This window comes from Chenopodium album, chromosome 3, assembly GCF_948465745.1.
Source record: "Chenopodium album chromosome 3, dcCheAlbu1.1, whole genome shotgun sequence".
Taxonomy (NCBI): domain Eukaryota; kingdom Viridiplantae; phylum Streptophyta; class Magnoliopsida; order Caryophyllales; family Amaranthaceae; genus Chenopodium; species Chenopodium album.
In genome coordinates this window covers 50,197,614-50,269,702 of record NC_137836.1, presented here as the reverse complement: position 1 = coordinate 50,269,702, position 72,089 = coordinate 50,197,614, and the positions used below count along the sequence as shown (strand labels likewise).

The following is a 72,089-nucleotide window of genomic DNA, read 5'->3' as shown; positions in this document are numbered from 1 at the left end:
GATGTGGTCAAACAGCTGCAAAAGACCAAGGTGGAGATGAATGTATGGAAGCTTTTGGCCACTTCCCACGAGCATCGAAATGCTGTAATGAATGCTCTGGTGAAGATAGGAGTTGATGACGACATGACTCCTCAAGGATTGGTCAACTTTCTCACTACTGAGCTACCGAGTACCAACAATCTGATCTCCTTTTCTGATAAGGATCTACCCCCGGAAGAGGACCAACATAATAAGGCCTTACACCTCACTATAGTGTGTAGGCAGATGAATGTTCCTATGAGCCTGGTTGATAATGGCTCTGCAATCAATGTGTGCCCACTCCGTACTGCAAGGAAGTTGGGTATAAAGAACGAAGAATTGACTCCCTCCACTCAAGGGATTCGAGCTTACGATAATACTCGTCGTCAAGCCGTGGGTACTATCGTACTGAATATAACTACTGGGGCTATTGAACGTCGCACCAAGTTTCAGGTGGTGGACATTAAAGCCTCTTTCAATCTGTTATTAGGACGCCCTTGGCTTCATGAGCTAAAGGCGATTCCGTCGTCGCTTCACCAGAAAGTGAAAGCCATAGTGGGAGGGATTCCGATTACTATCGATGCTTCTCCTATGCGCATTCAAGTTATTGATACCCCTATCGTCCATGTTGAACACGATGAGGAAGATGAAGATCTGTGGGGGTTTTCTTTAGATGATGTTCTTGCGATTGAAGAAGAGGAAAAGTGTCATCTCGACTTCGATCCTTATTCAAACACTAGTATCAACGCCATTATGAAGAAGCAAGGTCACTTCCCTGGAATGACCCTTGGGCTCAAGAAGAAAATGGCTAAATCTTGGGGCCATCCTGGTGCAGTCAAGAAGGACACTTTCGGCTTAGGATTCGAGCCGACAAAGGAAGACCTGAAACGGGCTGCGTTGAAATTGAAGGCTCGCAACAATGCTCGAATCACGAAGACAGAAATGGCCATGGATCCATATCCGTTCACTCTCAATGGCCAGTACATCAAAGAAGGGGAAGACTTCCCATGCTATGAATTCCCCGAACCATTTGTCCATGATAGGATCCGTGAACCAGGATTCGAGGTATTCCTCGATTGTGACTTCATCGATGAAGAACTCTCCACAGTCGAGAAGCCAGCCAGCCTGAACTCTGATGATCTTGGAATTAACCTTCTTTTTGGAATGGAGAAAAATGAATCCAAGCCGGTCTGCAATGATAACTCTGAGCTCGTTCAAGCGGTCATAGCAAACAAGGAGTTTGATCCCTCCGAGTTAATCGTCCAAACTGACAACATTTCAAGGGGATGGCGCAAGACATTGAGGATCACTACGCCAAGTGGAGAGAAGTTGGAAATCACCGCTGGCGAGGGTCCTATGTTTGATGAGTCTGAATCGTCTGGGTCCGAGTCCGAGTCTGAGTCTAAGTCTGTAGATGAGTCATTAGAGTTTGAGGCCGACCCTCTTTCTGCTATAGAGTTCAGCCCTGAGTCTCTTGTTGAGCCTTATCCTTCTAGTCCTAATAATTCTGGTGAGGTTGCAGCTGACCTTGCCTCTCTTGATGTATTAGCCAGTGAATTCAATGAAATGAATACCTTTGCTTACGATGTGTGCCATTCCCCTAGCCCTGATCAATATTGCTTTGCTAATGATAAAAATGACAAAGAAATAATAAAAGCAATGGAAGAACACGAAAATAAAACAGCAGTTATTGAAGATACAGAAACAATTAATATTTCCAATGATACGACTGTTAAAGAAGTAAAAATTGGATTAACACTAAGTCAAGATGAACGCAAAGAGCTAATTAACTTGCTTAGTGAATTTGTTGATGTATTTGCTTGGTCATACCAAGATATGCCAGGAATTGACAGGGATATAGCTCAGCATACGATACCACTCATTCCAGGTATGAAGCCTGTCAAACAAAAGCTGCGCCGAATGAAACCAGATGTGGCTCTCAAAATCAAAGAAGAAATCAGGAAACAATTGGCCGCAGGTTTCATCAGAGTATCCAAGTATCCGGAATGGATAGCAAATGTGGTCCCAGTTCCAAAGAAGGATGGAAGGGTCAGAATGTGTGTTGATTACAGGGATCTCAATAAAGCAAGCCCAAAAGATGGGTTCCCTCTACCTCACATTGACATTCTGGTCAATAATACAGCAAACCATGCACTCCTGTCATTCATGGATGGTTACGCCGGATATAATCAAGTATTGATGGCCGAAGAAGACATGGAGAAAACCACATTCATCACACAGTGGGGTACATATTGCTATACGGTAATGCCATTCGGGTTGAAAAACGCGGGTGCCACCTACCAAAGAGTAGCTACAACACTTTTACATGACATGATGCACAAAGAGGTGGAGGTCTATGTTGATGATATGATTGTCAAGTCTAAAGATCGCCCAGGCCATATTGTCGCACTTCGCAAATTTTTTGCAAGACTCCGTAAGTATAACAAGAGATTAAATCCAGCAAAATGTGCATTCGGAGTCACGTCAGGCAAATTACTTGGATATGTGATCAGTTCTCGAGGGATTGAAATAGATCCTTCAAAAGTAAAAGCGATCATGGCCATGCCACCACCCAAAAATGAGAAGGAGATTCGAGGCTTCATTGGAAGGTTGCAGTACATAAGTAGGTTCATATCAAAGCTCACAGCAATATGCGAACCTATATTCAAGAAGCTTAAGAAGAATGTCCCGATCACATGGGATGATGACTGCCAAAAGGCTTTCGACAAAATCAAAGAGTATTTGGCAAACCCACCCGTGCTAGCGCCAGCAATACCTGACTTTCCTCTTCGACTCTACCTTACAGTCACAAGAGAAACGATGGGGGCAATGCAAGCACAAGAGATCGAAAGCAAGGAGAATGCAATCTATTACTTGAGCAAGAAACTCCAAGGATATGAGACGCGATACACGCCACTCGAGAAGTTGTGTCTCGCACTTGTATGGGCCGCACAAAAACTAAGACATTACATGCTCACTCATACAGTGCATGTCGTGTCTAAGATGGATCCTCTCAAATATCTGTTCGAGAAAGCAACACTCAACGGCAGATTATCAAGATGGATAGTCAATCTAGCTCAATTTGATTTGAGATTTGTGCCACAAAAGGCCATCAAAGGTTCTGCAGTTTCTGACTTCTTAGCAGACTTTCCGCTAGAAGAAGCTGAGAAAGAAGAAGATGAGTATGATTTCCCTGACGAAGATTTACTCATGACCGAAGACGATAGTTGGACGCTCTATTTCGATGGAGCTTCAAACCAAAAGGGATGTGGTGTGGGAGTCTTGCTCGTATCACCCAATGAAGAACACATCCCAATTTCCATGAAGCTCGACTTTGATGTCACCAACAATGCCGCAGAATATGAAGCATGCATTTTGGGATTAGAAACAGCTGTCGCCTTGGGAATCAAGAAACTCAGAATCTACGGTGACTCTTCACTAATCATTAACCAAATCTCTAAGAGATGGAAAGTGAGGAGTGAAAGTCTCGCTACATATCAAGCTCACCTGGAAACTCTCACGGAGCAACTAGATGAAGTGGAATATACGTATCTGCCAAGAGAAGAAAACCAGTTCGCTGACGCACTAGCTAAGTTAGCATCAATGGTGCGAATTCCAGCTGACACGATCAGAATGCCATTGACCATAGAGAGAAGATATGAACCAGCTTATGTTCATGCACTTGATGATGAACAAGAATCACAGGAGGAAGACGAAGAACCGTGGTATACAGACATCCTTAATTATGTGACAAGAGCAGATTATCCTCCTAATACTGATAAAAGGGCACGCCGTGCTTTGAGGCTCCTGGCCTCACAGTATGTGCTCATCAGGGGAGAACTCCACAAGAGAACCGCAACAGGAAGGAATCTCTTATGTATAACCAAGAAAGAAGCACATAAAACCATGGAAAACCTTCATGCTGGTATATGTGGAACTCACATGAATGCAAAGATGTTAGTCCAAAAAATTCAACGACAAGGTTACTATTGGACTACTATGGAGCGAGATTGTCACGAGTACGTCAAAAAATGTATGAAGTGTCAAATCTATGCAAACTTACAGCATGTTCCACCTTCACTTCTCTACACATATACTTCTCCATGGCCTTTCTCCACTTGGGGCATTGACATCATTGGCAAAATCTCACCACCAGGACAAGGAGGGCATGAATTCATTCTCGTAGCAATCGACTACTTCACCAAATGGGTCGAGGCAGCCTCATATGCCAAACTGACGGCAAAACACGTAGCTCAATTCGTTGAGAAAAATATTATATGTCGCTATGGGGTACCACATGAGATGATCAGTGACAATGGAACACATTTCCAAGCCGAATGTGCGGAATTGTTACAGAAATATCATATAAAACATCATCGATCATCACCTTACAGACCACAAACAAACGGAGCAGTCGAATCGGCCAACAAAAACGTGAGGACCATCATCGAAAAGATGACGGAAAATTATAAAGATTGGCCAAGTAAGCTACATTTTGCCCTTTGGGGTTATCGAACCTCTGTTCGTACATCGACAGGGGCTACCCCCTTCTCCTTGGTCTATGGCGTCGAAGCTTTACAACCAATCGAGCTCGAGATACCTTCTCTCCGAATCACATTGGAAAGCCAACTAGATGAAGTCGACTGGATTAGAGCAAGATACGACGAACTGGTCTTGCTTGATGAAAAACGCTTGGCAGGTTTGCATCATGTCCAAACCTACCAACAGCGTATGGCACGACATTTTAATAAAAAAGTCAAGACCAGGAATATCAAAGAGGGTGACCTAGTGCTTAAAGCACTTTGCAAAAATGTGTTAGATCCAAGAGGAAAATTCAGACCAAACTGGTCAGGCCCGTACATTGTTAAAGTCATCCTGTCTGGCGGAGCGGCACAATTGGTAGACATGGACGGCAACGGCTTCCATAATTTAACCAACTTGGATCAACTTAAAAAATTCTACACCTAGTCGCATGGGTTCATGACCCAATAGAGCTACGTCTGGCCTGATTCCTTTTTAGGATACGTAGGCAACCCCTCAAGGGGGCCCGGCCACTTTAAAATAAAAAAATCCTCCCTCTATTGATTTAATATGTGCCCGGTCCAACATTGCGTCACGACAAAAAAAAAAAATAAAAAAAAAAAAAAATGCCGCGACACGGGACATATCCCCGTCTGACGGGAGAACATCCCGTGTCACGGCAAACTCTGAACGGCAAAAAAGGACAGAGTGTCTCCCGTGACACGGGATTTGTTCCCGTCTGACGGGAGAACTGCTCCGCGCCACGTCACCCTGCCAAAAAAAAAAAAAAAAAAAAAAAAAAAGTTTTGTCGTGACGCAGAAACTTTAACCGTGTCACGGGACTCTTTGACCGTGACACGGCAGATTTTCAGTTTCCCGTTTTATTTATTGGCGCATTCGTTGCGAATTTCCTGTTCGAGTTTTGTTTTCGTTCTTCCATTGCGCCCGACTCCTTGACTCGGATAATAAATAAAAGTCATTGTTTTTTTTTATTTGAGAAATAAATGCGCTATTATTATTAAAATATATGCGACTACAATATTGGCATCATACGCCTTATTTTAAATAAAAATAAATAATAAAATGCAAAGCACTATTGATCTAATCTCTCTTCTCTTTAGGAACATCCTTCTCTTGTTCAATTAGGTCGGCCTTCACCATTAGTGTGTCTTTTGTAGCCCGAACCGTCACACCCCTAGTCGAACTTTCGCCCCTTTCACCTTTCTTGAACTTTTTCGGTTGCTTCTCCCTATACACCATCTTTTCTTTACCCTTTCCTTTCATATAGGTCTTCTTTCTTGGCATCTTAGGAGTCTTAAACTCAATTCCTTGTGTTCTCGAACCTAGGCGATCTTTAAGAGGAGCTTTCTTCTCTCCAAGACGACTCTTTACATCAGACTTGCGCGATCCGAATCGTTCCCTCCTACTTCTTGGATTCAACCACGCCTTGTATGCACTAGATAATGGAGGAGGAGCTTGGTCACTTGCAGAAACGGTCCACATAGGCCTTCCAATCCAATAAGCCTCGTACTTGTGAACGTTACTTTCATGCAACGATACTTCACGAGGACTATTGTTATAGCGTGGAATTACTTGTTCCAGTCCATACTGCCGCATTAGTCGAGAGGGACAGTAAAAAGTCAGTTTGGAGATACTAGGAACACGGCAATATGGAGTTTCATTCGTACCAACCATCCTAGTAAGCCTCCACCAAGTCACCACCCAACGAATGGAAAATTCTCTCTTTGCAAAGAAATTTTTCCAATCTTCATACGACATGTTCGCAGAATAATTCTTCTTCCTACGGACTAAGTCGTTAGGGCCATATTTTTCAATGCCGTCGGGGGCTTCAAATAATTCCAAACGCTCCATCAACCAAATCTGCAAAACAAGAAAACAACAAGAATATATATAAAAAAAAATAAAAAAAAAAAAACTGCAGATTCCCGTGACACGGCAGTTTTGACCGTGTCACGGCACACCCTAACCGCGACACGGTGACTATTTTGTGTCACGGGGGCTATTCAGAGCATATTTTTACCTGTAATAGTACCAGAGAACCCTTCCTGATGGCTTTTCGGTCAGATTTTGCCTCGTCAAGGCCGCGAAATGTTTCTCCAAGGCACGTCGGCATAGGAGATCTTCCAGATTCTACATGCTCAAGTACAGACGCTAGACAAGCATGTCCTACCCTACCGTTTGCAAATAGTAGCTTGCTAAACATGCAAAAAATATATGCCCTTCTACGATATACATGATAAGATTCAGAGATAGGGCGATTAAAATATAAGTTAGCAAGTTTTTCTAAGTCTACTTCATTACCACAAACAATTCTATTTAAATCTGGATCTGTTAGATTCAGATGGTGTTCAAAGTCTTGGTAATAATATTCACGTAAGGTAGGCATGGCTATAAGATTCCTAGCAGGAAATCCAAAGATTGCACCAAATTCCTCCGGTAGAGGACAGATTTCATCATAATCAAATTTGAAACAATGCGTTTCTGGACTCCAATAGTCTAATGCTGCTCTAAGAAAATCATGTTCAATAGCTACATGTCGCAGGGCTAGCAAACCCCTGACATGAAATAATTCTAACTCTCTTTTTTCAGCATTGGTCAAAGAATAAGACCAGTCGCGCAATGTATTATCAAAATTCTGAGACATGATTATTGAAATATGAAATTCTAAATTATTTTGTGTTTCGTAATTATGCACATCATGAATAATCTGGTCTTATTTTATAGCAAAAGCGCTCGGAACTGCCCAGAATTTATCTTTTCGCACGCGTGAAACAAACCGCTGAATGATACGCTTCCCGTGACACGGGAAATTCCACCGTGTCACGGGAACCTTTGACGTGACACGGCAGGTTTTGCCGTGACACGGTGAACAGTGCCGTGTCACGGCACTTTACGCGCCTGATATTTTCATCTTTCCGTATCTATCCGGATTTTTTTTTTTTATATCTTTAACATTTATTTTTAAGTCTTTTCTGAGAGTTTTATTTCTAATAAAATTCTCACCTTTTTTATTTTTATCTTATAGTCTTCTCTGAGAGTTTTATTTCTAATAATATTCTCACCTTTTTATTTTTGTTTTATTTGTTTTGTTTTCACAAAGATTTTTTTTTTAATATATATTTATTTACTCATCGTTTTATTTTATTTCTTTTCTTTTCTTTTGGGGAAATTTTATTTTAAGTATTTTCTTTATTTATTTCTTTTCTTTTGGGGAAGGTCGGTACCCTCCTTTACTCCACTTATATTCTTCGTCGCGTCATTAATAAGTACACAATCACACACAAAGAGTCTCAAACACACACTAACACACGTAATAATAGATGTATAAACTGTACAAAGAGTCGTAATGTAAATATGTCAAGTGTCATCATAGCATGTACAAAGAATCATAATACAAAAACCCTCGGTCAAAAATCTCTAGAATCAGAATCAGTCGCGTCTCCACCCTGGGTAGGTGGTTCCCCCTGGGTATATGGGAACGGCGAACCAAAGAGTCCCTCGACCATCCGAGTACGGGGAGTAGCGTCCCTACTAGTCCCCGTAGGCCCAGTAGTAGTCAAGCTCAAAGCAGGACCTGTCCAGCCGGAGAACGGAGTAGACTGGCCCAAAGATACTGGAATCGTCGGCGAAGGCATCGTCCCATACAGCGGAACCGAGAACAAACCCGACACTGGTGGAGGAATCCCGGATAATGGGGCCGAGAATGAACCAGGATCCAAAGGAGACCCAAACTCAGGAACTGGAGGCTGTGAAAATGACGGACGCTGAGAAGACTGACCCTGCTGCCACTGAGCCTCCTGGAACGGCTGAGTAGTCTGTGGCTCTCGCTGAGAACGCCGGCGAGCCTCGGGAGATCGTCTACCACGACCAAGCTCCTCCTCGTCCGAGCCTCTGGGCCTCGAGCGCGAGCGGGACCTCCGTCGCTCCTGAAAAACACAAAATCAAAAGATGTCAATGATACAAAATAAAACAAACGGTAGAAATAATAATAAGTGATACCTCAAGGACGTCGCTAGAGCTCCGACAACTCGCACCACGCCGAAGCTTGATAATGCAATACTTCAGCGCATCCACCAGCTTCATGATTCCCATCACCTCTGGGCGGTTAGGCTGAGGATAAAAACAAAGAAAAATCAGTAATAAGCAGCATTAAAGGAGTGGATAATGCGTCAAAGAAAACTCACCGGCTCAAAAACCTCGGGCACTGACTCCTGCGCCTGTCTATAACCCTCCGGCGCGTCGGCAATATGATCCTCCGTGATACCGATTGGCCCAGGGTAGCGGACAGACTGAGGAGGAATCTGAATCCTCCCCACAGGGTGAATGGTCGTCTGAAAATATGATCAAATAATCAAGTTATTCGACTATTTGAAACAGAGACTAGCAAAGAAGATTCTCGAAAGAAATCATACCTCCGGAAGACGGGGTGGAGGAGCCAGAGAGGGAAGCAAATCCCGCGCGTAGTCGCTCTCCATGCGAACGAGCTCCTGCCACGGAATAGTGTAGCGCTCTCCCCTGTTGATCAACCCTCTGATCAAGCGGGAGTCCAGCATCGACTCTGGCGGAGAAGAAGGCACCACAAAGCGATCGCCGCTATGCTGACGGATGACTCGCTCCCCCAAATACCAGACGAAGCGCCCAGTACCAACCAAGATGGTACGGTACGCTGAAAGACGTAGGGCCTCGGGCAAGTCAGTCATCCCGGCCCAAGGACGGTACTGGACATCGATGGGGACCTGGAAATCATAAAAAGTTAGGCGTGAACAACGGAAACAATATCAGAAGGAAATAATGTGACAAAACTAATCCTTACGCCAACAGAAGAGGTGCCACGGCGTAATAGCCCGCGAAGTGCCGGAACAGACTCCACCCGCGACTCTCCTCAGTCGCGCCAGCTGGCCCCGACAGGAAAATCGTGGACCGCTCCTCGACGCCGGCGAGGAGCCAAGCCTGGGAAGTACTCGTAGAACCATATCTGCAACAAAGTGATACTTAGTACACGAACCGAACAAGCCGAAATGAAACAAGAAGGGAAAAGATCATCACCTCTACGACTCTCCACAGGCCGTAAACGGTGATAGGGGACTCATCATTCAGCTGACGGCAGCCATGACGTAGAGATAGAAGAAGATCCGCGTACCCAAGACTGGCCCAGCTGTAGGATCCTATCTCGGGAATCCTGGCCAAAGAGGGGAGGTAGCAGAGGAGCACGCGTGAACTCCTATCTGGAGAAAGAGTCATAGAGATCAGGATCAAGATGAAGATCCGCACCCGCTGCTCGGCCGTCGTATCCTCCATATCAAAGCCACGGGCAAGAACTGAAGCCGACTCCGATCGTCCACTCCTAGGACCACCTCGAGATACTGGTCGAGTCTTGATGTGCTGAACAATCGGACCCAACAAATCAGCTACCTCAGCCGATGCCCAAGATAGATCGGACATCTGGCCTACTGCCCGGTCAGTAAAGCGCAGCCCGCTGATCATGATGAAGTCTAAGGGGGTCACCGTCATCTCCCCCCAAGCAAGGTGAAATGTGTTGGTAGTATCCCAGAAATACTCCAACAATGCGCGAACGACCGTCGCACCGCAACCCCTGGGGCTGCGAAACCCTACAACTGCCGAGTAAAAATCGACCAAGCCGGACGACTCCCATAAAGCGCGCGTAGCAGGATCCCTCGTAATAACCTGGTGAAGCCGAGGGATCAAATCACCGGCTCCGGAACCGTGCTGGCGAAGTGTGCCATCGACTATGCCAGAGAGTGCGCGGTGAGAGACGTGGTTTTCACGATAGAAAACCAGCTGGTCCGGGGTCCATGAAGGTGGGACCCACCTATTCCTACTCGTAGATGTCCGAGGCTTGGACTCCAAGACGTCGTCGTCCATGTCCTCAGGGACCGTGGGAGTGTCCTCCCGAAAAGCCCGACGCCGGCCGCGGGTGGAAAGGTCGCAGTCTCGTTGTCTAGGCATGCTATTGTCAAAATCTAAATGTTTAGCATCATTTCCTAAACATACAATTCAAGTTGCATATTTATAATAAAAAATCTAAATACTTAGCATCATTTCCTAAGTTATTTATTTGTTTATTGAATTATAAATGTTTAGCATCATTTCCTAAATATTTTAAAATTGCAAAATAATAATCTAAAAACTTAGCGTCATTTCCTGAGTTATTTAGTTGGTTATTGAATTATATGCTAAATTTTTACCTCAAGGCTAAAAATTGGCAAAATTATGGTATTTAGTTTCTCCACGACAAACTAATACTACAGTTCTCCTAGCCGCATGATACTATGTTCTCCATGACAATATAGTACATATGCAAAATATGAATCAACACATCATTTCACAAAAATTCACCATTTCAAAGCATGAACATTATTTCACAAAGTAGCACCCAAAAATGGTGATTTGTTCAATTCTCCATCAAATCATGCAATTTTTGTCTCAAATTTCTCACAAACACACATGTACACATATACAAATAAAATCATGACAAGAATTCCAACATAAAGCTTAAAAATCAAAAACCCCCAAATTGTTTTTTTTTGGGGTTTGTCATGAAATTGTTAATGTGAAGTAAATTCAAAGCAAAAATCAAAGGGACTTACATGAATGTTTGCAAAAGGTCAAAAATTACAACGAAATTGATGGAATTCGAACTCCAAAACGAAATTGTGTTCCGGTCACCAGCGCAGCTGCCGCGACACGGACAAGACTAACCGTGTCACGGTCAAAAGCAACCGTGTCACGGCAAACCTTCAAGGCTGACGGAGCTCCGGTGAACTGGGCGGCAGTACAGGAACAGAAACAGAAGCAGCAACGAAACAGCAGCAGCGCAGTAGCCAAACAACCGCAGCAAAGCAAAAAGAAAAGGAGAAGAAAAAAAAAAAAAAAAAAAAGAGAGACTAACCGTGTCACGGTCTCCGTTACCGTGTCACGGCGAGTTTTGAACGGCCGGCGGTTCACCCCAGGCGTGGCACGGCAGCTTTTGGGAAGAGAGAAGTTAAAATGGTGAAAGCAAGTGTGAAAGCAAGAAAAATGTGAAATAGTGGAATGGTGCACGCGGATTTAAAGGCAGAAAAGGACAAAAAAAAAGAGTCGTTGTTGACTGATTCAAACAACAAAAAAGGAAAAAAAGAAAAAAAAAAAAGAAGAAAAAATAGGTGTCCCGTGACACAGGATCCTTGTCCCGTCTGACGGGAAGCCTTGACCGTGTCACGGCGACCTGCTTACGTGGCGCGACAAATCTGAGCCTGGTCAGGGAATATTCTTAGCTTTTTGACCAGTTTGACTGACTTTCCGAGTTTTTTGGGCGATTATTTTTCGCTACAGTTACGCGGAAAATTCCAACTGATGTTTAAGGGGGACTAAAATTACCATTTTACCCCTGGCAAGCGTCAGCCTATTTTTCGGCATTTAAGCATTTAATATAGTCGGATAATCGGTTTAAATTGTGAATCATCTGCGACCCACGTTCAGGGATAATTGAACCACCATACACTTATCAATTCAGCAATCGTCGGCTTTCCTCAGGCTTGGAAAGCGTTATCGGTGGATTTTTCTTCAAGTATAAAAAAACCGCCAAGTCGGCTTTCCTCAGGCTTGGAAAGCGTTATCGGTGGATTTTTCTTCAAGTATAGAAAACCGCCAAGTCGGCTTTCCTCAGGCATGGAAAGCGTCATCAGTGGATTTTTCTTCAAGTATAGAAAACCACAAAATTCCTTTGTCGGCTTTCCTCAAGTATGGAAGGCATTATCGGTTGAATTCTTCAAGCATAGAATGACACCAAATTCGTTCGTCGACTTTCCTCAGGCATGGAAAGTATTATCCGGTAGCTTTCTTCAGGCTTAGAAAGGTACCAAACTCTTCAGTCGGCTTTCCTCAAGCATGGAAAGCGTTTCAACCAATGTCACTCGGTAGATTCCTTCAAGCATAGGAAAATACCAAACTCGTTTGTCACCGACACACTGGTGTCAGATAAGTGTTCTATCCCTATACTCTTTTATCTGCGGAATTAACATTTTTTGCAGGTATCGGCGTATACAGAATGATTTAGGATCGCAGAACGTCTTAAATCATTCTCCGTCCCTATCGACTACTTTGACTATCGTTTTTGAAACTGACGTTTCTACAAACTCAGTCAAAGTGGAGGCTTCTGTAGACACCTAAAAATGTCTCCCCAAAACCAAACCCGATGATAAATAACCTTTCACCGCCACTATTGGTCGGGTTTAGTATTTAATCCCGAGAGTGCTTAAAAAAATCGTATCTTATTAAATTCTTGTTTTTGAAAGGTCTATGGATCAGTCTTGGTGTTTGGTAAAAGCATAGTTTTAATTTGTTAATTAATTTTAAGCCCAAACCTTTTTATTTTATTATTATTTTTTGGCCCAAATATTTTATTTATTTTTATTATTTTCTTATTTTAGCCCGAATAATAAAAGTCAGAAAAAAAGCCCGAAATTATCAATCGGCACTTAAAAAGCCGAAAGAAATTAGGGTTAAAAATGAATTTAGACGGAAAAGTGGACTGGAACTGACCGTGTCACGGTCAAGCTTGACCGTGTCCGTGTCCTTTCCGCGTAAACCCTTAACGCGTTTTCCGTTCCGTTTTCTAAAAATTTCCCGCGACACTCCAAAACTGACCGTGTCATGGGAACTTGTACCGTCTGACGGTACAGTCTAACCGTGTCACGGTACAGTCTGACCGTGTCACGGTATGCATTTTTAGGGTTTTTATCATTTTAGCGTTCCGTGTGCTCCCTCAGCACATTTCCCTATAAATACCCCCTCATTTCTGATGTACGGGGCAACGGGAATTCGATTATTCTTACTTTCTCTCTTCTATGCTCTTAACCTAAACACTAGCCTACCCTTTTCACTTCAAAATTCCTTCTTCAAGCACTCAAAGGAGTCCATATTTTACTCGAGGTTCTGTCCTTAAACCAAGGCGTGAAAGGTAGAATCGTTTGAGGGTTTGGCCCCAAAATCAACCTTACTTTATTTAATTTAATTTAATTATTGTTTTATTATTTCCTTGAAGTTACTAACCCGTTTATTATTTTGTAGTTGCAAACAAACAGATTCAAAGTAAGGATCATTCTCTTTTTATTATTATTATTTTTTCTAACGATTTTTATGTTGTTGGAATTATGATTAAGTTGGTTTTTATGTTGATATTGATTCTATTATTTATTTTGATCACCATATTGCATGTTAAAGGGAATATGTAATTGAAAATCACGCCTAATAAGATAATTTGGACAACCGGTTTAGGTTCCTTTTAATCTTGTTGTTTAATCAAGTGATCACGATATTTTAGAATTATATGTTGCACTAATATTCAACCAATTTAGCTTAATAATAGTTTGGAGCAAATTGAATATTTTGTTTGTATGCCTTTGAGATCGCAGGAATCACTTTTCACTATAAGAATCGAGTAGAGGCCAATACGGGCGAATGTGACTCCAAGACTCACTTCGTACCATCATCCCCAATCCTCCTTTCGTGGTTCCGAACCATATGGAGTTAGTAATCTCATGGATTATGAATGGGGTGTAACCTTCACGGGTCAATCGTTGTTGCCTATCGTTGTCCCTTATCGTGGTTGCCTTTTTATGATCCGTGAACGGTTTACAAGTTCCTTAAAAAACTTGTTGGCGGCTCCCTACTTTATTTGTCCCTAATCGTTGTCCCTAATCGTAATGTCAATTCCCACTTCCTATGAGTGCCAAGCATATTCACAACATGCTTTTAACGTAGGCGCACTTCGAACGACGCCTACACCCGGCCTCTTCTTTGACTACCTAAAGGTATTTGATCATAGCCGGATGAGTTGCCTCATAGGTTCCCTCATACTGCCTGACGACCAATTGAGAGTCAGAATAGGCGTCAATTTTAGCTGCCCCTGCTGCCTTACACATGCGGATTCCGGCTAGCAGGGCTTCATATTCCGCCTCGTTATTTGAGTCTTGAAACTTAAACCGCAGTGCATATTCAAATTTGTCTCCCTCAGGGGACTCATATATAATTCCTGCACCGCAGCCGTTCTTCGTTGAGCTTCCGTCTACATACACTTTCCAAACCTGGTCAATATTATCCGGTTACACCGGTCGTTTCATTTCAACAATGAAGTCGGCAAACGCCTGACCTTTCACTGCCTTTCTAGGTTCAAAAGTGATTTCAAGACTTTGCATTTCCATAGCCCATTTCAACATTCTGCCGGATGACTCCAAAGTAGACATTGGCCGCTTGAGTGGCTGGTCGGTGTAGATTACCACTGGATGAGCCAGAAAATAAGGTTTCAATTTCTTGAAAGCCATATACAGGGCAAGGCCAAATTTTTCTACCATGGGGTACCGAAGCGCAGCATTTTTAAGAACATGGCTAATGAAATAGACCGAAAGCTGTACACCGTCTCTCTCAGCAAGGGGAACGGCGCTGAGGGTATGATCTGAGACGGCTAGGTACATGTATAACACTTCTCTAGGCAGTGGACTAACAAGCCTTGGCAAAGAGTGCAAGTGCTCTTTCAGCCGTTGAAAAGCCGCCTCAGCATCATCCCCCCACTCAAACCTGGTCTTCTTCCTGATTGCTTGGAAGAAGTAAAGACATTTGTCACCTGACCGGCTGAGGAATCTCCCCAGGGCGGCCAGGCAACCGGTTAGTCTCTGTGCTTCCTTGACAATGCGGGGTGACTTCATGTCAATTACCGCCTGTATCTTCTCAAGGTTAGCCTCTATCCCCCTTTGATCAATCAGGAATCCGAGAAATCTCCCAGACTCAACACTAAAGACGCATTTCTTAGGATTTAACATAACCCTATGCTGCCTGAGTGTGGTGAAGGTTTCTCGGAGATCAGCAAGGTGATCTATCTGCTGTTTGGATTTGACTATCATGTCATCAATGTATGCCTCTACATTCCTCCCAATTTGATTAATAAAGACCGTATTAATCATCCGTTGGAACGTAGCCGACGCATTTTTCAAGCCAAACGGCATCACCGTGTACAAGAATAGCCCCTGATCAGTGACGAAGGCCGTCTTTTCTTGATCTTTCTTCCACAGGGGTATCTGATGGAAGCCGGAATAGGCATCCATAAAACTCATCAAGGCATGCCCGGCTGTAGAATCGACAAGACTGTCGATCTTTGGAAGCGGGTAACTGTCCTTTGGACACGCCTTGTTGAGGTCTATGTAATCAATACACATGCGCCAGGTCCTATTCGGTTTCTTAACAAGAACCACATTGGCCACCCAGTCGGGGAAGTTACAAGGCCGAATGAACCTGGCGTCTAGCAGCTTTTTGACCTCGGCAGCTGCCGCCTGACTTCTTCCTTCACCGTGATTTCTTTTCTTTTGCCGGATGGGCTTCTTTTTAGGATCCACGACGAGTTTTTGGACAGCGAGATCTGGGCTAACGCCTGGCATCTCTTCCACTTCAAAGGCAAAAATGTCTTTGAATTCCTTCAGCAGAAGATGCAAGCTTGCACCCAAGGTAGCATGATCAACCGTCCCCACCTTCATGGTACGCTCCGGACGGCTGTCGTCCAGAACAAGATCAATGTTTTCACCAGCCGGTTGGGGGCGGAGCTCATCTGACCGTTCACCAGTCAGTGATTGCTATTTTTTCTCTTTCTTCACCTCCACCAGCAGAGGTGCCTTTCTTTTCTTCCCGGCTGCTGGTGGGGCAGGCGTTGGGTCGGCATCCTTGACATTGTCAAGGTCTATTGGTTCCTGGCCGCCTGGGGCCACAGTGTCTCTGACGGCTGAGAGATAGCACTCTCGGGTCGTATTCTGATCCCCATTCAGGGAACCAACAGTGCCGTCATCCCTCTCATACTTGATGAGCATGAGAGACGGGATGATTACTGCCTTGGCTACGTTGAGGGTTGGCTGGCCAAGGATAATGTTGTAGGCAGTCAACTCCTCAACGACCAAGAATCTGACGACAATTTGTCGTCCTTAGCGGTTCTCTCCCAGCCGGATGGGTAAGTCAATTCTTCCGGCTGGGTAGACCATCCCACCCCCAAAACCAATATTCCAGCTTTTGCAAGCACCGAAGGCTGATGATGTCTGATGAGCTGCCGGTGTCAATAAGGATTCTTCCAACCAGTTGGTTGGCAACCTTACATTCAATGAAAACCGGGTCATCGTGCGGACGGCGGACGCTGCCCCTGTCCTTCTCAGTGATCAAGACGTCTGGGAAGGAGGTGCTTGCAGACGCCTGCTCATCATCATCCTTGTCCATCTTTCGAAGATGGCTCTTGGTGCCCCGAATGGTAGGGCCACCACAGGAGAACTCGCCTGCTATTGTGTAGACCGGCTCCTTGTCGGTATCCAAGCTACTAGCAGGCTGGGGGGTAGTCTTAGAGGACTGACCCTTATTCTTCTTCTTTGCCCCAGCTGGGGACTTAGAAATATAGGACTGCAGCATGCCCTTGTCAGTCAGACGGTCCAACGCCCGTTGAAGGCTGAAGCAGTCGTTGGTGTCATGGCCAACTTCCTCATGGTATTGGCAAAATTTATTTTTGTTCCTTGATTGAATGGAACTTTTCATCGGATTCGGCTTCTTTAGGGACAGCCGGTCCTTAATCTCCATGAGGATGGAGTTGCAGTCCTTGTTAAACTCGTACTTTGGGACGTACGGTATAAATTCTTTCTTCTTCTTCTGGGACAACTGGTCAGAATCACTAACCGTCCAGATTTCTTTTCTCTTCTTGCTCTCTTCCTTCTTTTTAGCCGGCTGAGCAGGCCGGTTGTCTTTCTTCTTGTCGGACTTCTTGGAGTCCGATTAGTTACCAGGCGAGCAGAGGTCGGTAGCTTGAATGTAGCTCTCCGCCTCCCTTAGGGCCGCCTGTAAGGTGAAAGCCCCTTTTCTGACTAGGTCGAACTTAAAGGTCGACCCGTCTCTCAGACCCTTGAAAAAGTCTGTAAAAGCTACTTCATCAGACAGTCCCTGAATCTGAATTCTGATCAGATTGAACCGTCTGACATATGAGCGCATCCCTTCTCTCTCTCCCTGCTTAATAGTGCTCAAATCAAGGCTTGTTTTCTTAGCAGGGATGTTCATTGAGATGTTGGAAGCAAACAGGAAGGCGAGCTTCCTGAAACTATCGATGGACCCGGCTGGCAGATTACCAAACCATTGTTGGGCAATGCCCTTCAATGTAGCCGGGAAGCACCGACACCAAGTGGCATCATCCAACCCCTGCAGATACATGAGGTTGGTGTAAGCCATGAGGTGGTCTTCCGGATTGGTGGTACCGTCATAGGTACCAACCAAGACATTCTTAACCTTGGTCGGCTGGGCCGCCTCGGTTATCTCCCGGGTGAACGCAAAAGGCTGTTCACCCAGGCGCAGCAGACGGAGCTGCCAGTCCAATGGCTGGACATTTTGATATGCCGCCTGACCTCCAAAGAGAGCCGGCTGCATGAAGTAAGGAGGATACTGTCTGTAAACCTGAGTAGGCACGTACGGTACAACTCCAATCATGTGAGGGCCAGAATACACGGTATTACCGCCTGTCTGGCTCTCATGCAAGGAGGGTGCACTCCCTTTAGAAATGTTGTTGAAGCTATCTGGAAAGTTCGACGTTGAAGCTGACTCAGACAGCGATTGGTTTCTCTTCCGGTTTAAGATCTCCTGGGCATCGAGAATTGATTTTTTACTTCCCACCGGCTGCTGAGTCCGGCGGGTGTTGTTGGTATTCCTCTTAGGGAGAAGAATTTTCGACCAATCAATGGTCCCGACTGCCTTCTCCTTTGGATGAGGAGTTGGTTGCCGTTCTCTGACTGACTTCCCCTTCTCCGGAGGAGTCTTCTTCACCGACTGACCTTTACTTGGGCCAGCCCGGCTTTGGGTGATCAGCTCTTTAATTTCACCCTTGAAACTTGTCATGAATCTCATGAGTTCGTCTCGGGTGACAGGGGCTGATCCAGCGGCCGTTTGGGTTTCCCCTTCCGGCTGCCCAGAGGGTCGGCTTGTACCCGCCTGGGAGGCACCCCGCTCTAGAGTGTCTCTTGGCCGAATGCGCTTGATTCTGAGAGAGCCGTCATCGGCTGTAAAGGTTTCGACCTGAGGATCTTCATCCTCATGGTCTGTAAAGACTTCTGGGTCATCACCCAGACGGTTAGGGGGTGGCACATACTCTTGAACCATCTTCGAGGTACTCTCCCCACAGACGGCGCCAAATGTTTTGGGGGTTTTTGTCCCTCGGGAGAGTTACAACACGAAGTCTGATCCGACTGAGCTGTACCTGCAAAATAACGGAGACTCCGGGTGGTTGGAGCTCCGCCTCCGACGGTCAAGTTAGTAACTTGAAAAGGAATAAAGAGAACGGAAATTTAGGTGGGTATCTGCTCGGATTCCAAGCTCAGGTCTTTCTCTGATGTGAGAGAATGCAGGTGTAATAAATGATTGAATGTATCCCCAAAGTTGGAAATATCTCCCTATTTATAGGGTCCTTGGAAAACGTGCCCCTATCTAGGTCACCTGACCTACTTTCAGTGGGCTGCGCCGTAAAACAGCGCTTCTAGGGATTTGGGCCCTTGAAGGCCGCAATTTCAGAGGTGTATCTTAGGGCGCCATGTGTCAAGAGGATGTTAGGCCACGTGGGCCATCCTGAGCTCGACACGTGGCTTCCTCTCATTGGTCCACGTGTCTAGGGTATTTTTACCCTAAATAAATAGTTTCATTGCCATTTTCCATAAAATATTTTCTATTTGAGTAGACTCACTAATGAACTACAATACGGAGATATATTGTTTTGGTTAACCACCCTTAACAATTTCCCATAAATTATTCTATTCGACTTTAGACTCACTTAATGAACAACAATACGGAGATATATAATTCGATAGTGATCAATAGTTTCATTGCCATTCGCCATCGATCTTTTACACTACCAATTTATTTATTTACCTTTACCCGGGTTACACAATTTCAAAATTTAAAACAAATTATAAAATATATGCATTCTCTTAATTGAAACCAGAGTTTTTAAAATTAAAGAAGAAACTTACCAGGAGAAAGCGCTTAACAAAAAAAAAAGGAAAATTAATAAACGCTAACAAGTAATAACACTCATATTCTTAAAACAACATCAATTTATTTAAAATACATCAACTTGTACAAGAATAAACATAACTAAGGAAAATACCCAAAATCTTACCCTATCGTTGATGCGTCCATTTTTCGTTTTACACTTTGCTTCTTACAAACGATCTTGAATTGTGAGGTAGAAATTGTAAGTCAGCCAGCAATTGTATAGTGAAGGAATGACTCTTATTTTTAAAAGTGTAGTGGGAATCAATTGCCTGAAGAAAACTAATTTTAAAAACCTAGGGTTTTTTGGAGGAGAGATGGGGAATATTGAATTTAGTTAGTCGGAAAAAAAATAGGAAAAAATAATTTTTATTTACGGGAAATAAAAAAAGCTTTGTAACAATAAATTATTCGGTAATTCTCACCCCTGTAGCGTGGGCTGATGTCATGAAAATGGCTCTCCCCTTCTGAATTAATCTGATTTGTTACCATCAATCAAATCTAGTTTTCTTTTTATTAAATGTAAAACTATGTTACAAATTTTCTCTCTTAGTTACTACTTACGTTACATTTAATAAAAATATCAACCCAAACCTTTAAACCACGTAATTACAAAAATAAAGTCTACATCACATATTTTACAACTGTTTAAAATAAATTAGTACAAATTACAATATAATAAAGGTCTATAAGAAGGTTTAAATGTAATTACTAAATGTTTTTTTAAACATATGTCTATAAAAATGTTTGTAATAATTTCCCTAAAAAAAGTTATTTGTAATAATTCATTACTAGATTAAGTCTTGAGTACAAACATAAACTGGCGAATAAATCTCCATCGGCCCATATTTATTTACAATTTAGAAAGATTTTTGAATTATAGAATTCACCTTAGACGGGCCACAAGGATACAAATATTATTGTAGTAATTATATATAGACTAGCATTGGAAATTAATTCCTTTTGCAACCAATCCAAGCGTAATTTTACAAATCAATCAATCAATCAATAAATTAACATATAATAAAATCGAACCTAAAGTGACACTTGTCATGATGTCATTAAAAAATTTCCCTCCTTTTTTTTTCTTTCTTTATTTTTTTTATTGCCAAATTTGAATGAATTCCAATTTTTAACATACAATAATACTTATTTCCATTTTGACAACACATTTAATTCTATTTTACTCATTTAATTTTTTTATTATTATTTTTCTTAACTTATATTTTATATACTAGGAATCTTTTAGTTACAAATATAGTAACATAGATTAAAATTAAGGTATTGAAATACTTCGTATATCAATATCCAAGATTATTATAATATTATAAATTTTTTTCATCCAACTTAAAATTTATTTTAATTAAAAATAGTCTTTAATTTTGGTAGCATACTTGGTATAAATATTAAAATTATGCATAATGTTTATAAGAACAACCAAACCAAATTATTTTATTAAATTATATTCCTTCGTTTTTTTATATGTTATAGTTGGATTTGCACATTTGTCAAAACACAACTTTAACCATCAATAACCTTAATTAAAAACTATTATTTTGTTACAAATATTTCTTTTGGTAAATTATTGTTAAATTAACATCATTCTTTATAATTTTCGTTATAAAGTTTAATTATTACTGTGCATGACACGGGACTTAACCTAGTTAAAAAATAATAGCAAAATAGCTTTTAGTGGATACATGGAATTTATTTCCCAAACGTTTGTTCAAAAACTAGTAAATAATAAGATAAAAATGTGACATTTAGCTTTAAGTTAGTAATTTTTTTTTGTGTGTGTTTGGTAGTGCATAGAGCCACAAGGACAGCGTGAGAATCAAACTCAAAATCTCCTAAAACCGGGGGGGGGGGGGAAGCTCTACCTACTTGAGCTATCCCTCACTCTAAATCATCAATCAATCAATTACATACTATTAAAGCCGAAACTAAAAGTGACACTTGGCAAAATATTATTAAAATTTTTCACTCCAAATAAATATACATAAAAAAAATTCATTATAAATAGAAGGTTTTTACTGAACTTAGGTTTTTTTCGTTGTACAAAATCTAAAGTAAGCTTCTTATAATCTCAAATTGCCCATTACAAGTGTTAGGGCCTGTTCTCATACGTTGAAGTTCTGTTCATTCAGTTCAGTTCAGCTCAGTTCAGTTCATTTCAGTTTAGTTCATTTCAGCTTCTAATTTCCTACTCTTACAAAATATTAATTTCAGTTCAGCTCAGTTCAGTTCATTTCAGCTAACTTCAATCAATGAGAACAAACCCTTACTTATAACCAATTGGATGTTGTTATAGTTGTGATTATGACTACACTTGGTAGGGAGAACCTGTGTTCGATAGTGGGAAATGACAAATGCATTTAGCAAAGCTCCCTTGCATAACAAACAATTGAAATTGTGACACATAACCAAAGTGAAAGAGATTGTCATAGATGGCTTCCTATCCAAATTATCATAGACATGTGTTTATTTTTTGACTAGATATTTAAAAAATTAAATCGTAACATTTTTGGGTAATAATTTTGGAATAATTTGTTTATTTTTTAATCCTTTCTTGTAAATGATGACACTTTTGCATTTAGAGTTTAAATTATGTGGCACACCTATCGATTATAATTCTATACCAGCAATATTAGTCAATAAATAATTAAAATTATAAATGAATACACGCTAGTCATGTTTGAAAGGAGGAACAAATATCATAGTTTATTGAAAAAAAAGGAAATTGTTTTAAATTTATCTTGTAAATTAGAATACAAAGAGATATTTAACCAATATACAAGAGTGACACACTACAATCCTACAATAAACAAGAATTACTAAGCCCTTTTGACTAAACAAGTATATCATATACCAAAAACACATACATTATAATGCTTCTTGTTTACTTCCACCCTAAATTTTCTATTTTAATTAGATAATTAAAATACCCAAAATGAAAGGAAAACATTAAAAAAAAATAAAAAGGTAATGATATATTTCGTTTTTAGTACTCATATTTTGGTAATTTATCGACAATTAATGAATAAATCGATGTCATAAATTTAAATTTAATTATATTTTTTTTACCTTTTAGCTACTTAGTTGACTTTTTCCAAAATGAATTTCAATGGTGATAATGCCTAATTGATAAATTGGTTGTATAAAGAAGTTCATCAAATCCCTTTAAAAAAATACTGGCTATATATAACTAGTAACTGCCCTTTTAAAAAAAAAAACGAAAAAAAGGAAGAGATTTACTTGTTAACTAGTAACTGCCCACGGGATTGAAAATTTCTAAAATTGGTTTTGATACTTAATCTAATTTCAAATTATTAACCCATTTCTTTCTACTGCCGTTTTATCGAAGTATTCTCTAAAGTGCCATATCTTTCCCTGTATCACTCTCAAACTCCCTCCTTGTATCACTGTCAACCTCTCTTTCTTCACCTTTGTCTACAGCTACTTTCAATAAGAAATGGCTATGATAACACTGTGGCATGGGGGCAAGTTGGAATCAACTCCCATTCGAAGGTATGTTGGCGGCTCGTCTCACACATTTGATTTTCAAACGGAAGAATTCAGTGTCGATAATTTTAAATCCAAAATCCATAAATTGGGGTACCCTAAGTATAAATTAAGGTATATAGGTTCAATTGAGGATTTACCAAATGAGCTTTATGTAGTTGATAAAATGAGGGATTTCAAGCACCTAAAAAGCATGGTGCTGTCCAAAGGATTTGTAAATATCTTCATTGAAGATAAGTCGAAGAAATTAACGCCAATTGAAGCATCGATTGACAATACTAGTTAAACCCCAAGTCATGGAATAGGCGGAAATACTCATGAAGCTGGAAAGCGCCGCAGGAAACACGTAACAGATGGTCCAAATCGGCGCGATGTTCCGAATGTAACTGGGTACAATAAAGAATTTGATGAAGAACTACAGGTGAGTGTGCCTTCCAAATCTAAATTTTGAAGCATTTGATGAATACCCTATTCCACAGCATTGTTAAATTTATTGTCAATTTCTTAATCGACATTGAGTCAGTGATATATAGGTTGCCCCTAATTTAGTAATTTAATTGAAATAGATGGACACAATTTTATCAAGTAATTACTCTCCTTTGGAAATCCAATTACCCAGATGAACAACAAACATAATTCAAGTACGGTTTTTAGTCACATATGATGATATGAGTGTATGGAACATTCTAATTAATTTTAAATACCAATTTAATCATTAATAAGGTGGATTTTGAGTTATGAAAAAATATTCTAATTACTATAAACTATTATTTTTGCTGTGTTTCTTATTTAATTTAATTTTAATATTTGTCTTTAAACATTCTAAATGTGTAGAGTAAATCATTGGAGGATTTTGAATATACTTTTAATTACTATCGTGTCTTGATCACAGTCTCCTTAATATTGTCAATATGGTTTTATTAAATGTTACCATTAAATTGTGTAATTTACAAATGATTTTTAAGTTAGCAATGTTAATGTAACCTATTACCAATTAATATTCCATATTATCTTTGTTGGTGGTACTTGTTACCAAATAACATTCTATCGTGCATTAGTTTTTTTTTTTTTTTTTTTTTTTTTTCGAAAAAACTATCGTGCATTAGTTGGTCATACCTTGTACCATGTAATATTCTGTCTTATCTTTGTTGGCCATACCTGTTACTCAATACTAATCTAACCTTTGCCATTGTAAAATTTAATTTATATTATGTTTTATCTGATGTTTCAGAGCAATGAAATTCGTAAGAATGCCAATGAAAATGCTAATACTGCTGATGAACATGCACCATATGAAGTTCAAGAGATTCCTACTTCTGTAAGAAATAAAGTTAGTTTACTCTTACTTAACACACTTGTAACAGTATGGTTATTTCAGTTTTATTATCTGTCTAGAAATAATTTTGTGACATTGATAATTATACAACAATGTCCGTCATTAAGTTGTAAGATATGTAAAACTCATTGGAAAATTGTCAAGGGATCAACGAGAATGGGTTAAAGATATGGGGTTCAGACATATGCTCAAGATAAACATCACCCATATTGACCCTATGTTTGGTGTCTGGATAACCTTCATTTTTTACGGTACAAAAATGACTCTTACTGTAAGGGACAACATATCAGTCACCATAGATGATGAAATGGTTGGTTGGGTATTAGGTATTCTTGCTGGGCCAGATCTGTTTCTCCCTGAAGAATCTGACATGAAAGAGTTCAAACAATGGAAGATGAAATACAAGCAAGGTACAATGTATGGTGCTATAACGGAGTCTGTAGTGTACAACATGGTTCTGTCTGAGGAAAGCAATAAGAAACAGTTTCAACGCCATTTCTTACTATACACTTTAGGTATCCTTCTATGTCCCACGCAAAAGCAAGGGTGGATAAGTCCCCTACACGTATATATGTTGGGAAACGCCACAAAGGCTTACAAATACAATTGGGGCAAGTATGTGCTAGACTGGTTAGTCAAATATCGGGAAAAATGCAACACGACAAAAGAGGGCCTAGGTGGATGTACCCTACTACTTCTGGTAATTCCCTTTGAGATTTCATTGTTGTTTTGTGACCTTTGTTCAAAAGCATATACTTATGAACTTCAAGTCAGGCAAATTGATACTGATCATAATTTTTCTGTTCTAATGTAGGTGATCTACTTAGATTGAATTGCCCATGGTAGAGCTGTTGAATGGAATAAATCATCGTGTAGAGTACGCTACTAGGACCAATCTGATGTTGATTATGCTTTAAAATCTGACATGGGAAGTGATGGAAGCTATGGTGCTGCATAGGTAGTTGAACATTTCATTATCTTTTAGATTGAACACTCTTTAAATCAAATAATAGACTCGTTGTTTTGTTTGTGTTGTTCGCAGGCTGTGGAAAATGTTGTTTACGGTCAAGATTACCCAACAAATTAGAGGTGCTTATTCAATGTTTGTTAGTGCAGATTATTGTCTACAAAGTATTTACCTACTACTTGAAAGGATGATTATGTGGTATGACCAGTTTGAACAACGATTTATTTGTTTTCGATTACATTTCTCCGTATTGTCTGTTAATTAAATATTCAATAACGTTAACTGTTTTCATAGTATCATATAGTAGTATATTATATATAATTTTAAGTAATTTTGAGTTTGGGTGTGTTCTACGAAGGTTTTTATCAAGTACAAATCATCTTTGAAGGTTAAGTGTTGGACTTTCTTTGCTACCATCAAATCTCATATAAGGCACACTCATTAAATTTTTCTTGTCATAAAAATTTGTGTATTTGCATGAGTATTTGTGTATTTGCTTGAGTTCCTTAGTTGCAAACCCAATAAACAAATTTTAGGGAAAGAATGGGGTAGGAGATGCAGATAAAAGATAAGTTTTGTGCTACAACATTATTCATCTTTGAAACTTTTTTTACAAAGCATTTTTACAACATTTTTCTAGGACTTTTCCCGACATTTAGAAAGGTTGACTTCGATAGGTGCTTAAAGCCCTTTAAAATGGTGTAATGGGCATGATCGGCTAAAGGTCACTGCCACTTCACGAATTGGGTTCGAAACTAATCAAACCCCGATACCTTTAGCAGGCTGTGAGTGGGTATGCAGTCCTTTTAATTAAAGCCTTTGGAATATTAGGTATAAAAACTGGAAAAAATAATGTATGTAGATGTATTTTTTTATTTAGGGTACTACTATAACAAAAAGTTAACTTATGCAGCTTGAACCAAATAGTTATTAAATAAATTTGAAACAGTTGGAAAGGACATCGAATTAGAAAGGCAATAGACAAGCACATATGCAATGGTGTATTATTTCCCAAAGCCTATGAGACCCACGTATCCAGTAAAATTATTCAGCACCACAACAGAAGTTAACTTATTTTTTATTCACTTTACATATTATTAGTTGGGATAATTTAGGTAAATTCAATAATTCATACCCTTCATCTGTTTCCTTTCTAATTATTAGAAAAGAAATTTTAATATCGTTTCGGTTACTAATTAAATCTGTATTTAGTCCATCCTCAAAGTGGGGAAGTTTAGTTAATGTTGGAGTTACAGTATTACTATTTAGTTGTTGCTACTAACATATGGAGTATTTTTATCATGACATTCTATAACAACGTATAATCTGTTGCCTACATAGGCCTCAACAGATATAACCACAATGTAATTTAAAGCAAGCTTATCTTCAATATGAAAGAAGACACCTTAAGGTTTGTTCAGCATTAAGTTGCTACTGTAGATATAAAATTCATCCTACATACATATATTTCCACACATAATGAATAGATTTAGATAACTATTTACGATCACTTCAAATAGTTGCATCAAACACAAATTTTGATTTCATAGTAGGTATGAATTTCCTATTATGTCCTTCAAATCAAACACCCTTGACCATTTCCCACACGGAATAACGGATCTCGTTCATATCGTCCATTAGAATGTCAGAGCACAACTTCACTCTGTAGCGCTCTTCATCACCGTCATATGCCTTAGAACAAAAGAAAGTCAACAATTCTTAGGAAACGTACAAATAGGGGCCGATGTATTAAGATAAGTAATACTTACATGCATCCAGGAGTTGGCAGTCATTAGGTTGTACAAAAATAGCATGCATATATATAACATTCCCGAGTCGTGAGGTTTTTTTTCCATGGGAATATCTTTGACATTTTTAACTCAAAAGGATGTCAACTGTGGCTGGTCGTTATAAAAAAACACCGACAATACCCTTCTGCATAATGTACCTGTTATAATATATTGTCAGTGGTTACTTACAACATTAAACAGAAACTATGTTGGGTTGATTACTAAAAGGGGTTATAAGATAAACTCAAAGATGTAAATTGTGTTCACTCGAAGAACTTACCACATACGGGAGCATTTTACTGTGATAATTGTGGGGATATGCATATTTGGTGTCAAACACATAGATTCTTGCTTTCTTCAAACTTATCATGTATAACGTCCATCTGCCCTCATGCAATACTGGACAGAATATTTGCAATTTACAGTGAAATTAGTACATAATTGTTTTCCTGAACATGAATCAGAAAAACATAACACAACAAAAACAACTCCAAAAACAAAGGTGTTTATTTGTAGGTAATTTCAATACCAACCCTTTTATAGTCCTCCAAACTGTCACCAAATGAAGTATCCGTCTCAATACCAGCAACATGTTCATTCACCATGCCCGCAACATCCTCATTTGCTGTTAGTTTCTCAATAGCCTCACGCTGCATGAAAAACATGGCAGAGGTTGAGGTTTATATTTCATACAAATATTTGAAAACAAAATATTTGATACTAATATATTATTTAACATGTTACTATGTGTTTAAGAATAAGCACCAAGTAAGTTGCTTGCATAATGTACGAATGCCTTGTAGCTGCAGGAGCAAGATGACTAATGTCATTTAAAAATTTCCCGTACGCATCCATGACAAAATCCACAATTGTCCCGTTAGTTTTAAAAGAATCATGCAGCATCTCACAGAGACAACGTCAGTCATTGCTGCTTATATAAAAGTGTACACCTTAACCTGTGGATTGAAAAGATTAACCTTTAAATCAACATATCATATTTCCACCTAAATCAAATATCGATCATACTCTATCAATCAATTTACAACTTTTCCATTTAAAAAAAATGCTACAAATAACAAAACAAAAGAAAAATTAAACTTACGACTCATTGCCTTTTGACTTCATTGATAAAATTTCACCAACTGTTCTTCTGTATGTGGCAGAAATAGTAGGCCCCTCTGCATGCGGTCTAGGGGTGGCTTGGCGAACATCGTCCGATGATTCGCTACCGGTACCTCCGTCGACATTCTCCTTTTCCTTTACATTTTCCTATGATGTCACAATAACAGCTTATTATGAACAAGAAGTTTTGATAAATATTTGATAACATATATTTTGTTTTACAACTAACCATTACAGAAACATCAAACTCTTCCGCTCTTATTCTGGGGTCTTTAGAAGAATTGCAATATCCATTTTTTTTTAGAACAAATATCAGTACTTGCCTTGCTATCAGCTCCAATCTTGCTTTTAGAAAGATCCTTTCGAGAAGATGCCTACAATACAAAAATAAATTAGTAACATGACCATATCAAACCAACTTAATGAGATTCTTGAATAATACTAAAACATGAGGAGAGGTTGACATCAAATGCGTCTTACCCTATCATTTTCACTTTCACTGTCACGAAAGTCTAAGTTTTTTTTTGTTGGTGCGCATCTTTGCAAGGAGGTAACACATTCTTGGGACCCTCGTTCTTGGGTTTCTTATTGGGTGGCAAATCTACGTCATATCATGAGAAAGAAATAAGTTAGATAATTGGCAAGGTAATCGATTCAAAACAAAAGAAAAGAAACAATTAAAGACCCACCGACAGCTCTTCACCGGCTGAAAAAAAACTCAGAACTTGAGCTTCTGTTTCCAACTATTTCCTGCCATAGTGACAAAACCACATCAGGTACTATTTAATTTAAGACGTTAAATCAAAATGTAGTTTGAACCACATTAACCTCTTCACTGCTTGAAGACGACTTAAATATTTTTTTCCTTTCCACTTACTTGGCCAATTTCCGCTCTTGGATGATTCTACGACAAAAACATACGTTAAATATATCAGTTAATAACTAAGATACATATGTAAAAAAAACATTATCATATCAATTCCGTAATAAATATTTTGTACACACTCACATCCCTCAGAGGTACATGCAGAAATAACGGTATTAGATATCTTCTTCTTACCCATTTTAATACTTTGTACATCCTGCTACAAAATAAACAGGCATATAGTACTGATCGAGTTAGTAGAAGTTTCAAAATGAATTTTTAGTAATTAGTAACCCAAGTAGTAACCATTTTACCTCATCACTGCTTGAAGTGATGGTCCTCTCTATACCGTCTTTGGGCTTTTTCCCACTAACTCGTTCCTGAAAACTCTAAAAGAGTTAAAAGGAATAAAATCAACTCATAAAGACCGACATCTAGTTCAAACCAAATTATACTTCCTCATTACTTGTTTAAATACCACCCTAAAATATCTCTCCTTAACAATTTTGCCCCTACTTAATTTATGTACCTCCTCCAATGGAAACCAATTTTTAGATTATTTTTAAAAATCCACTTATTAACCTAAACATTACAAACTAAAATATATAATCATCAACACTTCAAATAAAAGCACGCCATATGTCTTGTTTTGGGTGTTTTTGTCCATCGGGAGAGTTACGTCACGAAGTCTGATCCGGCTGAGTTGTACCTGCAAAACAACGGAGACTCCGGGTGGTAAGAGCTCCGCCTCCGACGATCAAGTTAGTAACTTGAAAGGGAATAAAGAGTACGGAAATTTAGGTGGGGATCTGCTTGGATTCCAAGCTCAGGTGTTTCTCTGAGGTGAGAGAATGTAGGTGTAATAAATAATTGAATGTGTCCCCAAAATGGGGAAATATCTCCCTATTTATAGGGTCATTGGAGAATGTTCCCCCATCTAGGTCACTTGACCTAGATTTTAGTGGGCTGCGCCGTTTTACGGCGCTTCTTGGGATTTGGGCCCTTGAAGGCCGCCATTTCATTGACGAATCTAAGGGTGCCACGTGTCAAGAGGATATTAAGCCACATGGGCCATCCTGAACTCGACACGTGGCCTCTTCTCATTGGTCCACGTGTCTAGAGTATTTTTACCCTAAACATGTCTCATCCTTCAAGTTTGTGCCGTTGTATTTTAATGTATTTTCTTCCTATTTAACAACTAAATAAGTAATCACTACTACATGCCAAATTACATAAACATTAAACAATAAATACATAAATACCTCACTACTACTTGTAACTTTCGATCTTGTTTTTTTGGTGATAGATTTTACCGCCTAGTTACCATCATTCTCATCATTTGAGTCATCATTCCCAGCAGTAAATTCATCACTCTCTGATGCCTAATGTAAGAATAAAAAATGTAAACCACACAATAGATTGTCTAAAAAAATAAAAAATAAAATACACAATAGGAAAATACTTCTTTAATTAGTAACAAAATGTCTTCATAAAACACCAAGTTATCTCATCAGTAGTTGAATAACTCCCAACCTTTTTTCTCTTTTTATGCTCAACTTTGGCCTTTCCTGCTCTGTGTGGTAAATTCCTTATTCTCTCTATTATCTCAGCACTCTCATTGTTATTTTCCGAGTCCTGCTTTTCAACAAGAACTTATACGAAAGGATAATCTTAAGAGGAGCATAATAGTAACAAGTAACAACACTAAAATGGAGGATAATTATTATAAATGTTAAATATAAGATAAGAATCGATGTAAACCATTAATGAGTTTTACATGGCATTTACACTACGACTGCTTTCAGAACCAGAACCATTAGATTTAAGCCATATTGTTTTGTTAAATATCCTCCCAATTGGATAATCCTCTCCGTAGACAACATCATGTACAACCTACAAGCATGAAACAAAGTTCAAATATACTATACATACACTTGATATACCTTAGCTGCACCAAAGCTTTCATCTAGCCCTCACTACAAGAAAAAGGGGAATTAGCAACTGATATTTGCGACTACCTTAATATTCAGTCGCAAAAAATATTTTTGCGACTGAATGAGACGGATTGTCGCAAATTTTGCAACTGATATTGTAGTAGTTGCTATGCAATCACTAATTTGTGACTGATATTTGCGACCACCCATAATATTCAGTCACAAAGAATATTTTTGCGATTGAAAGAAACGAGTAGTCGCAAATATTGCAACTAAGTTTGCATTAGTTGCTATGTGGTCGCTAATTTGCGACGCTATTATAAGTTTTGCAACTAAATTATAGTTGTTGAAGTTTTTTTTTTTTTTTTTTTTTTTTTTTTTTTTTTTTTTTTTTTTTTTGAAATATTATAGTTGTTGAAGTTGATTAACTTGAAACTTTTTTTTTTTTATTGATAATTTGTAATTTATATTGCGACTAATTTGGTAGTCGCTACCATTTTTTTTTAAGAAATTACTATTAAATATGAAATAAGATAAACCCTTAGCAATTTAGCATAACGTGTTACCACTAAACACACAATAAATCACTCCTTAAGTCATTATTCATCAATAGTTCCGTGCAGACTCTTCTTCGTTAAAAAAAATTTAAAAAAAAAAAAAAAACGTAGAAGGCCAAGTTCACAGACTCAACATGTCACCGTCGATCTTCATCTGCCGCCACTGCGCCACCAATTCTCCTTCCAGGTTAGTTTAACCGCCTGACGCCGCTCCATCTTTTGCTTACTGTAATTTTCCAATTGTGAATTTTAGGGTTATCATTGAATTTATTGTCCAATTTTTGAATTTATTCTGGTTTGCATGGTTTAATTGAAGTCAATTTATGAAAAATCATTCAAAATTGATTGATTATGCAAAAAGCCCTAATTATTTGCAATGTAACAATCCCGAGTTTGATAATTTGAACCTTTTTTTTCTCTCTATTAGTGTAAGAAAGGGCGTTTCTTGGGATTTGGGCCCTTGAAGGCCGCCATTTCATTGACGAATCTAAGGGTGCCACGTGTCAAGAGGATATTAAGCCACATGGGCCATCCTAAACTCGACACGTGGCCTCTTCTCGTTGGTCCACGTGTCTAGGGTATTTTTACCCTAAACATTTTCCCCTCACAAGACGCACGTGCATATCACGTGGGGCCTGTGACACGTGTCCACCTTTCAAAGGTGAACAGTAACAGGTAAAAATTTGAATTTCAAACCAAAGTTTTTCCCCCCGCTTTCAACTTCTATAAATAGAAAGTTACCCCCCCTTTTTCTCTCACCTTAAGTTCATTTGACTTTTTAGAGAGAGAAAGAGAGAGCTTTTTAGAGAGAGATTCTCTGCCTCCGTCTGCATCACAACAAGTTCAAGTTTCCGTGTGCTTGCAGTTCAATACCCGATTTACCAGCTGTAGCGGTTTTCAGATTTTCCAGAGTAAAAGTAAGGTAACCGCCTGTACCATATTAGCTTTTCTCCTTTTCAACTCGTATACAATTTTTTCTCCGCCTGTATACCTAGTTTTTTAGAAAATATAAATGAGTTCTCAATCCACACACTCGGCACTGCCTAGGACACTTAGCCGGTCCCCTAGGACGGCTAAGTCTAGAACAGGGGGTGCCTTTTCTGGACTGTCGGAACCGATATGCTCATCTCCGAATTCCTCCCTCTCCGTGTCTGTGCAGGACACAATGGCCACAACGAAACAAACGGCTAGACGGTCTAAGAGCCGGCGCACTATGGAAGTGCCAGCCGATGAGGTTTTCCCAGACGGGGAACAGAGGGATTTGGAGGAGAGCAGGTCTGACGAAGAGGCTCCCTCTACTTCCGGGAGCTCTAGGGTACGAGAGGTAGACGGCGAGGGAGCCGCCTCCTCTAATGAAGCCGGCGATGCTGAGACCGGCCAAGGATCAAGGGCCGAATCCTCCAGCTCCGACCAAGATAATTTTGCGGCCAACTATCAGCAGCCGCCTAAGGTCGCTGATAACCCCAATCCTAAACGAACCCGGATGCTGTCGGGTAACATCGCCCTCCTCAAGAGCGGATTTAGGGCCTTCAAAGAAAAGCACCCCTTTGGAAGGGGCTTGTGCATCATCGTTCCTTCGGCTGACGTTGTAATGGCCTGGAACGATGATATTGACAATGCAGACCACTACTTCGTCTGCTACGAGGCGATTATCGAAGCCGGCCTCAGGTTCCCCCTCCACCCCAGGATTAGGAAAATCCTTAAGGGGTACGATGTAGGGGTTTGGCAGCTCACCCCCAATTCGTGGGTGAACATTCTTAGCTACATCGCCGCCTTCGAGTTCCAAAATATAAACCCCAGCTTTTCCGCCTTCGCTCACATGCACTACTTGAGCAAGGCCCCAGGCGGCCATGGGGCATGGTATACTCTGACTACCTTGCCCCAATATTTGATGACTTTGGACAAAGTGTCCAAATGGTCCGGGTGGAAGGACAAGTTTTACTTGATTTCTTCCCTAACTTTAAGACATAACCAGACACTGCGCCGGTATACCACTGAGCCGGCTCTTCTAGGCCAGAAATGCCTTCTCCCGGTGCTATCTAATAAGGCCCGGGAACAAATAATAGAGCCGGGATTTTTTGAAACAACAACTGATCCCATGGGGGATGGGACTCACATCATAGTTCCCAAGAACTGGATCCCCCATCCGGACTTCTTCAAGGACGAGTGCTTCTTGTCCGCCTGCGGGCTGAGTACCATGTTTCCCAGGGGTAGAATACTTTTCATCCGGAATGATTGTTATTTTATTTTTATTGCAAACTTGCCATAATTTTTTTTCTAACCATGAATTCTGTTCTTGCAGCCGACGCCTTGAGAATGGTCGACCCGGCGAAGACTCCGGCTAAGTCTGCGGCGCTGCTGCGCAAAGAGGCTGCACTTGCCAAGAAGGTAGCCGTCGAGGCCAAAGACTCCAAGAAAGGCGGGGTAAGACCGCCTGACTTTATGTGTTTGCATATATATTTATTTATTTAATTTTTTTTTACTTGTCGGTTGGGTATACTTACCCTTGTTTGCTTCTCAGGACTCCGCCAAGAGAATTCCACGATCCTTCTCCAAGCTGCTCAAAAGGCAAGGATACGATCTGGAGAAAACTCCGGCTGCAAAGGCCGCCAGGAAGGACCCTCCTCCCCAGAAACAATCTTCTGCCTTATCCGGTCATCCAACGACCGGGGGCAAATCGCCTGCTGCGATGAAAATTCTGAGCGAAAGCTCAGAGCGCTCAGAGCAGAAAGCGCCGGATGCCTTTACGGCATCGAAGGGTGGCAAGCCACCTAATGTTGCAGCCGATGCGGAAACGCCTGGGGAGGAGCAGAAGCCTGCGCCCCATCCGGATACCCAAGGTAAGGGACGGATTGAAATACCTTGGCCACTTGATTTCATGAAAATCAAGACTAAGGTTGATCCCTCTGGGGGGGTCAGTCAGCAGCCGACAATGGATGAATGTCAACTACGCTGCCTCTTTCTCACAAAGTACTACTTTTGATGCAGATTTGACTTCTGACGAGCCGGATCTTGTGGGCTTTGCAAAACGGATGGTGAGGACCCTCACCCGGTCATAGAAGATCTCCATACCTGATCTGCAGGTAGTGGACTTCGACCAGATAATGGGCCAACTGGCTGAGGTAATGAATCCCACAACCTCGATGTCTTTTACCTTTAATTCTACTAAGTAACTCATAATCCGGTTGCTCTTTCCTCAGGTGATGCTGGGAGTGGATGGCCTCCGGGCCCCTTCAGGCGGAAACAAGAAGAGGTAAATGACGCCAAACGGAGGGCCCTTGAAAACCTCAACTCTGCTGAATATGCTAATTATATGTGTGATTTAAAGATTAAAGCAGTAGAGTTGAAACAGGAGGAGCTGATCCGGAGTTTGATGGCTGCGAACGACGAAGCTAACAGCCGGGCTGATGACCTTGATAAGAAACTGAAGGATGCCAAGTCAGACCTCAAGTCATTAGAAGATGCTGATAAGGAAAACGCCCAACTCCGAGCAGACATTTCCCGCCTGGGGGTTGAGCTTGTCAATCTGCGAAATAAGCAGTCGGACGAGCTTGCCCAAGAGCAAAAACGGCTGACGGAGGAGAATGAGCGCGATAACTTGGCCCGGCTAAAGATCACTTGGAGCCTCCTCTACCCAGACATAGACTTTGAGGTCTATAAGCTAAGGTATGATTACGCCACTGAGGTGTATGATGCCCAGCTACTGGGTGATGCCCCACCGCCTCGCTTCAAAGATTGGGCTGCTGAGCAGGGATATAACGTCTCTGATAACGAGGAGCCGGCGGCGGATGAGCATAACGAGGGCCAAACCAGCCAGATTCTGCCGGAGCAGCATCATCCACCTTAGCCTTAGGCGGGCCTCCCCAACTTCTGCGGCAGTATGCCAACCAATTTCTCTACCGCCTTGCATGCCGTGTTTTGTTGTATCTTTACCAACCATGGGGTTGGGTTAACAATTTATTTTTTGTTTCTTTACCGGATGTAACTCCGGTTAACACAACTTTTGGCTTTTAAGCCATTTTAAATATTTACGAAGTATTCCGACTCAGTCGGTGTTTATATATGTTTGTGCTTGAATTTTTCAATTTGAATTTTGCGTATGTTTACAATTCTTCAATATTTTGCATAACTTAAAAAAGCATGCGGCAATTTGCAATCCGGGTGCTCTTGCCCCTGGGCGGCTGTGTGGTTGGTTTTATTTCAAGTTGATTGATTGGCTTGGAAACACTTGATACTAGGAGAAGTATGGAGTGTTTTTAGGCCAAACAATCACAATGGTGATTGCCCCAAACCAAGTGCACAGCCGGCCATTAGAGCAGGTGCTTTGAGCTTCTTACCCAGGCGGTTATATCCCGTCTGAGGTTAACACATAGCCATTACACAAAATCTTTTTCCCCAATAGGGAGAGTGAGTGCAACTTTGGAATAAATAACCTAAGTGAGAACTTCAGCCGATGACCGACTGATGCCTCAGGGCATCCGGTATTCGGTAACTTAATCGTTCTTCATAGATTATTCTGGTCAGACGGCTATGAGTTGACCAATTTGATCGTTCGATTTTCGCCATCTGCATAGGTACGTAGAACCGACGGATAGTCCGTTCTCTGCGACGATTACACCCGGAGGGGTGTCGCCGGACGCCTTTGTCCATGTTTGGACAGGCGGTTTTATAAAATAGGCAACCATCCGACCATTTTGGCCTTTGGTCTTGTTTGAGACCGGTTGTATAGCCACTAAGCGTTTTTGTGCTTAGTTTTTAATCGGACCATTGGCCGAGCGTTATTACAAAAGTGAATTTACGCTAAGTATCAAACTTAGTTAGTTAAAGAAACAGTCCACCTGAGCGCTACCCAAGCAGACAAGCAATTATTGGATTACACTAAGTATCAAACTTAGTTAATTAAACGAAGAGTCCGTCTGGGTATTACCCAGGCGAACAGACAATTATTATACCAAGTGTCAAACTTGTTAGATAAACAAAGGATCCGTCTGAGTATTACCCAGGTGGTCAAGCAATTATAACCTTTACTAAGTATCAAACTTAGTTAATTAAATGAAGAATCCGCTTGAGTATTGCCCAGGCGGATAATAAAAAACAACAAAACAATTTTGCAAACAAAGTCTGAATTCTCATTAATTGACTCACTGTTTACAAAAAATTTACATTCTCAGAAGTAGTACTTTTTTAGGTTATCTACATTCCAAGTTCTAGGCAGGCGACGGCCGTCTAGGGTTTCTAGACGGTAGGTGCCGTCCCTGACTTCTTCATAAATCCAGTAGGGGCCTTCCCAATTAGGGGTTAGCTTTCCAGCCTCATTGGCCCTACCGGTTGCCTCCATTTTTCGCAACACAAAGTCGTCAACTTTCAAAGGACGCTTGTGCACTTTCTTGTTGTAGGCTCTGGTCATTCTCAGACGGTATATCTCATGGCGCAGGGCATCGTTACCCCTGCGTTCCGGGAGGGAGTCCAATGCCAGCTGCATGGCCTCCCAATTTGCCTCTTCATCATAGAGCATGACTCTAAGAGTCGGCTCGTAGTGCTCAATGGGCAAGACGACTTCACCACCGTATACCATAAGAAATGGGGTTTCTCCGGTTGCCCCTTTAGCAGTAGTCTGGATGGCCCATAGGACATGAATTAACTCCTCTGCCAATAAACCACCGGCTCTTTCAGTTTTCTTTTTTATGCTGTCTGAGATGAGTTTGTTGAAGGCTTTAACCTGGCCGTTTGCTTAGGGTCGGCCGACTGATGCAAAACAATGTGAGATACCCTGATCTCCCAACCAAGTCTTGAGCTGGGGGGTCTCAAACTGAGGGCCATTATTAAACACCATAGACATAGGTACCCCAAACCGGGTGATGATGTTCTTCCAGATGAAAGAGATGACATCCTTTGTCTTGATGTTCTTAACCGGCTCAACTTCTACCCACTTGGTTAAATAATCCACAGCCACCAAAATGTAGCGCTTTCCGCCTGGAGCAGGCGTATAAGGACCCAAGATATCCATGCCCCATTTAGCGAATGGGACTGGGATGTGGATTGCCGTCAGATCAGTAGCCGGGCGGTGAATAAGTTGGCCAAACCTCTGGCACTTGTCACATCTCTTCACCAACTCTTTAGCGTCTGCTTCAAGAGTAGGCCAAAAGTAATGCCGCCTGGCTCTGACAGCTAGGGACCTGCCGCCTATATGAGAGGCATAGTACACAGCATGCAAGTCTTCGAGAACTTCTTTCCCCTTTTCTAGGGTAACACACTTCAATAGAGGTTGAAGGAAACCCGCCTTGAAGAGCTCTCCATTTCTCAACTCGAAGTTTGCTGCTCGCTTTTTCATGACGGCTGCCTCCTGTGGTGAATCAGGGAGTTTTCCGTATGCTAAATATGCCCGGATGCCATCCATCCAGGTAAAGCTTCGGTCTAAGATTCCAATGGGCTCTTCATGTATGCTTCTCTTTTCAAGAACTTCCCAAAAGACCGACCGAGGCGTATCACAGCAGGCGGATGAAGCCAATTTGGACAACGCATCCGCCTGATTGTTATCCGACCTAGGCACTTGATTCAGACGGAATTCCTCAAGTGCCCCAGCCTCTTCTTTGACTGCCTGAAGGTATTTGATCATAGCCGGATGAGTTGCCTCATATTTTCCCTCATACTGGCTAATAACAATGCGGATTCCGGCTGCCTTACACATGTTGCCTTACACATGCGGATTCCGGCTAGCAGGGCTTCATACTCCGCCTCGTTATTTGAGGCTTGAAATTTAAACCGCAGTGCATATTCAAATCTGTCCCCCTCACGAGACTCATATAAAATTCCTGCACCGCAGCCGTTCTTCGTTGAGCTCCCGTCTACATACACTTTCCAAACCTGGTCAATGTTGTCCGGTTGCACCGGCCGTGTCATTTCAACAATGAAGTCGGAAAACGCCTGACCTTTCACTGCCTTTCTAGGTTCAAAAGTGATTTCAAGACTTTGCATTTCAATAGCCCATTACAGCATTCTGCCGGATGATTCCAAGGTAGACATTGGCCGCTTGAGGGGCTGTCGGTGTAAATTACCACCGGATGGGCCAGAAAATACGGCTTCAATTTCTTGAAGGACATATATAGAGCAAGGCCAAATTTTTCTACCATGGGGTACCGGAGCTCAGCATTTTTTAGAACATGGCTAATGAAATAGACCGGGAGCTGAACGTCGTCTCTCTCAGCAAGGAGAACGGCACTGAGGGCATGATCTGAGACGGCTTGGTACATGTATAGCATCTCTTTAGGAAGTGGACAAACAAGCCTTGGCAAAGAGTGCAAGCGTTCTTTTAGCCGTTGAAAGGCCGCCTCAGCATCATCCCCCCATTCAAATCTGGTCTTCTTCCTGATTGCTTGGAAGAAGTAAAGGCATTTGTCACCTGACCGGCTGAGGAATCTCCCCAAGGCCGCCAGGAAACCGGTTAGTCTTTGTGCTTCCTTGACAGTGCGGGGTGACTTCATGTCAATTACCGCCTGTATCTTCTCAGGGTTAGCCTCTATCCCCCTTTGATCAATCAGGAATCCGAGAAACTTCCAAGACTCAACACCAAAGACGCATTTCTTTGGATTTAACATAACCTTATGTCGCTTGAGTGTGGTGAAGGTTTCTCGGAGATCAGCAAGGTGATCCGCCTGCTGCTTGGATTTGACTATCATGTCGTCAATGTACGCCTCCACATTCTTGCCAATTTGATTAATGAAGACCGTATTAATCATCCGTTGGAATGTAGCCGGCGCATTTTTCAAGCCAAACGACATCACAATGTAACAGAATAACCCCTGATCAGTGACGAAGACCGTCTTTTCTTGATCTTTCTTCCACAGGGGTATCTGATGGAAGCCGGAGTAGGCATCCATAAAACTCATCAAGGCATGCCCGGCTGTCGAATCGACTAAACCGTCGATCTTAGGAAGCGGATAACTGTCCTTGGGACATGCCTTGTTGAGATCTGTGTAGTCAACACACATACGCCAGGTACCATTCGGCTTCTTTACAAGCACAACATTCGCCACCCAGTCGGGGAAATTGCATGGCCGAATGAACCCAGCGTCCAACAGCTTTTTAACTTTGGCAGCTGCCACCTGACTTCTTTCCTCACCGTGACTTCTTTTCTTTTGCCGGATGGGCTTCTTTTTAGGGTCCACGGCGAGTTTATGGACAACAAGATCCAGGCTGACGCCTGACATCTCTTCCACTCCAAAGGCAAAAATGTCTTTGAATTCTTTCAGCAAAAGGTGCAAGTCTGCACCCAACTTAGCAAAAGCAACCGTCCCAACCTTCACCGTACGCTCCGGACGGCTGTCGTCCAGAGGTATATCAATATGTTCACCAGCCGATTGGGGACGGAGCTCATCTGACCGTTCACCGGTCAGTGATTGCTATTTTTTCTCTTTCTTTACCTCCACCAGCAGAGGTGCCTTTCTTTTCTTTCCGGCTGCTGGTGGGGCCGGTACTGGGTCGGCATCCTTGACATTGTCAAGGTCAATTGGTTCCTGGCCGTCTGGGGCCACAGTATCTTTGACGGCTGAGAGATAGCACTCCCAGGCCGTCTTCTGATCCCCATTCAAAGAACCAACAGAGCCATCATCCCTCTCGTACTTAATGAGCATGAGGGAGGGGATGATTACAGCCTTGGCTTCGTTGAGGGTTGGCCAGCCCAAAATAATGTTGTAGGTGGTCAACTCCTCAACGACCAAGAACTTGACGACCAGATGTCGCCCTTTTCCTTTCTCTCCCAGCCGGATTGGTAAATCAACTCTTCCGACTAGGTAAACCATTCCACCCCCAAAACCAACTAAGGGGTGGGTAACCGGATGCAAGATGCTGTCATTGTATTTCAGCTTTTGCAGGCACCGGAGGCTGATGATGTTTGTTGAGCTGTCGGTGTCAATAAGGATCCGCCCAACCAGCTGGTTGGCAACCTTACATTCAATGACGACCGGGTCATCATGCGGACGGCGAACACTGCCCCTGTCCTTCTCCGTGATCAAAACGTCTGGGAAGGAGGAGCTTGCAGACGCCTGCTCATTATCATCTTTCTCCATCTTTCGAAGATGGCTCTTGGTGCCCCGGATGGTAGGGCCACCACATGAGAACCGCCTGCTATTGTGTAGACCAGCTTCTTGTCGGTATCCGAGCTACTAGCAGGCTGGGGGGTAGTCTTGGAGGACTGACCCTTGTTCTTCTTCTTTGCCCCGACTGGGGACTTAGAAATGTAGGACTTTAACATCCCCTTGTCAGCCAGACGGTCCAACGCCTGTTGAAGGCTGAAGCAGTCGTTGGTGTCATGGCCAACTTCCTCATGGTATTGGCAGAATTTGTTTTTGTTCCTTGATTGAATGGAACTTTTCATTGGATTCGGCTTCTCTAGGGACAGCCGGTCCTTAATTTCCATGAGGATGGAGTTGCAGTCCTTGTTAAACTCGTACTTAGGGACGTACGGTTTAAATTCTTTCTTCTTCTTCTGGGACGGCTTGTCAGAGTCACTAACCGCCCAGATTTCTTTTCTCTTCTTGCTTTTTGGCCGGCTGAGCAGACCGGCTGTCATTCTGCTTGTCAGACTTCTTGGAGTCTGACTAGTTACCAGGCGAGCAGAGGTCGGTGTCTTGAATGTAGCTTTCCGCCTCCCTCAGGGCCGCCTGTAAAGTGAAAGCCCCTTTTCTGACTAGGTTGAACTTAAAGGTCGACCCGTCTCTCAGACCCTTAAAAAAGTCTGTAAAAGCTACCTCATCAGACAGTCTTTGAATCTTAATTCTGATCAGATTGAACCGCCTGACATAGGAGCGCATCCCTTCTCTCTCTCCCTGCTTAATGGTGCTCAAGTCAAGACTTGTTTTCTTAGCAGGGATGTTCATTGAGAAATTGGAAGCAAACAGGAAGGCAAGCTTCCTGAAACTATCAATGGACCCGGCTGGCAAGTTGTCAAACCATTGTTGGGCAATGCCCTTCATTGTAGCCGGGAAGCATCGACACCAAGTGGCATCATCCAACCTTTGTAAATACACCAAGTGGCATCATCCAACCTCCGAAGAAGGCCGGCTGCATAAAGTGAGGGGGATACTGACCGTAGACCTGAGTAGGTACATACGGTACAGTTCCAATCATCTGAGGGCCAGAATGGACGGTATTGCTGCCTGTCTGGCTCTCATGCAGGGAAAGTGCATTCCCTGAAGAGGTGTTGTTGAAGCTGCCAGGAAAGTTCGACGTGGAAGCCGACTCAGACAACTGTTGATTTCTCTTCCGGTTGATGATTTCTCGGGCATCAAGAGTTGATTTTTTACTTCCCACCAGTTGTTGACTCTGGCGGGTATTGTTGGTATTCCTCTTAGGAAGAAGAATTTTGGACCAATCAATGGTCCCGGCTGCCTTCTCCTTTGGATGAGGAGTTGGTTGCCGATCTCTGACTGACTTCCCCTTTTCCAGAGGAGTCTTTTTGGCCGACTGACCCCTACTTGGGCCAGCCCGGCTTTGAGTGATCAACTCTTTAATTTCACCCTTGAAACTTGTCATGAATCTCATGAGTTCGTCTCGGGTGATTGGTGCTGATCCAGCAGGCGTATGGTTTTCCCCTTCCGGCTGCCCAGGGGGTCAGTTTGTACCCGCCTGGGAGGCACCCCGCTCTAGAGTGTCTCTAGGCCGGATCCGCCCCGTTATGAGGGAGCCATCATTGGCTGTATAGGTTTCGACCTGAGGATCTTCATCCTCCTGGTCTGTAAAGACTTCTGGTTCATCGCCCAGACGGTTAGGAGGTGGTAAAGACTCTTGAACCATCTTCGAGGTACTCTCCCCACAGACGGCGCCAAATGTTTTGGGTGTTTTTGTCCCTCGGGAGAGTTACGTCACGAAGTCTGATCCGGCTGAGTTGTACCTGCAAAACAACGGAGACTCCGGGTGGTAGGAGCTCCGCCTCCGACGATCAAGTTAGTAACTTGAAAGGGAATAAAGAGTACGGAAATATAGGTGGGGATCTGCTTGGATTCCAAGCTCAGGTGTTTCTCTGAGGTGAGAGAATGTAGGTGTAATAAATGATTGAATGTGTCCCCAAAATGGGGAAATATCTCCCTATTTATAGGGTCATTGGAGAATGTTCCCCCATCTAGGTCACTTGACCTAGATTTTAGTGGGTTGCGCCGTTTTACGGCGCTTCTTGGGATTTGGGCCCTTGAAGGCCGCCATTTCATTGACGAATCTAAGGGTGCCACGTGTAAAGAGGATATTAAGCCACATGGGCCATCCTGAACTCGACACGTGGCCTCTTCTCATTGGTCCACATGTCTAGGGTATTTTTACCCTAAACATGTCTCATCCTTCAAGTTTGTGCCGTTGTATTTTAATTTATTTTCTTCCTATTTAACAACTGAATAAGTAATCACTACTACATGCCAAATTACATAAACATTAAACAATAAATACATAAATACCTCACTACTACTTGTAACTTTCGATCTTGTTTTTTTGGTGATAGATTTTACCGCCTAGTTACCATCATTCTCATCATTTGAGTCATCATTCCCAGCAGTAAATTCATCACTCTCTGATGCCTAATGTAAGAATAAAAAATGTAAACCACACAATAGATTGTCTAAAAAAATAAAAAATAAAATACACAATAGGAAAATACTTCTTTAATTAGTAACAAAATGTCTTCATAAAACATCAAGTTATCTCATCAGTAGTTGAATAACTCCCAACCTTTTTTCTCTTTTTATGCTCAACTTTGGCCTTTCCTGCTCTGTGTGGTAAATTCCTTATTCTCTCTATTATCTCAGCACTCTCATTGTTATTTTCCGAGTCCTGCTTTTCAACAAGAACTTATACGAAAGGATAATCTTAAGAGGAGCATAATAGTAACAAGTAACAACACTAAAATGGAGGATAATTATTATAAATGTTAAATATAAGATAAGAATCGATGTAAACCATTAATGAGTTTTACATGGCATTTACACTACGACTGCTTTCAGAACCAGAACCATTAGATTTAAGCCATATTGTTTTGTTAAATATCCTCCCAATTGGATAATCCTCTCCGTAGACAACATCATGTACAACCTACAAGCATGAAACAAAGTTCAAATATTAGTAACAATGTCACATTAAATAGTAATAACATACTATACATACACTTGATATACCTTAGCTGCACCAAAGCTTCCATCTGGCCCTCACTACAAGAAAAAGGGGAATTAGCAACTGATATTTGCGACTACCTTAATATTCAGTCGCAAAAAATATTTTTGCGACTGAATGAGACGGATTGTCGCAAATTTTGCAACTGATATTGTAGTAGTTGCTATGAAATCACTAATTTGTGACTGATATTTGCGACCACCCATAATATTCAGTCACAAAGAATATTTTTGCGATTGAAAGAAACGAGTAGTCGCAAATATTGCAACTAATTTTGCATTAGTTGCTATGTGGTCGCTAATTTGCGACGCTATTATAATTTTTGCAACTAAATTATAGTTGTTGAAGTTTTTTTTTTTTTTTTTTGAAATATTATAGTTGTTGAAGTTGATTAACTTGAAACTTTTTTTTTTATTGATAATTTGTAATTTATATTGCGACTAATTTGGTAGTCGCTACCATTTTTTTTAAAGAAATTACTATTAAAAATGAAATAAGATAAACCCTTAGCAATTTAGCATAACGTGTTACCACTAAACACACAATAAATCACTCCTTAAGTCATTATTCATTAATAGTTCCGTACAGACTCTTCTTCCTTAAAAAAAATTTAAAAATAAAAAAATAAAACGTAGAAGGCCAAGTTCACAGACTCAACATGTCACCGTCGATCTTCATCTGTCGCCGCTGCGCCACCAATTCTCCTTCCAGCTTAGTTTAACCGCCTGACGCCGCTCCATCTTTTGCTTACTGTAATTTTCCAATTGTGAATTTTAGGGGTATCATTGAATTTATTGTCCAATTTTTGAATTTATTCTGGTTTGCATGGTTTAATTGAAGTCAATTTATGAAAAATCATTCAAAATTGATTGATTATGCAAAAAGCCCTAATTATTTGCAATGTAACAATCCCGAGTTTTATAATTCGAACTTTTTTTTTTTCTCTCTATTAGTGTAAGAAAGGGGGTTGATTGGTTAAAGTGTAGTTCTAATTTGTAATGGGATAATCAATGGATGGAGAGTATTGAGGTTCGCCTAAACTTCATTTAATTTCTGGTTTTGCTCTGATTTAATTCTGTTTCTGGGCTTAAATTGCTACTGCTTGGTTGCCGACTTACCGTGACAATAGGATCATCAATGATAAAACAACAGAAATAATGTTAGACTACAAAGTAAATCCAATGTAGCATGTTAATGTGTACCCATTAATGCATGAAAGATAAGTTTATTCTTGGTAAAAAAAAAAATGTGCTACCTGTGGAATGAAAAGGCTGCCTTATTTTTATTTGTTAAACTATAAAGTAAATGCAATGCATCATGTTAATTTTAAACAACGAGGAATTTGTCAAATTGCAACTAGTCAGAGCATGGCCGACAAAATAAAAATTATGATCATTTCCTATTAATCGTACTCTAGTAATCCAGGCACCTTCAAATTAATGGGCTGGTCAAATTAGCTTACAGATATCATGTGTGGAATGTGGCAATGAATAATACTCGTACTGTGAAGGGAAGTAGTGGTGAATATCAATTTCAATAATTAAGGGACATTCCTGTGTGAATGAGGGCATTATAAACTTTTTTAAGCTGAATTCTTTTGTAGAAGACTCTTATTGTTTGTGCTGGTGCATATAGGCTATTGTGTTGTCCTTTTAATTATATAATGCTGCTTATTGGCTTTATCGATTTGCAAGGAACATGAATTTATTTAGGTACTCAACTTTTTTGGCTATCATTTGGATTTTATGGCTGGAAATAAATGAGTAAATAATTAGATTTGGTTTTTCTATTTGTGAACTTTGTAGAATAAAGCAGTTTTCCTTGCATTTCTTTGTTGTTTATCTGTGGGTAAATTTTCCTTTAATCTACTACAATGTAGGAGTTTTTGGCCACGGTCGCTAGCCATGTCCAATTCTTATGCAGAGCTTAAATTGACCCAACTCTTATTCTATACTTCAAGATCTTTGTCAGGTCACTTTTGTAAAATTTTTCTGTTTTCGGTTTTACATATTTCAATTGTGGTTGTCGAATTATTGTTTGTTAATTGTTATAGTTTATGCGATTAGAAATTTAGAATCTAGATTATTTAATCTGATTGGCTTTATTTCCTGCAACGAACTAGCGTGGCGCGATAAAGAAAAAATGGACGGAAGGTTGTTTTGGATAGAAAAGCTTAAAGCTTGCGTACACTCGTTAATGGCTTTAGGCCATCACTCTCCAAGAACTTACTACTATCATATTCTGCCTAAACTTCTCTACTCTAGACTACTCTATTTACACTACTACTACATTGCATAAGTTGGCAACAAGGCCTTAATTACTACAAGTACTACTCTTGTCTTCTTTCCAATTTTGCACAATACAAACAAATGGCCTAAGGTGGCCTGTCTGCCCTGCTGCTCATCTGTACTCTGTCTCTCTTTGCTTGCTGTTGTTGTTGGTCTCTGTTGTTGTTGTAGGTCTGCCCCTGCTGCTTGCTGTATGTGAGTGTCACAGGTGGTGGTGGGAGTGGGTTCGTTGCATTCCCCTATTTGATTGATAATATATTGGAGCATGTTACGTTGGAATCTGCATTTAGGTTTTGTACAGACTTTGATTTATCTGAATTAGTGGAGTACTTTTCTTTTCTTAAAATTTACGTATGTATAAGATAGAAAAAATGCCAGAATGATGGTTAAAATGTTGTGTTGGTTTAGATTTCAATTGAACTTTTATCTATTAAGGTTAGAGCTAGACATTGCAAATTAGCTTACATGGAAAATTAGTATAAACTTTTGGGCATGGGTTATTGATGTTCAGTAAAAATTATTTGTGGCTGATATGGATAGTTTGGCTCTTTGATCATTCATACTATACTACATTTAAAGTCGTGTTAGTCTAACCATCCTGTTTACGAGGGTGGAGAGTGATGGGATAAGTTTGATCAAAGATCCAATATTAGTCTTTCAAAAAAGATCCAATATTACAACTACAATGGGATTGCTTCATTAAACTCGTGAGTGATATAGAGTTAAAAAAGTAAGTTATTTATTCTTACTTTTTTTTTTCCCCACAGGTTAAGTTGCTAAAGAGAAGTCTATGTACTTGGATGCCTTTTGCTGATTTTTGTTGCATTTGTTATCTCATACGGAGCACTTTTCTTTCTTCTCCAAGGTTGATGATACCAATTCATGCATGTACAATAAAGGTTAGAAAAAGTATTCCAATTCGACATGGTGTGCATCAATACATGTCATACAATAAATATTGATTTAGGCTTTTCGTTGATATTGTAGGGTGGATTTCTTCAATATATTGATTAATTGTACCTGGCAAAGAGACGTGATTTTTAATGATAGCTCAACGAGGTTAGAGGATTACGATTGAGGTTATCTAGAGTAACTTATTTCAGAAAACAACTTTGTTAGCAATTGAAGATGTATATGTATAAGTAGATAAAGGTGAGCTTATATGGTTTAAATTATTGAGCAGTTCGAACACTCTTATGTAATGTAAGCACTCTTGTAATGTAAAAGTTGGTTAATATTTTGTGGTATTTTACCAAAAAAAATTAAAAATTCAATAGTTGCTTTGTGTTGATGATGGTCTCCAAATATTGATAGTCAAATTTAGCGATTGCAGATTTGTTTAGAGACTCAATTTTTAGTTACAAATTAATTGATCTTAGTAGTCTCTAATCTGTCGCCAAAAAAAAAAAAAAAATCGGCTTCGTAGTCGCTAAAGTTTGGTCTCGTAGTCGCTAATCCGTTGCAAAATAAATTAGTCTCCGTATACACAAAAGTTTGGTCTCGTAGTTGCTAATCCGTTGCAAAATAAATTAGTAGTCGCAAAAGTTTGGTTTAGTAGTCGCTAATCCGTCGCAAAATATTGGTCTTTGTAGTCTTAAATCATTGGCCTTTGTAGTCGCTAATTCGTCGCAAATATTTTACAACGGACAATGTTTTAGTTGCTAAAATTTTGAAGTTAGTTGCTAAATGGTAGTTGCGAAGTCGTTGCAAATCTGTCGCTAAATTTGCGACTATCTAAAAATTAGTCGCAAAAATAGATTTGCGACGAGGTCTTTAGTGACTAACCAAAGTAGTTGCAAATTCGTCGCAAACCCATTTTTGCGACGGATTTGTGACTACTTTGGCCGTTGCTAATTCGCCTTTTTCTTGTAGTGAGCTATAGCTCTGTCAATATTCTTCTGTTGCCAAGCACCTATCATAGGTACCGTTTTGTCCCAAATCGTTCCATTGCCATCTATGTTCAAACAATCCAGGTATGCAATCTGCAACATTTTACAGGTTTAATAGGGAAATTTTCAATGGATAAGATACATGAGAGAAGGTTTCATAGACATTTCACTTAATTAACACAAAAACTTGATTACCATGAGAACCAATGGAGACCCCTTAAAACCCTTTCTAGGATCACCTCCTCCATACTTGATCATCCAGTCAAGCACATATTTGGACCAGTTGTATTTCCCAGCTTCATAGATATGCTTTCTTTTCAACAACCATAAGTGGCTAGGGCTAATATTGTTGCTAGTTGTGGTGCATAAAATGTTCCCAATAAAATAGAGGACAAAGTCCTTAAGAAACTCCTTCCTGTCCTCATTTACATCCATGCACTTGTTATACACCACTCCAAAGCTGATTCCCCCAGAATTTTTGTACTCACTCTTCAAATCCTTCATCTTTTGATCACTATTGTCCACTTTAGGAATCTCATAAGTCATATTACCAAAAGGAAGCCCAGTGATCCAACTAACCATCTCTTCATCTATCCTAAGTTCGTAGTCATCTCGGATACGTAGCACTTGTCTATCCGCATCCCATCGACTAAATAAAAATATCAAGAAATCCCTGTCAAAGTTTTTAATTTTAAAGGTGAGAAAGCTCTTGAAGACTGTTTTTTTCAACAACTTCTTCCTTCCTTCACTCATTTTCTTGATAATCTTCCTCACAAAATAGGGATATGCCCTGAAGATGGGGTACTGCAACACAATAACAGAGGAATAAATAAACAATTTCTTGTATGATCTAATCAATATAACGATATATTTAAAAGAAATGAAGAGCTAGGCAATTATATATGTAAAAGGAATTTCAATGTAACTAAAAACTCCAAACCTTTCTAGGTCCAACTCTTCGTGGTCTCCCACGTTTCTTTTTTGGTGTACATCCGATAATGGTATTGCCTCCTGGAAAAACAACCAAATGCGCAAGACATATAGTTACAGTTGTTTGTTGTAATGGATCAGTGTTTCAATTGTTGAGTACCCTATTTTTTTACTGGTAACAATTCTTACTCTTTTAGAGTCCCCTCGTCTGGGTCTTCCTGATCTCCTTAATGTTACTTTACCTCCTTTAGACTGCTACACACAAATAATAATATTAGCAACATAAAAATCATCAACCTCATATAATAATTCACGTGGTCAATATCAAACTTTCAAAAGGCAGACAGAGTATTACCTTTGATGAAGCTTCAACCTCATTAGTCTTCGTAGAATTAGGTGTTTCAAAGGGAACTGCTACAGATGCAATATTCTGTAAAATAAAAGAATGGGAAAAAATTAGATAGTCACATTGTCATACTGGATAACCTAGCCTAATTCACTAGTTATGAGGTTTATTTAACCTTTGTTGGGGGATGGTCTGGTATGTGGTGTTGTTCAGGTCCAGTAGGATTGATACAATCCTCGGCCATAACCTGTTACCAACATCGATGTTCATTTTATCATTTACTTGCTATTGTGTTACTAGCTATATAAGTATCTATTATGCTTTTACCTTTCTTCAAATCTCCTGAGTGCCGGTTATGGCCCCCAGTCCTAACACAATCTCTTTTGTTGTTTTCACAATATGGTTGTTCTTATTCAAGATAGTCTCCATCTACGCAAATGGTAGAAAACACATTACTTGTTACATTACTATTATTATAACATGTTGATTGCACCATAACTTAAACGAACATAGTTAATAGTATCTTAATTAAAAAAACGATCATAATCATAGTTAATATGTTATTAGATGTTTTTTTTTAATTGTAAAAGTTCATAAAACTTTAATTAGCCTAGACAATAAAAAAAAAATGGCAATTTGAATGACCCGGCATCACCCCTAAAACATTAACCACCCGATAATTTGTATTTAAACAAGTATGTTACCCCATGTCCCTTCAAACACATACCCTAATAATTTTTAATGTTACAAATGAGGACACACTCATGCTTAATCACTAACAAACTTTGAAATGGTTTCAATATAAAGATAAAAAATATCAAAACTTAGATACAATATCTTGTTACATCGTCAGCCATTTAATTATAACAAACATAGAATACACTTATATTTCAAACTCATTCACTAGATTCATAGAAACTTACTAAGAAAATCTAAAGAGATCAAAATAATATTTATAACTATATAGTTACAATTGTAACAAACCTTATCTTTACCCCCCATGGTTTCATTCTGTAAAGTTACTTGCTCTGTGCCACCCTCTCTTATCCCAATATTGACATTTTGCGTACCTCCTCCTTCATTGTCTCCACTTGCAGTATTTGATAAAAATTGGGGGTCTTCCACAGTATTTGCAAAACTAAAATTCTCCATGTTAGAAGTTTCATTGACAAAATATTGATACACAGGCTAGTTGAACTATAATTATTTAGTTAAATTAATTACATAAATAGTCTATAAATAAATTTGGGTTTAATAAATTGAAATAATTTATAATTGAACAACTCTTGAACAAATTGGAGTTCAATAGAGAAATTAATTAACGATATCAACCTAGTCTCTCACTAAATCGTTGTAATTATCAATACATTATAACCTACACACAATAGGTAATCAAAACACGCTTAATTGAAGCAGATAGGGGGCGCAAATAAACTTACCCTGTCTCGGATTCGGCCATACTCCTTCTGTAATATTTCTTCAGTTACAAACGTTGTTGATTTTGAAATTTGAATGCAAAACAAAAATAATTCTAATAGAAATTATGGAATTAAAAGGGAAAAGTTTAATTTTTTTTTTTGGGAGATTAGATGAGAAAAGGCCACCCGTCATTACTTCATAACAGCGCTCCGACAAGAACAATATTACTCCCTTGAACGGTGCGCTGATGTCATCATTATGCACTGAACATCCTGCTGAAAAAACGCGCTTTGTTACTATCGGTCTTATCAACCTTTTTTTTAAAATGTTATTATTTTTTTGGTAATGTGTTTAATAATCGAATCAATAAAATTTGTGTAACACCTTTCAATTTAATAGATATTAGATGTAAGCACGTGCAACGTTTTTATCATAAATCCTATTTGTAGGTTATTTAAAAAAAATAAAACTTTCAAATCTTATTCCTTAATTTAGCTTATGTGCTTGATAATTCTTTAAATTCTATATTAAATTTATTTGTTTTCCATTGGTCAAAATAATGTCGTGTATGAGTTAAATTATCCGTCGCAAATTGCATAATAAAATTATAATGTGAAAAGAAATAGTTTTTCAATAATTTTAAATCATTATTCGTATTATATAATGCCTTGCACAAATATTTAAATCTCAAATCTTATTCGTTGTTGGTCAATGTTATGCTTATAAGGTGTGGTCAAAAACACACAAAAATCCTAAATCATAGATTTTAATTTTTTATTCGCTCTTAAAATTAGACTTTCAAATTTCGGTCGTTAATTTTGTTTATATGAGGATTCATTTTATTTGATACTAAATTAAAATTAAAATTTATTTTTATTGGTTAAAATAAGATAATTTTATATGTTAGCCCATACTTATCTATGAAGAATAATAGGATAAAATAATTATATCTATGTGGCCCTACAGATAAAAGTTTCCCAGTATTCATTTTTCAATTATACGTGCCCAGCGGTGTGCAAATAGTTCGTTGTACGTATTCAGTAGGGATGCTTTATTTTCCATGCCCTTTAGTTGGGTGTGGGCCTAATCACTTAAACGAACAACGAAGCTGATATCTTCCGTGGCATTTAGATGTGGTCACAGTAACGACAGCTTCGGGTTTAGTGTCCCTTTTCCCGGAATTGGCATAAAATTTTAGTCCGCGACCAAATTCACTCGATTATTCACGACCGCCCCCGTTAACTGCCGTACGACAATTAAATGGGTAGTTCGGTAACAGCATATGCTTTAACGGTAACTACGTAAATGCCGCTTGGTAAGGGAAATGTAATCATTTCATGCAGGGTCGACAATGAATTCAAAAAAGCAGTGTACCTGGAAGTTCTAACCAAGTGTAGAGGGTCGCCTCAGCTGGGACCCAAGGCGCAGGGAAGGCCGTGAAACAGCCCATCCACTGATTTCCCGTATACTACAGTAACGGGCGATGCAGGCCAGGCTGCCAAACTAGCCTTCACACATCCACCCCTGAGTGAGTGGCGAGTTTCTTGGAACATTTTAGGGAACGACGAGAGCATTCGAAATCGCAGAGAGGGGTGCTTAGGCGCGTGTTCACTCCATCTACCTTGAAATCCCGCCTACCACCTAACTAAATGTGATCAAGTGCCAACGTAACAATTTCGTCCAAAAATGAAGTAGTACCGTGGAAATTCTTCTTTTTAGCATTACAAACATCGGTACGACTATCGTTTAAGCGTGGCATCGGAAGCAAAATTCAACTGCACCAGTTCGAGCGGCCATGAGTTCGATAGGAACTAAGGAACTCGGACGCATTTTATGGTCATCGAGTAACACCGCTCGTGTTCCACGCGTTTTTCTTTTTTCCAATTAACGTCTTGATGTGGATCTCTCAAGACTCTCATAAGGCTCGCAAGCTATAATAACATTGGATCTTGGATTTTTAATATGGAATAAAGAAATTACACAAAAGTTAAAAGGATAGTACTCTAATTCTTTCATGAATCGAAGGTATCTTCCTAGTCGCAACTAGAGGATGATCACAAGTAGCAAAAAGTCATGTTTTTTATTAACAATCAAATGAGCAACACTCAAAGGATTAATCCCATACCAAATCTCTCTCCTTCTTAAACTATTATGAGTAATCGACCCGACCTTGACCCAAAACCCAAAATGACCCAACCTGAAACGAACCGACCTGAGATGACCCGACCCGAAGTGTACCCGGGACCTGAAGTTGACCCGACCCGAAAATGACCCGTCCTTTAACTTCTTTTAGAAAATAATTATATATGTTATAAAAAGTTTATAATAGCAAATTATACATTAAAATAGACCTAACAACATCTTACATGACTACATTGACTTTCATATACTAGTAATAACTAAAAAAGATGGTCAAAGTGAGATGTGTGAATAGTGCAAAATGTCAAATCGTTAAGAGTAATTTGGGACGGAGGGAGTATAAGAATAATTTAAAGAAATTATTACAACGATGACAATGATAATAAGAGTACGTATTAAAACTAAGATCAATTTGAGAGTGAGGTATAGATCAATTAGTGAGAGCATCCCTCTTAGTTTCAGGAGATCCTGAAAGTGATTCTCAGTCTAAACATACACACACAAAAAAACAATTAAGGTTAATAAAAGTCAGAAAATTACTATAATTCATGAAAAAAATAGCCTTGATAAATATAGTGAGTTTTTCGTCAAAAAAAAAAATAATATATATATATACATGTATATATATATATATACATGTATATATATATAGTATATATATATATATATCGATTTGTGCCCTAACCGTCACGAGCGTTTAATCTATGTACATGTGATCACTTACTGGTAATCTAGTGTAAGGTGATTCATTCGTAGAATTAAATCAATTTTATATGTCGGTGCTTGCATATCCTAAGCTTTGAGTAATCGTCTCAATACTTGCCTCCTTTATGACAAATAATTTTTCTTTTTTCTTGAAATTGTGATAGCTAGTTATAGCGCGAATTGAACAAGGTAGGGTAGCCCCCACACTTATTATTGGCCGAGCGAATTTATATGTTTGACTTTCTCAAACATAGTAAACTACAAGATCCCGTTAATGGGAATCACACCACCAGCCTCTCTCCATCCGGCAGTGAGAAAATAAATTGGTGGGTACCGTTGTTTAATATATACACTATATTTTAAATTTACAAGTAATACAAAAATTGTCCAATGAGGCAGACAAAATCATGTTGCTTATTTGTATAATAGTGTCCTTTTCGTAGTATTATTTGCACGTAAATGTCTATGCCAATGTTAAATTTTGTATTTTTTTATTGCACCTTAAAAATTTCTAGTTACTGGACTACAAGTATTTTTACCAATCTATAATGATTAGTTTCCGGTTACACTTTATTTTTACCAAACTAAAATAATAAAGTCCCGATTAAACATTATTTTTACCGATTCTTTTTTCTTATTTTTATTATTAGTTTAATACAAAGATATATAATAAATGGATCTCATTTTAAAGAACTTTTTTTTACTAACGATTTATATGACGGAAGTAACTACATAAGTTTCACTTGGTAAGGGAAGTTTAATCGTTTCGTGCAGGTACCGGAAACCTTAGCGTGCCCAGCAGTGTGCATACAGTCCGCTGCACGAATTCCGTAGGGATACTTTATTTTCCGTGCCCTTTAGTTGGGTGTAGGCCTAATAACTTAAATGAGCGACGGAGCTATTTATCTTCCGTACCATTTAGATGTGGCCACAATAACGGAAGCTTCAGATTTAGTATTCCTTTTCTTGGAATTGGCTTAAAATTTTAGTTAGCGACACAGCTCAGTCGAATAATTTCACGACCGCCCTCGTTAACTGTCGTACGACAAAAAAATGGGCAGTTCAGTAACAGCATATGCTTTAGTGGTAACAACATAAGTGCCGCTTGGTAAGGGACCTGTAATCGTTTCATGCAGGGGCGACAATGAATTCAAAAAAGCAGTGTACCCCAAAGCTCTAACCCAGTCTAGAGGGTCGCCTCAGCCGAGCCCAAAGGCATAGGGAAGGTCGTGAAACACCCCATCCGCTAATTTCCCGCATACTACGGTAACGAGCGATGCAAGCCCGGCAACCAAACTAGCCTTCTCACATCCACCCCTGACTGAGTGGCGAGTTTCTTGAAACATTTTAGGGAACACCGATAGCAATCGAAATCTATGAGAGGGGTGCTTAGGCACGTCACTCTGTTTACCTTTAAATCCTGCCGACCTCCGAAAATGAAGTTGTACCATGGAAACTCCTCTTTTTAGCCGAACACACATAGGTACGGCTTTATCGTTTGAGCATGCATCGGGAGAAAAATTCAACTTCGTCAGATCGAGCGGTTACGAGTTCGAGAGGGACCAAGGAACGTGGACGCATTTTATGATCATCGAAAAACACCTCCACGCGGTTTTCTTTTTTCAATTAACGTCTGCGGTAGGATACGTGTGCCTTTGTATTGAGCCTATGACAAGTGCAGGGAAACCCCCCCCCCCCCACCACACCCCCCTACCATGTGTGATTTGTGTCCTAGCCGTCACAATGTCAACTTTATGTTAATACCAATTAAGGTTTAACGTTACTATAAATTAGATTTTGATACCAATAAAAGTCTTTTTTCACTAATACAATATCTTACTTAGGATTAAAATTAAAGTGCTTATCAAAATTTATTTTAACACAATTAAGGATGTATAGAGACTCGATCCATACATAATTTATTGTATCACTCTGTGAATATTACAGTTGCATAAACTCAAATCTGTAATACCAAATCTTTAGCATCGGATTCAAGCCTATGTATGATACGTATTCCACGCGGTTTTCTTTTTTCCAATCAATGTCTGCGGAATGTTACGTATTCCTTTGTATTTATTCGATGACAAGTGTGAGGCAACCCACCCTGTTCGATTTGTGCCCTAACCGTCACGAGCATTTAATTTGTGCACATGTGTTTACTTCCTGGTAATCTAGTGTAAGGCGTTTCATTCAGAGACTTATATCAATTTAATCTGCCGGTGCTTGCGTACCTAAGCTTTGAGTAATCGTCTCAATACTTGTCTCCTTTATAACAAATAATTTTTCTTTTTTCTTGAAATTATAATAGTTATACCGTGAATTGAACAAGGTAGGGTTGCCCCACACTTATTTTTCGCTGAGTGAAGAATATGTTTGAATTTCCCCAGCATAATAAACTACAAGATCTCGTTAACGGGAATCACACCTCTAGCCTCTCTCCGGCTGTGAGAAAATAAATTGGTGGGCACCGTTGTTTAATTTATTCACTATATAAAAAATTGTCTAATGAGACAAACGACATCATATCGCTTATTTGTATAATAATGTCCCTTTTGTAGTATTATTTGCAGGTAAATGTCTATGCCAATGTTAGATTTTGTATTTTTATAATGCACCAAAAAAATTTCCAGTTACTGGACTACAAGTATTTTTACCAATCTATAATGATTAGTTTCCGATTAAACCTTATTTTTACCAAACTAAAATGATAATGTCCCGATCAAACATTATTTTTACCGATTCTTTTTTATTATTATTATTATTATTGAATCCATATATATATAATAAATGGATCTCATTTTAAAGAACTCTTTTTACTAATGATTAATATGACGGAAGTAACTACATAAGTACCGCTTGGTAAGAGAAGTTTAATCGTTTCGTGTAGGTACCGGAAACCTTAGCGTGCCCAGCGGTGTGCATACAGTCCGCTGCACGTATTCTGTAGGGATGTTTTACTTTCCGTGCCCTTTAGTTGGGTGTAGGCCTAATCACTTATACAAGCGACAAAGCTGATTATCTTCTCTGCCATTTAGATGTGGTCACATTAACGGCATTACTAATTAGTTGTTGCTACTAGCACATGGAGTATTTTTATCATGACATTGTATAAAGACGTACAATTTGTTGCCTACATATGCCTACACGGGTAATTTAATAGTGGTATAACCACAATGTAATTTTAAGCAAGCTTATCTTCAATATGAAAGAAGACACCTTAAGGTTTGTTCTGCATTAAGGTGCTACTATTGAAATAAAATTCATCCCATGTACCTTAAGTACAACTATTTACATTATAGGTAAGAATTACTATCAGTTGAACTAGTTACATCAAACACAAATTAGGATTTTATTAATAGGTATAAATTTACAAATTTGTCCTGTTAATCAAACACCCTTGACCATTTCCCACATGGAATAACGGATTTCGTTCATATCTTCCATTAGAATGTCAGAGCACAACCTCACCCTGTATCGCTCTTCATCACCTTCATATGCCTTAGAACAAATGAAAATCAACAAGTCTTAGGACACGTACAAAGAGGGGAACCGATGTGTTAAGATATGTAATACTTACATGCATCCAAGAGTTGGCATGGGAGGTTAATAGGTTGTACAAAAATAGCATGCATAACATTCCCGAGTCCTAAGGTTTTTTTTTCTATGGGAATATCTTTGACATTTTTAACTCCAAGGGATGTCAACTGTGGCTGATCGTTATAAAAAAACACCGACAATACCCTTTGTATATAATGTACCTGTTACAATATATTGTCAGTGGTTACTTAGTAATATATAGTTTCTGTTTAATTTTTTAACACAAAGATGTAAATTGTGATCACTCGAAGAACTTACCACATACATAGGGGAGCATTTTAGTGTGATAATTGTGGGGATATGCATATTTGGTGTCAAACACATAGATTCTTTCTTTCTTCAAACTTATCATGTATAACGTCCATCTGCCCTCATGCAACACTGGACAGAAAATCTGCAAATTTAATGATCAATTAGTACATGATATTTTTTCTGAACATAAATCAGAAAAACATAACACAACTAAAACAACTCCAAAAACAAAGGTGTTAATTCAATTCCAACCCTTTTACAGCCCTCAAATCTGTCACAAACCGAAGTATCTATTTCAATACCAGCAACATGTTCATCAAACATGTCCGCAACATCCTCATTTGCAGTTAGTTTCTCAATAGCCTTACGCTGCATGGAAAAATGACAAAGGTTTACATTTCACACATATAAGATAATTTAAAAAAAACAAAGTATATGTTACTAATATATTAATTAACATGCTACTATGTGTTAAAGAATAAGCACCAAGTAAGTTGCTGGCATAATGTACGAATGTCTTGCAGCAGCAGGAGCATGATCACTATTGTCATTTAATATTTTCCCATACGCATCCATGACATAATCCACAATTGTCCCGTTAATTTTAAAAGAATCATGCAGCATCTCACGAGACAGCGTAAGTCTTTGTTGCTTATATAAAAGTTTACACCTTAACCTGTGGATTAAAAAGATTAACCTTTAAATCATCATATCATATTTCCACCTAAATCCAATTTCGATGATACTCTATCATTCAACTTACAACTTTTCCATTAAAAAAATATAACAAATACCAAAACAAAAAACAATTCAACTTACGACTCATCGCCCTTTGTCTCCATTGATAAAATTTCGTCAACAATTCTTCTGTATGTGGCAGAAACAGCAGGTCCCCCTGTATGCGGTCTAGGGTTGGATTGGCGAACATCGTCTGATGATTTGTACCGATACCTCCATCGACATTCTCCTTCTCCTTTACATTTTCCTATGATGTCAGTTTAACAGCTTATTAAAAATAAGAAGTTTGATAAATATTTGATAACATATATTTTGGTTTACAACTTACAATCACAGACGCTTCAAACTCATCCTCTCTTATTTTGGGGTCTTTTGCAGACTTGCATGATCCACTTTTTTTAGGACTATTATCGGTACTTGCCTTGGTATCAGCTCCACTCTTGCTTTTTGAAAGATCCTTTCAAGAAGATGGCTTCAATACAAGAAAAAAATTAGTAACATGGCCATATCAAAGAGTCAACAAAGGTTGACATCAAATGTGTCTTACCCTATCACCTTCACTCTCACTGTCACTAAAATCTAACATTTTTTTTGGGGGGCACAGCTTTGCAAGGGGTACTTTTGTTAGAATCGGCTAGTACATTCTCATGATCCTGAGTCTTGGGTTTCTTAGTGGGTGGCAATTCTTCGTCCTATCATGAGAAAGAAATAAGATTAGATAATTTGCAAGGTATTCGATTCAAAAAAAAAATTAATAGAAACAACTAAAGACCCACCGACAACTCTTCATCGGCTGAAAAAAATTCAGAACTTGAGCTTCCTCTGTTTCCGCTTATTTCCTGCCATAGTGACAACAACACATCAGGCACTATTTAATGTACGACGTTAAATGAAATTGTAGCTTAAACCACATTTACTTTTTCAGAGCTTGAAGATGACTTGGATGTTTTTTCCTTTCCACTTACACTGCCTATTTCCGCTCTTTGGAAGATTCTGCGACAAAAACACAGAAACGTTGAATATATCAGTGAATAAGATACATGTGTTATAAACCATTTACATATAAATTCCATAATAAATATTTTGTAAACACCCACATACCTTAGATGTACTTGCAGAAATAATGCCCATTTTACTGCCTTGTACATCCTTCTACAAAATTAAACAAGAACATAGTAGCAGTTTCAAACTGAATATCTATTAATTAGTAATGCAATTAGTAACCAATTTACCTCATCAGTGCTTGTAGTGTTGGTCCTGTTTTTACCAACTTTGGACTTTTTCCCACTAACTAGTTCCTGAAAACTCAACAACAGATATAGGGATATAATCAACACATAAAGACCAACATCAATTTAAAACCAAATTATACCTCTTCACTACTTGTTAAAATACCAGCCCAAAATTTCTTAACAATAAATACATAAGTACCTCACTACTACTTGTAGCCTTAGATCTTTTTTTGGTGACAACTTTTACCGCCTGGTTGCCCTCACTCTCATCACTTGATTCATCATCGCCATCAGTAAAGTCATCATTATCTGATTCCTAATGTAAGAGTAAAAACAAATGTAAACTACACAATATATTGTCTAAAATGAAAAATAATAAATAAAATAAACAATAGAAGAATACTTCTTTAATTAGTAACCATATGTTCTCATTAAACCCTGATTCTCTCTATTTTCTCAGCACTATCATTGTTATTTTCTGAGTCCTGCTTTGCATCAAAAAATTGTATGAAAGGAAAATATTAAGAAGTCATCATAATCAGTCATCAATAAATACATAAATACCTCACTACTACTTGTAGCCTTCGATCTTCTTTTTTTGGTGACAGCTTTTACCGCCCGGTTACCATCACTCTCACCATTTGAGTCATCATTACCATCAGTAAATTCATCACTGTCTGATTCCTAATGTAAGAGAAAACAAATGTAAAATACACAATATTGTCTAGAATAAAAAATAATAAAATACACAATAGAATAATACTTCTTAATATTAGGAGGAGCATAATAGTAACAGGGCAATGCAATCAATAGAGGATAATTAAGAATAGTTAATAATAGATAAGAATCGATATAAACCATTAACGAGTTGTACATGACACTTACATTACCACTGTTTTCCGAACCAGAACTATCTGATTTAAGCCAATGTGGTGTATGAAATTTCTTCCCAATTGGATAATCCTCTCCGTAGACAACACCATGTACAACCTGCAAGCATGAAACAAAGTTCAAATATTAGTAACAAGATGACATTAAATGGTAATAACATGCTATTTAGAACCTTGTTATACCTTAGCTGCACCAAAGCTTCCATCTGGCCCTTTATCAGCAGCTATAGCTCTGTCAATATTAGCATGTTGCCAACCACCTATCCTAGGTACAGTTTTGTCCCAAATCATTCCTTTGCCATCAATGTTCAAACGATCCAGGTATGCAATCTGCAACATTGTACTGGTTCATTAGGTCAATTTTCAATAGGTACATGAGAGAATTTTTCATAGAAATTTCACATAAATAACACAAAAAATTCGACTACCATGAGTACCAAAGGAGACCCCTTAAATCCCTTTCTAGGATCACCTCCTCCATACTTGATCATCCAGTCAAGCACATATTTGGACCAGTTGTATTTCCTAGCTTCAAAGATATACTTTTTTTTTAACAAACAACAGTGGTTAGGGCTTATATTGTTGCTAGTTGTGGTGCATAAAATGTTCCCAATAAAATAGAGGACAAAGTGCTTAAGAAACTCCTTGTTGTCCTCATTTACATTGATGCACTTGTTATACACCACTCCAAAGTTGATTCCCCCAGAATTTCTATACTTAATCTTCAAATCATTGAACTTTTCATCACTATTGTCCACTTCAGGAATTTCATAAGTCATATCACCAAAAGGAAGCCCAGTGATCCAACCAACCATCTCTTCATCTATCCTGAGTTCATAGTCATCTCGGATACGTAACACTTGTCTACCCACATCCCATCGACTAAATAAAAAATTCATGAGATCCCTGTCAAACTGTTTAATTTGAAAGTTGAGAAAACTCTTAAAGACTGTTTTTTTTCAAAAACGTCTTTCTTCCATCACTCATTGTCTTGATAATACTCCTCACCAAATGGGGATATGACCTGAAGATGGGGTACTGCAACACAATAACAGAGGAATAAATAAACAATTTATTGTATGAACTAATCAATATAGTGATCGATAGATTTAAAAGGAATAGAGAGCTAGGAAAGGATATATGTAAAAGGAATTTCAATGTAACTAAAAACTCCAAACCTTTCTAGGTCCAACTCTTCGCGGTCTTCCACGTTTTCTTTTTTGGTGTACATCCGATACTGGTATTGCCTCCTGAAAAAAACAAACAAATGCGCAAGACATATAGTTACAGTTGTATAAACAATAACAAAGGAATAAATAAACAATTTATTGTATGAACTAATCATAATAGTGAACTATATATTTAAATGAAATAAAGAGCTAGGAAAGGATATATGTAAAAGGAATTTCAATGTACCTAAAAACTCCAAACCTTTCTAGGTCCCCCCTTCGTTGTCTTCCACGTTTTCTTTTTTTGGTGTACATCCGATACTGGTACTGCCTCCTGAAAAAACAACCAAATGCGCAAGACATATAGTTACAGTTGTTTGTTGTAATGGATCAGTGTTTCAATTTGAGTACCCTATTTTTTTTACTGGTAATAATTCTTACTTGTTTAGAGTCCCCTCGTCTGAGTCTTCCTGATCTCCTTAATGTTACTTTCCCTCCTTTTGACTGCTACACACAAATAACAATATTAGCAACATAAAAATCTTCAACCTCACATAATACTTCACGTGGTCAATATCAAACTTTCAAAAGGCAGACAAAGTAATGAAGCTTCAGCCTCATTAGTCTTCGTGGAATCAGGTGTTTCTAACGGAACTGCTACAGATGCAATATTCTGTTAAACAACAGAGTCGGGAAAAAATTAGATAGTCACATTGTCATACTGGATAACCTAGCCCAATCCAGACGCTATGGATTGACACAATATGTTGCCACCATAACCTGTTACCAGCATCGATATTCATTTTATCACGTACTTGCCATTGTGTTACCAGATACATAAATATCTAGTATGTTGTACCTTTCTTGAAATCTCTAGGCCAGATCTGGCCTGCAGTCCACACACAATCTCTGTAGTTGTTTTTTAATTATGACCGTTCTTATTCAAGATAGTCTCGACCTACGCAAATGATCTCTTTAGTTTTTGTTTTTTTTTTCTGGGGCATTGGCCCTTATGATCACCGTAAAAAAAAAACAAAAAAAAAACTATGATTGCACTATTACATAAACAATAAAAAATAATAATATTTTAACAAGTAAAAACAATCATAATCATAGTTCATATGTTATATGTATATTATTTCAATTAAAATTTTTATAGAACTTTAATTAGAATAAACATTCAAAATCAAAAAAATATTGCCAATTCGAATGACCCGGCATCACCCTAAAACATTAACCACTCAATATATTTTTTTTGAAATAATATGTTACTCCAATTCCCTTCAACACCCAAATATTTTCCTTTTACTACAAATGAGGACACACTAATGCATAATCACTGTCAAACTTTGATATGATTTTAGTATAAGAATAAAAAATATCAAACTTGGATACAATACCTTGTTACATCGTTAGTCTTTTAATTATAACAAACATTAAATACACTTGTATTTCAAACTCATTTACTATACACAAACTTAGCAAATACTAGATTTATGGAACGTTACTGAGATAATCTATTCAGATCAAAATAATATAACTATATAGTTGCAATTGGAACAAACCTTAGTGGTTGAATCTTCACCACCCGTGGTTTCAATCTGTAACGTTCCTTGCTCTGTTCCACCCTCTGTAATCCCAGTATTGACATTTTCCGCACCTGCTCCATCATTGTTTCCAATTGCAGTATTTGATACCAACTGGGGGTCTACTAGAGTATTTGCAAAACTGAATTTCTCCATGTTAGAAAGTTTCATTGATAAAATATTCATACACAGGCAAGTTGTAATTTAATTATTTCATTAAATTAAGTATATAAATAGATTAAAAATAAAATGGGGAATTTTAAATATGAAATAATTTAAAATTGAACAACTCTTGAACAAATTGAAGTTCAATAGAGCAATTAATTAATGATATCAACCTATACTAACTCTATATCGGTGTAATTACCAATACATTATAACCTACACACAATAGGTAATAAACACACGCTTAAATGAAGCAGATAGGGGCGCAAATAAACTTACCCTGTCTCTGGTTCATCCATACTTCTTCAGTCCTTCTGTAAAATTTCTTCAGATGCAAACGCTGTTAACTATGAAACTTGAATGCAAAATGAAAATTATATATATTTTGATAAGATTTATTATATATATAATAAAGATATATAATTATACAATTGAAAGGAATCAGTTTTTTTTTTGGGGGGGGGAGATTAGAAGATTAAAGGCGAACCGTCATAAAATCATCACACCTCTCCGACAAGTACAATATAATTTCCTTGAGCAGTTCGCTAACGTTATCATAGTGTAGAAGGTCCTGCTGAAAAAACGCGTATTGTTACTATCGCTCTAATCAACAATTTTGTTTAATGTTATTATTATTTTTTAGTAATTTTAGTTGTTATTTATTGAATCAATCAAAATTGTGTAATATCTTTCAATTCAATAAGATTAGAGCTGTCAAAAACCGACCCGAACTGGTGAATCCGAACCGTTTTGAACTGTTCCGAAAAGAAACTAAACCCGCTAAGAATCTTTTATTTTAAAACCGTAAATCAACCCGACCCGATTTTTTAAAACCTGAAAATGAACCGATCCGAATGTTTGAGAACCATTAATGAACCGTACCCGATATCAAGCCAAACTGATACAACCCGAAACCGAGAATAACCAAAAAACGAGTACTTTTGAACCCGATAGCAACCTGACCCATTGTAAACCAAAACCGTTTAAACCCGACAAAAACCCGATAAACCCAAATCGTTTACAAACTCTAACTGGTTAGAATTGAACCGTTTATAACCCGTAATAAGTGATGATCAAACCGTTTACAACCCGTAATCAGTTATATATAACCGAACCGTTTATAATTCGTAATTCCCTAACCCGTTATGACCGTAGAATTTTTTTTTTCTTTGGTTATATTTTATCAATTGTAAAAGGGTTTAATTTGAAATATAAAGTATTTATATTGAAAAGGTTTGGAATTTTATGTGATGAGGGAATAAACGCGTTGTCAATTGTCTATCCCTAGATCAAATACAATTTATACAACCTAAACAAACCTAATACGAGTATAAGGCAAGCATAGGGGTCGAACCACAGAGAACGGATAAACACCACCGAATGTTATCGATAATTAAGCTAGTCCGGAATAGGAGATAAATAAACTAAAGTCTAAAGATGCTAAAACAAGAAATAAAACATTAAGGGAAATGGTTTAGGTATAGCATTCACTTGAACATAAACAAAGGCACAGAAATTGAATCAATTATGAACTAAACATGCTCGAATATCGAAGTAAAGGGTCCAATCTAGCCGCCTTCTAGGGTCAATTGGCTTCTCCTAACATAGCCTCTATGTTTCCACATTAGAACCATATACTAGGAGGTACTATTAAATAACAATCGATAGTAATGAACCTTAACTAAGTCAACTTCCGTTTCTTGTTACCAAAGATTCACCTTTAATCACCCAACAATGTGCACTTGCAAGAAGATTAAAGAATATCAAGCATATAAAGACTTTAATCACAAATAAATCAATTCTAAACCCTAGAACATGCTCAAGATCCAACTACACCACAACCATCCCCTTAATGGGGAAATTACTCACTAATCATGCTAATAACAAGATTAATTAACAAATAATCAAGAATAAACATGATTAACAAGCAATACCAACAACTAAAATAATAATAAAAATAAAGCAAATAAAAAAAGAGGAGAGAGAGTTAGAGATTCTCATTAATTGAATGTGAAAATCTACAAGCAAGATGAGCAATCTTCCTCTTCAATATCCAAGCTCAACAATGGTGAAAACCTCACTTTATCTCTCTAAACTATCCTAATCCTAACCTAAATCTAGAGAGAGAAGCTCTCCTAAAACTAATTAGAGAATAGAATAGATGGTGGTTCCCCCTTTTTTAATTACCCCAAAAATGGGTATATATACTAAGCTAGGAAAAATAGAAAAATAAAAGAAAAGAAAATAAAATAAATTAAAAAGGAAAGTAAAAATAAGAAACTAAATATAAAATAAAAGAAAGAAATAAGAAAAAGGGAAAAGAAAAGAAAGAAATAAAAATAAAAGAAAAAGAAAATAAAATAAATAAACCCACAAATCCCACCAAAACATATCAGCTTCTTTCTTCTTCTTCGAATTAGCTGCTTCAATGTTTCATCATGACCGCCTCACCATCATCAACGACTCAAATCACCCATCAAAACACCATCATCACCGCAATGTTCATTAACCAACAATTAATCACACCCGTTGGATTTGAAATGCTTACGGAATCACGAGAAAATCACGTGATTTTTAATGACCCGAAGGAGCGGCCGCGGCTAGGCATCTCCTTGGCATCTACCGAAACTTGGAGAAGGATGGAAGGACCCAAGGCCGCGCCCGCGGTGTTCTGGGTAGCTTCTAGCTGCGGGAATTTGCGATTTGTTGCTTAATTGTTGCTGGTTGTTGACGGTGGTGCAGTGGTGGGTAATTGGATTGGAGTTTGGTGGTTGATTATGGGTTAGGTGCGTGGCTGGGTGCGTGTGGTTTGGATGGCTGCTGTGGTTGCGTGGTGGCTGTGGTGGTCCTTGGTGGTGGTGCGGCTAATTGCTGGTTTGTGTGGTGAAGGGGGCAGCAGTGGTGTTGGTTGCGAATTGGTGGTGGTGCGGCTGTTGTTGCTGTTGCAGTTGGGGTTGCGGGTGCAGGTGGTTGTGACGGGGTGTTGCGAATTGGAGCAGTTGCGTGGGAGCTGGAGGTGGCTGCTGCAATTGGTGGCCAGGTGGTTGTTGGTGCGAATCGGAGCAGGGGAGTTGTTAGGTGGGTGAAATTGGTGGGTGATGCGGCTGCTGGTTTGATTGATGTTGGGCTGGTGGTGAAGGAGGCAGCAGGCTTGATGATTGAGAATGGTTGGAGGTGGTTGCTGGCTGGTGAGTGGCTGATTTTGGGCGGCAATTGAAAAGCCTTGACTTGGACCTTGAACTCGAGCCTACACACAAACAAACCCGAGGATAAAAGTGTGAAACCGAGACAAATAAAATAAAATAAATAAAAAGGAGATAAATAAAATAAAATAGAAAAAGAGAAGTAACATTAAACTAATAAAAATAAATAAAAGTAAAAATAGAAATAAGAGAAATAAAACTAAAACTAATAAAGACATAAAACTATACAAGTAAATAAAATAAACTTAAAACTAATTAAAACTATGAAAGTAACAAAGGAAAGGAACGAAATAAATAAATCGAAAGCAAATAAAATACGAAAATAAACTAATTCTAATAAAAACTACGAAAAGAACTAAAACACGACAAAATTACCAAATCAACAAGAGATGTTATTAAAGAGAAAACAAGAGAAATAAAGGGAAAATAAGATAAAATAAACACGAAAATAGCTCTAAAACTACTCCCTAAGAGTGACATAAATGTCACTCATCATTATGCTACAATATTATCGTCCTCTAACGAGTAATGGCTTGTCGAACACTATATTTTATTAAAAAAAAAATTAAAAATCTAAATCAAAAGCTAACTCTAGATTGGTTATTATTATTTGATCCTTAAAATCATTATACAAAAAAGGGACATAAATATAAAAAAACTAATTAATACTCCGTATGATCTATTGGAATAACTAATTAAAGAATATTGTGGATATACTAGACGGTATACATTAACGAAACCCGTTTAAAATTGGCAAAACTAGTTGTCAACCCGACTAAGTTCAACTCGAACCGATTACAACCTGAACCGTTTACAACCCAACCCGATTAGGACCCGATATGTGTGGACCCAAAACCCGCTTTAAAATGACAAACCCCGTTTTTAAACCGACCGAATTTAACCCGAACCGATTTTGACCCGAGCCAATTATAACCCGACCCGATTCGAATCCGACCCAAAAGAAACTGTAATAGACCCGAAATTATTTCAAATCGACCCGAACTAACCCATTACTAATTCCAACTCGTTAAAAACCGACTCGTTACAAACCAAAAATCGATAAACCGAACCCAAAACAGAACCAAAAACCCGATTGCCACCCCTAAATAAGATATACTAGTTTTGTGCTCCGGGCGATCGCAGGTTGTTTATTGATATTGGCACTTATGTAACTATGTATGTTCCCGGTCCCCTAACTCACCAACTATTTTCCGCTGTGCTAAAAAAAAATCTCGCCGACCACGTGTTCACTCCGTCTACCTTTAAATCCCACCGACCACCTAACTAAATGTGATCAAGCGCCAGCGTAACAACTTCCTCCGAAAATGAAGCTGTATCGTGGAAGCTCCTCTTTTTAGCCGAACACACATAGTTGGGTGTAGGCCTAATCACTTATACAAGCGACGAAGCTGATTATCTTCCGTGCCATTTAGATGTCGTCACATTAACGACTGCTTCGGGTTTAGTATCCCTTTTTCCGGAATCGGAGTAAAATTTTTGTCCGCGACCAAGTTCAGTCGATTAATTTCACGACCGCCCCCGTTAACTGCTTTACGAGAGTGAAATGGGTAGTTCAGTAACAGCATATGCTTTAAAGGTAACTACATAAGTGTCGCTTGGTAAGGGAAATGTAATCGTTTCATGTAGGGGCGACAATGACTTCAAAAAATCAGTGTAACACGAAGTTCAAGCCCAGTCTAGAGGGTCGCCTCAGATGGGCCCCAAGGTGTAAGGAAGGCCGTGAAACAGCCCATTCACATATTTCCCGCATACTACGGTAACGAGCGATGCAGGCCCGGCTCCCAAACTAGCCTTCTCACATCCACTGAGTGGCGAGTTTCTTGAAACATTTTAGAGAACACTGACAACAATCGAAATCTATGAGAGGGGTGCTTAGGCAAGTGTTCACTCCGTCTACCTTTAAATCCCGCCGACCGCCGAACTAAATGTGATCAAGTGCCAGCGTAACAACTTTGACCGAAAATGAAGTTGTACCGTGGAAACTCCTCTCTATAAGCTAACACACATAGGTACGACTTTATAGTTTGAGCATGGCATCGGTAGAAAAATTCAACTTCACCAGCTCGATCGGTTACGAGTTCGAGAGGAACGCGAACTCATTTTATGGTCATCGAAAAACACCGTCACGCGGTTTTCTTTTTTTCAATGAACGTCTGCAGTAGGATACGTGTGCCTTTGTATTGAGCCTATGACAACTGCGGGGCACCCCCCCCCCCCCCCCCCGCCCACCCCGTGCGATTAGTGCCCTAGCCGTCACAATGTCAAATTTATGTTAATTCCAATTAAGGTTTATTGTTACTATAAATTAGATTATGTTACCAATAAAAGTTGTTTTTAACTAATACAATGTCTTACTTCGGATTGAAATTAAACTGCTTATCAAAATTTATTTTAACTCAATTAAGGATGTATAGAGACTCGATCCCTACATATTTTATTGTATCAATATTACAGTTGCATAAACTCAAATATGTAATACCAAATCTTTAGCATCGAATTCAGGCCTATGTATGATACGTATTCCACGCGGTTTTCTTTTTTCCAATCAATGTCTGCGGAAGGTTACGTATTCCTTTGTATTTAGTCGATGACAAGTGTGAGGCAACCCACACTATTCGATTTGGGCCCTAACCGTCACGAGCATTTAATCTGTGCACATGTGTTTACTTCCTAGTAATCTAGTGTAAGGCGTTTTATTCAGAGACTTATATCAATTTTATATGCCGGTGCTTGCGTACCTAAGCTTTGAGTAATCGTCTCAATACTTGCTTGCCTCCTTTATGACAAATAATTTTTCTTTTTTCTTGAAATTGTAATAGTTATAGCGTGAATTGAACAAGGTAGGGTTGCCCCACACTTATTACTCGCTGAGTCAAGAATATGTTTGAATTTCTCCAACATAATAAACTACAAGAGCTCGTTAACGAGAATCACACCACCAGCCTCTCTTCGGCTATGAGAAAATAAATTGGTGGGCACCGTTGTTTAATTTATTCACAATATAAAAAATTGTCCAATGAGACAGACGACATCATATCGCTTATTTGTATAATAGTGTCGCTTTTGTAGTATTATTTGCACGTAAATGTCTATGCCAATGTTAAATTTTGTATTTTTATAATGCACCTAAAAAATTTCCAGTTACTGGACTACAAGTATTTTTACCTATCTATAATGATTAGTTTCCGATTAAACCTTATTTTTACCAAACTAAAATGATAATGTCCCGATCAAACATTATTTTTACCGATTCTTTTTTGTTTTTTTTATTATTATTATTGAATCCATAAATATATATATATATATATATATATATATAATAAATAGATCTCATTTTAAAGAACTCTTTTTACCAACGATTAATATGACGGAAGTAACTACATAAGTACCGCTTGGTAAGGGAAGTTTAATCGTTTCGTGCAGGTACCGGAAACCTTAGTGTGCCCAGCGGTGTTGATACAGTCCGCTGCACGTATTCCGTAGGGATGCTTTATTTTTCGTGCCCTTTAGTTGGGTGTAGGCCTAATCACTTATACAAGCGACGAAGCTGATTATCTTCCGTGCCATTTAGATGTGGTCACATTAACGGCTGCTTCAGGTTTAGTATCTCTTTTCCCGTAATAGGATTAAAATTTTTGTCCGCGACCATGTTCAGTCGATTAATTTCACGACCGCCCCCGTTAACTGCCTTGCGACAGTGAAATGGGTAGTTCAGTAACAGCATATGATTTAGCGGTAACTTCATAAGTGTCGCTTGGTAAGGGAAATGTAATCGTTTCATGTACGACGTCTGTTTAGGGTAATTTTACCCCGCCACGTGGTCCAATCAGAGGATGACACGTGTCAGCCTCAGGATGGCCCAAAGTGGACCAATCTCTGCTTGACACGTGTCACTCCAGAAAATAAGGGAAAAAGGCGGCCTTCAGGCCCAAATCCCGAGAAAGCCGCAAAGCGGCGCAGCCCACCACTAATTAGGGTACAGTGACCTAATCAGGGGCACAAATCCCAAAGACCCTATAAATAGGGAGATGTCCCTCTTTGTGAGGGCACGTTTTATCATTTATTACACATTTACTCTTTGATAGAGACATCCTGAGCTTGGAATCCGAGCAGATCCCTACCTAAATTTTCGCACCTTTTTCTCCCTTCAAGTTTTTAGCTGAGGCGTCTCAAACTGAGGACCATTATCAAACACCATAGACATAGGTACCCTATACCGGGTGATAATGTTCTTCCAAATGAAGGAAATCACGTCTGAGGTCTTGATGTTTTTAACCGCCTCAGACTCCACCCACTTGGTGAAATAATCCACAGCCACCAAGATGTAGCGCTTTCCGCCTGGAGCAGGCATGTAAGGACCTAGAATGTCCATGCCCCATTTTGCAAACGGGATTGGGCTGTGGATGGCCGTCAGATCAGTAGCCGGACAGTGAATGAGTTTGCCAAATTTTTGGCACTTGTCACATTTCTTCACCAACTCCTTGGCGTCTGCCTCAAGAGTGGGCCAAAAATAATGTCGTCTGGCTCTGACGGCTAGGGACTTGCCGCCTATGTGGGAGGCGCAGAATCCCGCATGCAAGTCTTCGAGGACTTCCTTCCCCTTTTCAGGGGTGACACACTTCAACAGAGGTTTAAGAAAACCCGCCTTGAAGAGTTCTCCATTTTTCAACTCGAATCTTGCAGCTCGCTTTTTCAAGATGACTGCTTCATGTGGCGAATCAGGAAGTGTACCGTCTGAGAGGTAGGCCCGGATGCCATCCATCCAGGTAGAGCTTCGGTCCAGAATTCCAATGGGATCCTCATAGATGCTTCTCTTTTCAAGAACTTCCCAAAAGACAGACCGAGGCGTATCATGGCAGGCGGAAGACGCCAGTTTTGACAATGCATCCGCCTGGTTGTTTTCGGACCTAGGCACTTGATTCAGTCGGAATTCCTCAAGTGCCCCGGCCTCTTCTTTGACTGCCTGAAGATATTTGATCATAGCCGGATGGGTAGCCTCATAACTTCCCTCATACTGGCTAACAACCAATTGAGAATCAGAGTAGGCGTCAATTTTCATGGCCCCTGCCGCCTTACACATGCGAATGCCGGCTAGCAGGGCTTCATATTCCGCCTCATTGTTAGAGGCCTGAAACTTGAAGCGTAGTGCATACTCAAATCTGTCTCCTTCAGGAGACTCGTAGATTACGCCTGCACCACAGCCGTTCTTTGTAGAGCTTCCGTTACGTACACTTTCCAAACCTGATCAAGATTATCCGGAGCCACCGGACGGGTCATTTCAACAATGAAGTCGGCAAACGCTTTGCCTTTCACTACCTTTCTTGGTTCGTAAGTGATTTCAAGACTTTGCATTTCAATAGCCCATTTTAACATTCTCCCGGATGAGTCCAAGGTAGACATTGGCCGCTTGAGTGGCTGGTCGGTGTAAATCACCACCGGGTGTGCCAGAAAGTAGGGCTTCAATTTTTTGAAAGCCATATACAGAGCAAGGCCAAATTTTTCTACCATGGAATACCGGAGTTCAGCATTTTTAAGAACATGGCTAATAAAGTAAACCGGGAGCTGCACGCCGTCTCGCTCAGCAAGGAGAATGGCACTGAGGGCATGATCTGAGACGGCTAAGTACATGTACAACGTCTCCCTAGGTAAAGGACTGACCAACCTAGGTAGAG

The 72,089-nt window shown here is 39.3% G+C and overlaps 1 protein-coding gene and 1 long non-coding RNA gene across 2 annotated transcripts; one reads left to right on the top strand and one right to left on the bottom strand.

Moving 5' to 3' along the window:
- The first annotated feature begins 31,742 nt into the window (after positions 1-31,742).
- On the top strand, positions 31,743-47,405 carry LOC145613895 (uncharacterized). The gene is made up of 3 exons (XR_014107023.1): positions 31,743-31,885; positions 46,904-47,035; positions 47,124-47,405. It is a non-coding gene; the product is annotated as an uncharacterized LOC145613895 (long non-coding RNA).
- Positions 47,406-48,223: 818 nt separating this feature from the next.
- On the bottom strand, positions 48,224-51,105 carry LOC145613891 (uncharacterized). Its single transcript, XM_081668930.1, has 6 exons — positions 50,741-51,105; positions 50,286-50,439; positions 49,311-49,385; positions 49,145-49,207; positions 48,966-49,036; positions 48,224-48,829 (listed from the first exon to the last, which is right to left on the bottom strand). Exons 1-6 carry the CDS (start codon positions 50,758-50,760, stop codon positions 48,796-48,798), a joined length of 417 nt encoding a protein of 138 aa, XP_081525056.1. The 5' UTR covers positions 50,761-51,105; the 3' UTR covers positions 48,224-48,795.
- Positions 51,106-72,089: the final 20,984 nt, after the last annotated feature.

What these genes read in the sequence shown, in the direction of transcription:
- LOC145613891 (XM_081668930.1), bottom strand. Translation starts at nt 50,760, where the DNA reads ATGGCCGAATCCGAGACAGG. An exon ending in CCATGGGGGGTAAAGATAAG is followed by an intron (nt 49,386 to 50,285) that starts GTTTGTTACAAT and finishes TTTATTTTACAG; the next exon opens with AATATTGCATCTGTAGCAGT. An exon ending in GAAGAGTTGGACCTAGAAAG is followed by an intron (nt 48,830 to 48,965) that starts GTTTGGAGTTTT and finishes ATTGTGTTGCAG; the next exon opens with TACCCCATCTTCAGGGCATA.